This window comes from Hippocampus zosterae, chromosome 9 (genome assembly GCF_025434085.1).
Source record: "Hippocampus zosterae strain Florida chromosome 9, ASM2543408v3, whole genome shotgun sequence".
NCBI classification, from domain to species: Eukaryota; Metazoa; Chordata; class Actinopteri; order Syngnathiformes; family Syngnathidae; genus Hippocampus; species Hippocampus zosterae.
In genome coordinates this window covers 7594008-7652033 of record NC_067459.1, presented here as the reverse complement: position 1 = coordinate 7652033, position 58026 = coordinate 7594008, and the positions used below count along the sequence as shown (strand labels likewise).

The 58026-nt window shown below is 42.5% G+C and overlaps 3 protein-coding genes across 4 annotated transcripts; all 3 read right to left on the bottom strand.

Annotated features, from left to right (window-relative positions):
• Positions 1 to 6149: 6149 nt before the first annotated feature.
• Positions 6150 to 12441, bottom strand: LOC127607122 (uncharacterized). The gene is made up of 6 exons (XM_052075225.1): positions 12269 to 12441; positions 10204 to 10805; positions 9920 to 10030; positions 9108 to 9169; positions 7685 to 7945; positions 6150 to 7015 (listed from the first exon to the last, which is right to left on the bottom strand). The coding sequence occupies exons 2-6, from the start codon at positions 10793 to 10795 to the stop codon at positions 6995 to 6997; spliced, it is 1047 nt and encodes a 348-aa protein (XP_051931185.1). The 5' UTR covers positions 10796 to 10805; positions 12269 to 12441; the 3' UTR covers positions 6150 to 6994.
• A 10989-nt stretch (positions 12442 to 23430) lies between these two features.
• LOC127607072 (potassium voltage-gated channel subfamily A member 10-like) lies at positions 23431 to 30062 on the bottom strand. Its single transcript, XM_052075147.1, has 3 exons — positions 29839 to 30062; positions 27899 to 28004; positions 23431 to 25585 (listed from the first exon to the last, which is right to left on the bottom strand). The coding sequence occupies exons 2-3, from the start codon at positions 27902 to 27904 to the stop codon at positions 23927 to 23929; spliced, it is 1665 nt and encodes a 554-aa protein (XP_051931107.1). The 5' UTR covers positions 27905 to 28004; positions 29839 to 30062; the 3' UTR covers positions 23431 to 23926.
• An 11936-nt stretch (positions 30063 to 41998) lies between these two features.
• LOC127607086 (potassium voltage-gated channel subfamily A member 2) lies at positions 41999 to 50134 on the bottom strand. Of its 2 annotated transcripts, XM_052075171.1 has the most exons (3): positions 49636 to 50134; positions 49483 to 49545; positions 41999 to 48747 (listed from the first exon to the last, which is right to left on the bottom strand). In XM_052075171.1, the coding sequence occupies exon 3, from the start codon at positions 48644 to 48646 to the stop codon at positions 47150 to 47152; it is 1497 nt and encodes a 498-aa protein (XP_051931131.1). In that variant the 5' UTR covers positions 48647 to 48747; positions 49483 to 49545; positions 49636 to 50134; the 3' UTR covers positions 41999 to 47149. The 2 variants fall into 2 exon arrangements, with proteins under 2 accessions (XP_051931131.1, XP_051931129.1); XM_052075169.1 differs by having other exon boundaries at positions 49483 to 50134.
• Positions 50135 to 58026: the final 7892 nt, after the last annotated feature.

Below are 58026 nucleotides of genomic sequence, written 5' to 3'. Positions count from 1 at the left end.
AGATACCCTCATTAGTATAATAACAAGAGAAAATATTTTACGATGTCAAATACCAATCTCCGCCCACTCCCCCAATCCTCACTGTCACCCACACACCACAAAATCCTCAAACTGGCTCTATTTAACACCCGCTCACTCAACAACAAAGCACTCGTCTTACACTAATTCATAACTGACAATAACCTGGACTTCCTCTTTATCACCAAAACCTGGCTCAAACACCTGGACTACTTCTCACTCAACCAAGCCACCCCACCTGGTTACACCTACATCGACGAGCCCCACCCCACCAGCCGACGTGGTGGGGTGGCATCAGTCCATAAAATGGAGTTTAAAATGAGCACTATATCCACCTCACCCACTGAGTCCTTTGAACACATCACCTTCAAATTCCCTGGTCCCTCCCCCGTGGTCATTGCTGTCATTTACCGTCCCCTGAAATTCAACCCATCATTTTTATCAGACTTCTCCGATTTTGTCACACAGCTCTCGCCTATCTCACCTTTCACTCTGCTCCTTGGCGACTTTAACTTCCACATCGACAACACCAACTGCAAACATGTCTACGAATTTCTTGACCTTTTGGACTGCCTTAACTTCACTCAACATGTCAACTTCCCCACCCACACCCACGGTCACACTCTGGACTTGGTCTATTCCACCGGTCTCACCATTGAAAAACTCTCTAGCACCAACCTCAAGATTTCCGATCACCTGGCTATCACTCTGGACCTCCACCTCCCTACCCCCATTCCCAAGGAAAAGCGCACCATATCATTCAGAAACCTCAAATCTGTTTCCCCAACTGACTTTTCTACCTCCATCCTCAACCACCTGTCCATACTACCTCCTCCACTGTCCCATGACCCCACTGTTCTCAGCAACTACTACAACAGTACTACTCTCTCATTGGGTCTCAATCAACTCGCCCCCATCAAAACCAAATCTGTCTCCTTCACTCGCTCAGCCCCCTGGTACACCCCAGAACTCCGCAAACTTAAAACCTGAAAACGCCAGCTAGAAAGACTCTATAAAAAATCCGGTTCAACTGTTCATCTTCTCGCCTACACCGATCACCTTCAGTTATACAAGACCGCACTCAACTCCAGCCGTTCCACCTACTACTCCAACCTTAACCACACTGACTCCAACAACCAAAAGGCTCTCTTCTCCACGTCAACAAACTCCTCAAACCCAGCGACAATATTTCAACCTCTTTCACCGTTGACAAATGAAATTCATTCCTATCCTACTTTCAATCCAAAATCAACATCCTCTACAGTTCACTCACCACCTCACCCATCCCCCCAACTACTTCACCTCTCTCTGAATTCACACCTGTCTCCATAGCTGAACTCACCAATATCATCTCAGCAATGAATTCCTCCACCTGCACATGGATCCCATCCCATCTTCCTTCGTCAAGCACTGCTTTCCCACCATCTCCCACCTCGTCATGAACATTGTCAACTCCTTCATTAACTTTGCCTATGTCCCCTCCTAGCTCAAACTGGCTGCTGTAACCCCCATCATCAAAAAACCCGGACTCAACCCTGGCATCATGAGCGACTTTCGGCCCATCTCCAACCTCCCCTTTCTGTCCAAAGTCATAGAACGTGCCGTCGCATCTCAAATTAAAACCTACCTAGGCAACAACCAACTTTTTGAACAATTTCCATCTGTATTCCGCACACAACACAGCACTGAAACAGCCCTTCTTAAAATCAACAATGACCTCCTCCTAGCCTCTGACTCTGGCCTACTCTCCATCCTCATCCTTCTTGACCTTAGAGCTGCCTTCGACACCATCAACCATTCCATCCTACTCTCTCGCCTACATTCCCTAAACATCACCGACAAAGTCCTCACCTGGCTTCACTCATATCTCACAGACGGGAAACAATTCATACACATCAACAACTGCTCTTCCTACACTGCTCCACTGTCCCAAGGTGTGCCCCAGGGTACTGTGCTTGGTCCTCTTCTCTTCATTCTCTACCTTCTAGCCCTCGGCCAAGTCATTCGTCATCATGGTCTTGAGTTCCACTGCTACGCTGATGACGTCCAATTGTACATATCCGCCAAATCATTTACCCCAACAACCCACTCCACCCTGTCTAACTGTCTTTCAGATATCAAATCCTGGATGCAAACAAACTTTCTCACTCTTAACTGCACTAAATCTCAACTGCTTATAATTGGTCCTCGGTCCCTCACCCAAACAACCTCCAACATAACCTCACTATTGACAACTTCACCCTGACCCCCTCCTCTCACTGTCGCAACCACGGTGTCCTTTTTGATAATAACCTCTCTTTCGACCAACACATAACCCAAATCACCAAAACTGCTTTCTTCCACCTCAAAAACCTTTCTCATCTCCGCCCTTCACTTTCTTTCAACGCTGCTCAAACCCTCATCCACGCCATCATCACCTCCCGCCTTGACTACTGCAATAACATTCTCTACGGTACAACCTCCAAACTCCTCAATAAACTACAGTACATCCAGAATGCCACTGCCCGCCTACTCACCCACACCCGCACTCGTGATCACATCACCCCCGTCCTTAAAAACCTACACTGGCTCCCCGTTCCCCAACATATTCAATTTAAACTGCTCCTACTCACTTATAAAGCCCTTCACAATCAGGCCCCCTCCTATCTTTCCGAACTTCTTTACCAATACACTCCTTCCCACAATCTCCGTTCCTCAAACATAAACCTCCTCGCCATCCCCATGACCAAGCTCAAAACCTGGGGGGACCGAGCCTTCTCTGTCGCCGCCCCCACCCTCTGGAACGCTCTACCACAACACCTCTGTAACTGTACTGACCTCCAATCCTTCAAATCATCTCTTAAAACTCATCTGTTCCGCAATGCTTTTAATACCTTTTAATCTCTTCATCTTCATCTTCATCTTCCGAGCCGCTTGATCCTCACTAGGGTCGCGGGGGGTGCTGGAGCCTATCCCAGCGGTCTCCGGGCAGTAGGCGGGGGACACCCTGAATCGGTTGCCAGCCAATCGCAGGGCACACAGAAACGAACAACCATTCGCACTCACACCTAGGGACAATTTAGAGTGTTCAATCAGCCTGCCACGCATGTTTTTGGAATGTGGGAGGAAACCGGAGCACCCGGAGAAAACCCACGCAGGCCCGGGGAGAACATGCAAACTCCACACACGGAGGCCGGAGCTGGAATCGAACCCGGTACCTCTGCACTGTGAAGCTGACGTGCTAACCACTGGACTACCAGGCCGCCCCCTTTTAATCTCTTTTACCCATTTTGGTTTTTGTTCATCTGAATGTGCTTTTGTAAATTATGTATGCTTGTTTTAAGTGCACATTTGCACAATCAATCAAAACAATGCAACACAATCCTGTGTTTTAAGCTCTTGTGTTTTAAGTGTCTTTGAGTGTGATGAAAAGCGCTTTCAAATAAAATGTATTATTATTATTATTAAAAATGATCTATTCCTCAGTGTGGCATATAAGAAGTGACAGAAACATTTTGCATTTTTGAGGATGAACGTCATTTGTATTAAAGCAAGAAATGCAGTTACCTTTATATTCTAATTAGAGCTGTCAAACGATTAAAATATTTAATCTAATTAAAAATGCAACTGTCATAATTAACTAAAATGAACAAAAAAATTACTCGTGATTACTCACACGTTTTTTATCGTTTCTGAATTTCCTTTTACATTTTCTGTCCTATTTTTTCCCCATTTTAATGCTCTCATCAACATGGAATTATGAATCCGTTTTCTATGTGCCAAATGCAAATATTTACTGAAATAACAATTTCGATTTTCAATTTTACATGAACATTTTTCACTTGGTGCAGTTATTCACAATCTCTCACACAATATTACTGTCCATCAATAACGGTGAAAAAATATTTTGTCACACAACAGCTGCTTTAACAGCCTTTTTTATTAAATCAAAACAGAGCAATATAACATTATAAAGTGGTACACTAGTACCGGTACTCAGCCTATAGTGGATTTAAACCATGGTTGCATACTTCATTTTTCTCAAGTTTGCTTTCAACACAGCAGTCTGTTTCTGTATGTTTGTTGAAGAATAACGAGACACCGGACACCAGTGTTCATTATGTGCCGCTGTATTCGAAACTGCCGGCCGTACAAACAAGCAGACGCACTTCCCCCGTGCTGTAAGGGCAAACCATTCTGAAAGGGGGGGGGGGGGGGGGTCACTCCCCCTAACACAGTCAGGCTATGTTGATTGTGTTGATCCTTCTTGCGCGGAAGTCTCTCTACGGTTTTGTGTAGACCTCATTTCGAATGACTACACTTGGTTCGATGACAACACTGGAGACATTTTACTTTCGCTAGGTCGCTACCACTGTAGCACACTGTCACTGTCAGACGAACACAGAGAAGCTCCATCCGCTCTATTTATATGGACACGGAACACTGTAACCTTCCACACAAAATAGTTCCAAACAAGTAACAATCGCGTCAGTGGCATACATCGTATACCTGTATGATACAGAGAGAGAGAGAGAAGAACAGATAACTTTGGTCTTGTCAGTGGAGCAATATGGCAACTTTTTAAAAGCAAACTTTCCATTCATAAACTCTTTAAGTATCCGTTTTCAGTGTCTCGCACTGCCGTGGCTGGCAAAACAGACATGGGCGTAGACTTCTGCAGCGTGCTTGTTGTTTTGTTTCTGGTGTATTTAGAGAGTAACGTAACATCCGCTTGTGACGTGTGCCGCGTTAATCTCGCGAGAAAATATTTAATCCCGTTAAAATTCATTTAAATTAATGCCAATAAAAACTTGCTAAACTGACAGCTCTAATTCTACTACATCACAACGCTAAACCTCTGTACTAAATATAGCTCACAATCAATATTTAGCGAAATAAAAGTTTTTGTACACTAATTACGTTGTACTCATCAAAGATGTTGATGCAGACGCAGCAGACCTTTATATTCTCCTGCCTATAGGATGGCTGTAGCATACATGCTGCTCAGAAAGTGCTCCTAAAATTTGATTTCCAAGTTGAAACAAACTGTCCAGCAATGGTATTGGTTGACAAACCCTCATAAAGTCCAGTTTTGCTTGAAAAGTGCGCTTTAAAAAATAATTTCGAATGATGTCAAATATTGTCCTTTGGAGCCCATATTGGTTCAACTCATCAGAGGTGTAAACATATCTTATTCATAAACCAATCGCAGGATGGAAAAATATATCACCAAGCCTTTGCAAAGACGCAGAAGCGTAAATCTAAAATCTAACACAGTCATTTCAGTGATCTGTGTGTGTGCGTGTGCGTGTGCGTGTGCGTTTGCGTTTGCGTTTTCAAAGCCGGCACTTGGGATTCTGAAATCTTTGAGCAGATTACATGTACATGGCAACAGGTGTGCACAAAATATTTAATATTATCACAAGTAACTGTGCCATTATGCACAGTTTGAAATTAACACCGCACAACGTAAATATAGATAAACATATTCCTGTGCTTTACACTGTACAGTAGTGGATAACATAACATCACATTTGTGTCACAAGAGCCCTGCAGCGCCACTCCACTCCAATATTAGACCTTTGTCCAACATGCTAAAATGACAACACAGCTTTTAAAAAAATATATTTGCAATTATATAGATATAGAAAGTAATTCTCAACACCTCTCTAGATTTCTATGCAGTATTTCATTGGGCTCTGTCAGTCAGTTTCGACACCATTGTGATGAAAGGTGTGTTTCCGTGCAGGAACTTGCATGTTCAGGTGTTCCTTGTCCTGGCCTGTCTGTGAGGTGAACCAGTTCCTCAGGTGGGATCCATCACAAAACGCTTCCGCCTTGATGCTGACAGACTGCCACATTCCATCTCTTAATTACACGCTAGCGTTTGCGACATGGGGTGCGGCAAGCCTCTGCGTTACATCATTCAACACCAAATGTTGCTAAAGTTCTTTTCACAATGGAATTTCCGCACTGCATTTTGCATGCTTCCACGCCGCACAATGTTGTTTTTACAAGTCGGGAGGTATGAATTAGGTCGACCAAAGGTGTGGCACTTGTTTGACTTTCTCTCATTGCTTTTTAGCATCGGCTAAAACAACACAGGCTAATCCCCTCCACCTTTGTCCAACATGCTAAAATGACAACACAGCTTTAAAAATATATATATATATTTGCAAAATGAATGCCAGCATTCACATTAAAAACAAACTATCTCTCATTTGATTCCAGCTTCTGATAAATAAGACTAACACAAACATATAACACTTTCTTAGTTGTGAAATTGTGGAATTGTAAACAATATTGCACAGGGTTGTTTCTCAACAAAATCAATAAAGCATCACATTTCTAACACATAGACTGCGTATATATTGTTTTAACTGTAGCTCAGGTTGCAATCTCGAACTCGAGGCCCACGGGCTAGTTACGTTCCCCTGCATCATTCTTTTCTGGCCCACGAAAGCAAATTTAGTGTGTGTACCACTTCTTATGTCAGTTGCAAAATTTAAACAATAACACATAAACACTACAAGTATTTAATAATTGCATAGCATTTAGTTGTCTTAGACTGAAATGAGGGTCTATAGATTCTGTACTCCAATGGCCAATGGCCACAAATATTTAGCTTATCTCACGATTTAAAGACCTCTGATGCAGCATTTTTCGACCAGACTTAATTGTCTGTGATTTTGCTTTTTTCTTTTCCATTTATACCTTCCCATTCCAATTGTGGCACAAAAAATAAAATAACATCACGTTTGTGTCACAAGAGCCCTGCAGCACCACTCCACTCCAATATTAGAGCCAACCAATAGGGTGAAGTTCACTTTGGAATGTCCTCAAAGCTTCCGTGTCAGCAAATTATGCTCTTCCGGCATAATTAAACACAAATGAAAAAAACAAAAACAAAAATCATGTTGGAAACTTGCACCACATCCTCAGCTTAATTGAACTGCTGGAAATGTTTCCACCATCTGCATAGTCACCACCTCTGTCATCAGTGCTGGTCCAAACATGCCTAGAAGAGACCACAAATAAATAAATAAAAAAAATAGATGATCACACGTGATACACGAAATTACCCAATTTTACATAATTAGTATAAAACATTCTTTATATACTAAAAATAATTGTGGACATACATTCTTGCTTTATTCATCTACAATAGCTATGACATGTAATAACAAGTAAAATAAAATAAATGCTCTTCCACAGAAAATAACATGTAAAGCCACCTGTTGCCATTTATACAGAAAAATAAGAGCTTTGAGTTCATTTAAACTGGACCAGATCTCACACTAAGTAAGTAAATTTGTGAATACACTGAGACGTCTTTTTTTTTCAATAAATAGTGATCCTCATGTTTCCTTGGATAAATATGACATTTTAGAGTCAGCCAAATATCCGATTGACTATAAAATGTTTAGAATTTCCCCTGGATGCCACAAAATGGCAATGAATTACTATTTTTTTTCCTTAGACAGGAGTTTGGCCAGTTAACAATGGAGGGCAGGTTTTTATCTCTAGGTAAATCTGCAAATATATGGAGTACCGCTGTCTTTTCTTTTCATGATATTTTTGTTGAATGCTGCGCTGTGAGATTTTTTTTTCTCATGTAAAACACATACAGTATCTTGGCTCAGTAAAAGTTTGGAAACGGATCCAGAACAGGTTTATAATGTCTTACTTGTTTATATTCAAATCGGTCTTGCAGGTAGCGGTTGCCCAAGCCAGTGATGTGCCCAACGTTTTGGCGGGAGAGGCCGGCGATACGAGCCGTGAAGTCCAACATAAAGGCCAGCTTGACCAGCTCCGGTGCCGTGGGTAGGACAGTGGGCTGTGTGCGCGTGGGTGAGGCCTCCTTCTCCAAATATGCATCGGCCAGCCTCTGGAAGGACGAATATGACATCCTCTTGAAGAAGTTACTCAGGGTGGAGTTGTCTTTAATCTGCATAGAAAACCACAAAGGCAGAAAGGTTAAAGGTCAGTCAAGAAAATCCTTCCAATGGTGAGTTCTCATAAAAGTGCTGCGACATGAGCATTCATGCAAATCTCCTCAAGGGTGGCCATTGTTTACAAGCTGGAAAGTCAACAGCGGGCAATGATGCATGACGTAGGACTAAAAAATATCACACGCATGCATGCTGAAGTTTGAACTTTGACTACCATGACTACTTATCACCTCCTGTGGTCCAGCTGCCTTATCACAATAACGCTTGACCCATTTAACAACCGTTCTGCCGAACCTACCTATGTAACTTGCTTCAGAACTTAACTCCCGATGTAACTTCAAACTTGCTTTTCTGCCCAGGTAATCGACTTACCAAACATTCTAATTACCCATATGACCCACATATCTATCCAACCTACCTAACTAACCTCCTTCTTTAACCACTAATTACCACTAATTTAATCTAATATATCTATTCATTTAACATACCTTCCTACCTACCCATTAAACCTGCCTACCTACTGTACCCATCGAACCAACCCATGCAACCGGCCTGCCGGCCGACCTACCTACCTGTCTACCTACCAATTTACCGATTTAACTCCCCTTTCAACCTACCTCTGTTCTTTATCTACTCATGTAATCTGCCCTTTAAACCTACCTACCCATTGAATATATCTTCCCACTTCAAGTATGCTTAACTATGTTACCTGCCCTGCGATTGGCTGGCAACCAGTTCAGGGTGTACCCCGCCTGCTGCCTTAAGACAGCTAGGATAGGCTCCTGTATGCCCGCGACCCTTGCGAGGATAAACAGATTAGAAAATGGATGGATGAACTATGTTACCCATCTAACCCACCTAATACCTTCTTTGCTAGCTACCTGTAGCTAGTATACCTACCTAACCTACCTATCACCGGCGTTGAGCCCTTGTCACAATTGGGTATTCATTCATTCATTCATCTTCCTAATTGGGTAAATTTAATATTTTTTCCACTGATCTATAATGTTAGTCATCAACATGTGGGCGTGTTATTTTTATCGCAGCAGTATGTAGCCTACCCACCTGCTTAATATTGACGATGAATCATGTGTCAGTGAGTAAAATGTGAAATGAAGAGTAAATTTCTTAGCATCTGGGTGATGGCCACTGACTGACCTTGCCGTCGATAGCGTCTCCCTGCTCCTTTGTCAAAGCAATGATCCGGTTGATGACTTCCTCTGCGGAGATTGGGGGGGAAGAAAAATGAACAAGAAGTTGAGTTAATCTGCCTGACAGCAGCCTATACCATCCATCCATTTACTGAGCTACCTACCTACATGCCTAACTACCGACCTATTGATCTTTTTAATCTGCCCATCTAACATACCTTTATTATTATTTATATTAATTTGAAAGCCCCACTGCCCATCTCGTGCATGGGCGCAACCGGTCGGACCATTGAGAAGACCATTAGTCGACTCATTGCAACAGAACACATCATTAAGATTTTGATCAATATCAGCAGGCCTTCCAGCTTCGTCAGGTACATGGACAGAGTTTTAATATTCATTTTCTCAACAACCGACTTGATTGTGAGAAATTACTTCCCCAGGTAACGTTAACGAATATCCCGGTAGGTATGCACTTTATGGCTTACGGTGTTTTTCCGTTTCTGGAGATTGCAATGTCCTGAATGGACATGTACTACCAGCTTCAGTTAATTTCTACTCAAGTTCATGATGCAGTTGCACAGCCAAAATGAAGGCCATCCAACGTTTTCGCAATCAGTACATATTTCCCACGCTGACTGTCAGCCTTTTATGCTCCAGTCCTGCAAAGCATATACCCAGCTAGCATACGGGACTGCAACTTTAAGCTTTGTGAGCCCAGGATGAGTTGGGTTGTCAAGTATGTGAACCACTCTATTTTACTGCCAAGGGCCCCCAAACTGCAAGCAACATTATGAAAGCAATACCCGGCGTCCTTACCATCTGACATAGTGTCCAGCTCATCTTTTTCCTTGACCTCGTGGAGAATCTTATCCAGTTCCTCAGACACCTTCTCATAGTAGGAGATGGTCGGTTCCACGCTCACCACAGCTGAAAATCAACAACAGGACATTAGTTAAAAGCAATGCACACTTTCTAACAAACCAACGATTCCCACCCAGCGTCTCAATAGGGAATTAGTTTATTTTTTGGTGCCAGTGACGTGTCGTGACAAGGCAGAACAAATAAGTGTTCGTCATCCATATGTGGTTGTGAAATCATACCTCTGCTGGTGTCTGCAGGGTTGAACTCCTCTTTCTTGTTGTTCATAATAAGGGAGAGGCGCCTCTTGGAGAACCTTCTTTTCAAACTCTTTCTCTTTGAGGACTTCTTCTTTGTCGAGGAGGCCGTAGTCGAGGCGGGCAAGCACACGGAGGTGTAGTCCGAGTCATCGTCGGACCCCTCTGGAATGCCCGATGGACACCCCTGGTCCTCGGCTCTCTCCACAGTGCTCTTCCGTGAGAATAAACCCAGGAAGCTCTTCCACAAGGAGGGCTTTTTGTTCTTCTGGGACTTCTTGCTGACCTTGCCCTCTGACACTATTGCTGGGGGAGTTTCGGCGGGAGCGAGCGACCGGAAAGTACCATCGTTCAAATCATCGGCCAAGTGAAAGGAAGGGTCGCTGGAATGTCTCCGATGCCTTTTAGGAATGGTCACCCATTTGAGTTTGCGCTCGGGATGCTTGACGCTGAGTGACTCATCATTCAGGCTTAGGCTGCGTTTGACGTAGACTTCCAGAAGACGGCGCGTATCGTTGGGCGCCACTGAAATCACAGGACTGATGTTGGTCCATTGATGGGCTGTTTTGTCCTCCATGGCCGGACAACTGCAATCACAAGATAATATATGTCACACTTTATCTAAATCATCCATTTAAGTTAATCATTGTATCTATTTTGGTTTACTGTTCAATATTTTTTTGCTTTACTTGCAAAACAAAAGAAAATGTTTTGCTTAATTTAATGAATAAAATAGTAAACTGTCAATAATACAGTACTGTACACCGTTATATTATTTACTTTTTTTGCTTCAGTTACTTATTTTTAATTATTCTTTATTTTCATTATTTCCTGGTAGTATAACTTTTTTTTTATTTCTAAAGTTGCTTTCCTATTTAAAAAAATCTTGACTTCTTTCAAAGTGCTTCTCATTATATGTACTGAATATTAATGTTTTTTGGAGCAATACAATTTGAATTGAATCTATAATAAAAAATACTGCCATAACTAATTCCGCTAAAAGCTTTTCTAAATTTTTCATATCAGTGTTTACCGTAAGTGACTCACCTTTCTAGGAAATCAACAGGATGTAAGTCGTTGCATTTGAGGCTTGTTATGACTCAATAAAAAATGTTTTTGTCATATTGCGTATTAAGTGACATATGACTCCGACAAAAGACAGCACAGCTGTCATACTAAAGACAATTAAAACAGAGTATTCTACAACAAATACAGGAAATGTTGTCAGTCTTTTATTAATTAAAAAACTAATAATTTTATTAGTATTAATAATTTATTAATAATTTTATTTGATGCACACTTTACAAAATGAAATAAAAATTGTTCTTTAACCTTATATTAAAATTTCTGTGTGTGCGCACGTCTTTGTATGCATGCATGCTACAGTTGCTTGTTACACTCCACTGTATTCAGATTTTTTGCTGCAAGTGCATTTATTGGATGTATTCTTTAGTACTTAACAATAATAACATGCATTTAATGATTTTTTTTTTGTTTGAATCAAATGCATCAAAAACAAATAACATACTCGGACTGACTCTAAATTCTCTTACATTCAGGACAACAAATAGATACACAAATTAGTGTTGTTATTATTATTTGCTGCCAGTAAACTTTTAACAGTACTTATAATTTTATAAATTACGTTCCTTTTACCTTTTTGACGCTTTGCTGACTGGACCCAAACCATTTCTGTATGCATTGCACTTACTCTATAACTGAATCCTTAGCAAGCGAATAACTTGCTTCAATACAATTATTTGTGTTAGGAAAACAAAAATGAAACAGCCGTATTCTAAAAATGTATGGAGAGTAAAAAAAGTGACATACAATGCAAAGCCTCTGCAGATGCGGCGAACAGCTCTTGCATTATTAGAAATAAATGCACAATAAACACAAATGTTGATTTATCATAAAGTAATCAGCATAAAGTGCTGTATTATATAACTGGAACAGCATTCAGTTTAAACAATGATAGAATGGACACAGTCCAGTAATACCATTGCCGTGCATTGATATTATTTTTAAAAGATCAAATGAGAAGACTCACGTAGTGAAGTGTGTAGAGGTGATGGTCAATTGTCGAAAATTGACTCCGTATGTTTCTCTGTTTACGCTTTCAAATGAGGAACTCGACACTTTTGCTGCTTTTCTTGTATGTCGGCCGTTTCTCTGTTCCACTTCCTTACCTGAACCTGTGTGACGCAAGCACAAATGACAGGCCAGGGGGCGGGGACGGAAAGCCCCGCTCACCTGAACCAACAGGCTTCATGCCTGTATTAGGCAAACTTTCCACGATTGGTCCTGGCCAACTCTCTGGACGTAAAACCTGGCTGATCCACTATCTATTCATCTTTTTTTCTATTCTCTTCATCCAGTTTCAGCTCTCCCTGGCATTACTTAATAGGATGTACTGATATAATACAATCATTCATTTTTAATTTGTTTTTTTTTTTTTTGTGGGACAGGGAGGGTCGAATTAAGAATGTTGTCAATAATATTTGATTTTTCAAAAATGACATTTTTATACCTATATACGACGTGGATTTCATGCTGAACCACAAAGAAGACGGTCACGACTGACCGACCGTAATACAGTGTTTTGTTTTTCACAGGAGTTAATACAATAGATTTTTAGTTATAGATCGCTTTGATGAAGGCCGTGGTCGTGTAGTGGTTTGTACCCAGTGTTGTGGATGCAGGAACCTTGGTTCAAATCCTGGTCACGTCATGTGCAAAGAGCAAACTTGTCTTCTTGGTTTGCTGTTGTCTGAGTAGGGATTATAACTTTGGTGGCCTGGTGGTCCAGTGGTTAGCGCGTCGACCTCACAGTGCTGAGGCTGTAGGTTCCTCCGGCCTTCCATTTGGAGTTTGCATGTTCTCCCCCTGCCTGCGTGGGTTTTCTCCGGGCACCCCTGGTTTCCTCCCTCATTCCAGAAACATGCATGGCAGGCTGATTGAACACTCCAAATTGTCTCTAGTTGTGAGTGTAAGCGTGAATGGTTGTTCATCTGTGTTTGTCCTGCAATTGGCTGGCAACCGGTTCAGGGTGTCCCCCTCCTACTGCCCGAAGACAGCTGAGATATGCTCCGGCACCCCCTTGACCCTTGGATGGATAGATGGAGTGCTTATACCACAGCTGTAGCTGTAACAAAGTGCTTTACAGAACAATTATCATAAAACCACAATACAACAGAACAAGGAATATATGCCTGCGAGTAATGGTGTAGATATGTAACTGTCTACGTGTTTGAGTTAGAATATTTGTGTTTTAAAGATTTGCAACCGATGGTGCAGAATTTTTGGGTGTATCTGGTGGACGCGCTTGGGTCCTCTCGTCACATGAGCACCTTTAATATAAGTGAATAAAGATTGTATCTTTTTTTTTCTTCATTTTTTATATTCTAATTACAACAACATAAAGTAAAACAGGGTTTCACAAAGGCAACTTATTAAAACAGTACAATTTAATGTTTTAAGAAATTAAATTCATATTTATTAGAACTGTCTCGCCAGCGGCCCTCCTGCAGCGTGTTCCCCCACCTTCTTGCCCGATATGTAGCCATTAGCGTTGTCAAGCTATGCAAACAGCCGCTGGGCTAAAATAAAAATCAAATAAAAGCAAAAAGTAACACCGAACATGGATATCAATGTGTTCAGGGTGTAGTCTGCCTTCCACCCAAAGTCAGCTGGTTAGGCTCTGCAACCCTGATCAGGATAAGCAGTGTCAAAAATGGATGGATGGATGGATGGATGGATATCTCACCAATATTTTATTTTGAAGTTGCCCCTCAGAAGCAATTTTTGAGGTGGATGACTTGATTTCGAATTGAGGCTTGCCTGACCCATTTGTACGCAAAGTGTTGTACAGCCTTGAACTGGGGTGCAATTCTCAATTTTCAGCCCTAAAGCGCACCAGCACACCACTTACATGCACCCCTGTTTATAACGACTATGATGCTCAATGCTCATTTTGTTACCCTGACTCGCTTGGTCGTAATGCCCTGGCTCTGCTCCAATTGCGTCATGTTAACAAAGGTCACATTATTTATTTGCATGAGACAGAACTGCGGGCCAAAATCTGAGTAATTTCAACTAGTGTGAGTGTCAAGTGTCCTGTCATTCCTTTGTGTATTTCAATGGAAGAATTTCACAGAGATTTTATTAAGGCAAATATGAACTGTTAAAAATGGGTAAAAACATGGTATAGTATGTCTCCTTTAACTGCATGTGACTCCAGACTGATTTCCAAATTACACTTCGAATTCTCCCAAAGTTCCCGCCCCTCTCTGTTTACGATGAGCTCATCGATTGAGTCAGCGGCCCTCTGGATTGTTGACACAATTTTGTACATGCGGGAAACCAACCAACACTATTTGCTTTGACTTATCTTATCTTATTTGTGAAAGTTGAGTATCACGCAAGGGGAACTTTTCCCTTTATTTTTACTTTATTACTACGCTGCTAATGTGTCATAATCATAAAGTGATTAACAGAATGAAGTCACACAGGTTGAATTGTGCACTGAGCAAAACAGTTTAAATTGACATTAATTACTGACTACAAATACATATCCATTAGTCAAATCACTTTTTGGGCTCTCTTCAGTAAACTAGCGTGTAGCACCACACCTAGTTAGAGATTCTAATGACACACATAAAACACCTCATAAATATTGCCAAATCAAATGAAAATACAACAATGAATAATAACAATTCTAAATAATATATGATACATTAAATATAAAATATGAATTAGGAGCAAAATTAAGAGGCACCTGCTGGGTCGAGGGCAATGGTTCTTAACCTGGGTTTGATCGAAACCCAGGGAATCAAGTGAGTTGGTCTCAGGGGTTGGGCGGAGCCTCTGCCATGGTGGTTAAAACACACCCGACTCATGTCAATTAATTATGACACGCCCGCTTGGCCATCGCTGGCTGCAGATGATCACATTACATTGTGCATAACCAATCAGTAATGCGGGAAATTTAATTTGCTCAGTAGTCACAGTGTGACTGTCGCGATAGTACGTCATACAATTTAAAAAAAAAACCTTTACGGTACCTATGACATTTCATTTTGTTTACTTTTTTCAGTTTTTTATAAATTCATTTTTTATGGCTTGAATTTGTAAAAATTCGGTGAATTTGCATATGGACTGGTTGGGTTCGGTACCTCTAACAAGGTTAAAAACCACAAGTCTCGGGCAGGATGGGCAAACTACGGCCCGCAGGCCAGATCCGGCCTGTTGGTCTTTTTAATCCGGCCCGCCGAAGGTTGGTACAGTACACAATTTAGGTTTAATGTAAATCAACTTGTCACTTTCCCCTCTTAATAATAATAACAATAAATAGTCAAAGCAGTCGACCTGTCGTATGCGTTCGTTCCCACTAACTGCGAGCTTGCCAACCTTCTAATGGCTAGTAGCTAACGTTCGCACTTGACTGCAGTATTTGCTTTAAGAATAAATAGGGAAATACCCCACCACATCCAGAAGATGGCACTGCTGTAAACAAAGCTGTTGATCCCGGAAGTTTACAGAGAGTCTATGGGGCATGTTTATGTTTTTGCTCTGCTGAAATCAAATCATCTGCAAGCCATTTTGCTTTCAGAATAATGTAAAAAGAGTTTCAAATGATATTTAAAGTGGATCATCGTTTGTGGTGTATTAAAAGTTCAATTAATAATATAAACAATTGTATACATTTTTAGAAGATACTTGATTTTTTTTTTTCAATTTGTGGCAGACAATCGAATTTACTGTCTTCTAAACACCCCAAAACCATTTCTCACGATAGTGCCATCTGCTGCTTGTGGTGGGCCAATTTCTCATTTGCCTCTAATGTAAATTGGCAACTTTTTTTCGGACACATGTTCTGATTCTGTCATTTTTTAAAAAAACTGAATCAAAAGACGAATGCAAAACACGCCCTAGCAAGCAAAGTCACGGCACTGAATCAATATGCTGGAGTATGTCACTGATCAATAAGACACGGCAGCTATAAGTTGCCATTTTGTGATCACGGTCAGACCATCCATCAGTACATCCCGACAACATACTTAAGTCAAATGCTGAACTTTGAAGCCTGTTTTACATGCATCTCATGAGTTGTCTGCTGAGTGAGCAGAAATCCAACAAGTTGATTTGTGACTAGCCTGCCGATTGTGCAAGACCCATCCATATTTTACAAGGTGACGGGACCTTCCAGTCATGAGACCATGCTATTTTTAGACCATGGTGGAAAGATGGTGCATGTAATGTAATAGTGGAAATGTGGAAAATCTTACAATGAAAACACAAAAACTATATATATATATATTATATATATAATATATATATATATACACACACACACACACACACACTAGCTGGTTCGCCGCCCTCCGGGCGGCTCATCAGCTAGTTCCTGCGGAAGGCTGGTAAGGTGGCCTTCGGCCCACAAAAGTGTTGTTGCTTGGTTCAACTTTTTGTTCATCTTCATTGCTTGTCGCAAAAATAAAGAGATGTTTAGCTCTACTAAATAACTAACAAATTCATTGCAATGCTTGTGGGTAGACAACATTTTTTTCGCTAAGATGCCCGCGCGATCGTAGTGAGCCACTGCCTGAGCGGCGCAGTGGCGGCGCGCAGTGGCGGCGCGCAGCGGCGCGGTGAAGTAGGTACGTTTTGAAAAGGGACAGACGGAAGGACAGACCGCGTGCGGGACGACGCGCAATATATATATAGATATATAGGGCGGCCCGGTAGTCCAGTGGTTAGCACGTCGGCTTCACAGTGCAGAGGTACTGGGTTCGATCCCAGCTCCGGCCTCCCTGTGTAGAGTTTGCATGTTCTCCCCGGGTCTGCGTGGGTTTTCTCCGGGTGCTCCGGTTTCCTCCCACATTCCAAAAATATGCGTGGCAGGCTGATTGAACACTCAAAATTGTCCCTAGGTGTGAGTGTGAGCGTGGATGGTTGTTCGTCTATGTGTGCCCTGCAATTGGCTGGCAACTGATTCAGGGTGTCCCCCGCCTACTGCCCGGAGACGGCTGGGATGGGCTCCAGCACCCCCCGCGACCCTAGTGAGGATCAAGCGGTACAGAAGATGAATATATATATATATATATATATATATATATATATATATATATATATATATATATATATATATATATATATATATATATATATATTTTTTTATCCTCATCTCACACCTCGGGTGGTGTCCGTCCCTCATTCAGCTCGGGTCCTCTACCAGATGCCAGGAAGCTTGAGGGTTCTGCACATTTCTGGACTGAGATGTCCGATGTTGTTCCCGGGATCTGTTGCAACCACTCATCTAGTTTGGGGGTCACTGCCCCGAGTGCTCCGACCACCACAGGCACGACTGTCACCTTTACAATCCAGGCTCTCTCCAGCTCCTCTCTAAGCCCTGGGTATTTCTTGAGTTTCTCGTGTTCCTTCTTTGTGATGTTTCCATCACTTGGGACCGCGACATCCAGGACAACGGCTTTCCTCTGCCCTTTATCTATGATCAGGATATCTGGTTGGTTTTATATATGTATATATATAAAGTTTGACAAAAAAGGAAAAATATTATTTCAAACAAAAAAAAAATACAAATATCGCAAGACTAATGAATGAAAAATATTTAGATACTTGAGAAAATAACAACAAAAAAAACCCACACTAAATTATGATTATGATTCATCCTTCCATTCTTTTCAAAACCACTTATCTCGAACTGGGTTACAAGGGGGTGACTCAGCTGACTGTGTGTGAAAGGCAGACTACATCCCGAACTGGTCATCAGTCAATGGCAGAACACTAAATTATTAGATGAAGAAATCATACGAAAAAGTATGAGTATGTTAATAGAGTAACACACTCATACATTAAACAATACAAAATATGAGGAAAAAACCCTAATATTGACAAATAAAAAAATTAAAAAACAAGGACTTCACACAATATTGCATGAAAAATGTGTATATGACCTACACAAATACTACTATATATTACAACAAAAAGACAAAAACATATAAAAATAAGAAGTATGTATATTAATTTACATTTACACACACATCAGAAAAAATACTGGAATATTTCTCATAAAACACATAATGGCAAAATATTTCCAAATAATTCAAAATATGAGACACCAATTTGAAAAAAATAAAGCTACAGACAAAATGTACAAAATGAAAAATATATATAATAAAATTACAAACATATGACAAAATGCACAAATACAAAATATTCACAAAAAATGAGAAGAAAATAGTAATAAAACAAATAAATGAAAAACAACAAAATCAAAAATATTCAAAATGATATTGCGTAAAAATACAAACATTTAATAAAAGCAGAAACGGATGACAAAGACATAAAAGCATTAAAAAAACAAACACAGATTAAAAACATGGATAATGCAACATATAATAATACAATACAAAACATGAGGTCATAAAAAGGAAAAACATTAGATGAATAACCTGTCAGAAATTCAAAATAAGACCTAAAACTCCACAAAATATTAAATATTTTTAGACTATGGTGGAAAACTGCCTTGTTACATTTCAACTGACATTTGGATGGATTCCTCCAGATTTCTTTAGTGTAATACCTGATGAATTATAAATGCCAACAGCATTACATCAGCATTGACCTTGGGAGAGTCACCTGTAAATGTGTGTGTGTGTGCGTGTGTGTGTGTGTGTGTGTGTGTGTGTGTGTGTGTGTGTGTGTGTGTGTGTGTGTGTGTGTGTGTGTGTGTGTGTGCGCGCTTGATGCTGCCAATCAGTCAGTGATCCATTGCCTGCACAAGGACACATTTATTCTCAGCAATGGATACTTTCATAAATTATTCATCCACTTTACTCAGTCGGACGTTTGAAGCAGAGTCAGAAGCGTCCGTCCAAAACACTGCACTGATGGTGCGTAATCTATTGGTAAAACTGACAATATTCGATGATAAATACAAAAATATGAGAAAAAATAAAGTCTTATTTTTCTAGCAAAGACTTCTTAAGACTTATCGACTCTTTTAATTTTGTGCAGTATGTGACCAGCCCGACACATGAACAAGGACATATTTTAGACCTTGTCCTTGCTCGTGGTCTACTGGTGTCAAATCTGGAAGTCCTTGAAAATGGGATTTCTGATCACATGGCAGTTTTATTTGACGTAGTCTTATTGTTTGTTCTTTTGTTTATTGAACATAAAACATATACAGTAATAGTTTGACAGAAAATAAGGTAGATAAAAAAGTAAAAAGAAAGAAATCAGTCTTCATTCAACACAGTTATTATGTTCAAGGGAGTAGGATGAAGTAAAAAACTTATCTAGTCCTACCCCGTTATGTGTTTATATCTACTAAATCATTTTTATATCAATCAGAAAAGAAAAAAGTAAGAAGAAGTCGCCATTAAGGCTCACACTTTACCCTTAACCGTGATATTTTTACAACTTTTGGTTTGTATCGGGATTACCGTATTTTCACGACTATTCGACGCACCGTACGGTTGGGCGCAGTCTCATTAATGGGTGACATTTCTGTATTTTACACATAGACAAACCGCACTGTCTTAACGGGCGCAGTTTTACAGTGGTAAAACATACGCTAGCTTAAACATACGGCATGCATGCGCGCACGCTAACACGTTAGCTTGAAGCATACGGTAGCATGCCAACACATACAGATGAAAGCTAAAAACACGTTTTTAAAAAGGCAACGAAAGCAGAACTGAGTTCGGGTGTATTTTATTTAGTCATCGTACAATGTTCTCACGTTTTTCGATAAATCATCACGCAGAAATCCATCAAAGTCCTCATCCTCTGTATCAGAAGCAGAGGACTGCACATCCCAGTTGTCATTGAACGCATCACATGCTAAAGTGTGAGTTGCTACGCATTGCTGAGCGGAAAGAAGGAGCAGCAACAGCAAAGTCAACATTTATCTCGTGTGAAGCTTTCCCACATTTGAAAGTAAAGAACAGAACGAAACATGGTAGCAGCACGTGTGTGTGTAGAAATAATTGAACAATTGTGCAAGTACCGTAATCCATCAAAAACGCCGCGTTCCCTCTCGTTGTTGCGTATTGTGGCGTAACTCGCCCAGCGCTGCCTCTCACTCTTTGTAAAGTTGTGTTTGCCATCGATCATCCATTGTTCCCATGCCGTTCGCAACTTTACTTTGAACGCTCGGTTGATGTCGATGTCCAGCAGTTGGAGTTCTTTAGTCAAGCCTCCGGGAATAACGGCGAGCTCAGAGTTCATTTGCTTGACTTGGTTTTTCACCGCTTCTGTGAGATGGGCACGCATGCCAAAAGCATAACCGATGGCTTGAAGTTTGAACTGAGCTTCGTAAGCGTGTCTCTTTGTTGAATTTATTTTCGGGGGTCCTTAGAAACCAAAACCGGAGTTGTTTATCAACAATGCACATTGCCACACTCTATACAGGTGTTGGTACCTGCTTGCGGCGTCCCTTTAGCGTCCACTTACACGCCCACCCTTCACACACACACACCCTACACACCTGCCCGGCGACTCAGGTCTGTGGACCAGACATTATTAGAAGTACCAAGAACTAAACTGAGGCTCAGAGGGGATCGAGCCTTTTCTGTTGCTGGTCCCTCTCTCTGGAATGACCTCCCACTGAACATTCGGCAAGTTTCCTCGCTGCCCATCTTCAAAGCCCTCCTCAAAACTCACTTGTATTCTTTGCCATTCGACTCAGCATGACTTAGATTTGTTCTTGGTTTTACTGTTTGGTGCTTTCTACCGCCTTTATTACCGATTTGTCTTACTGTTTAATGTGCATGTTAAATTGCTCCATGTACAGCACTTTGTATGCAGCGATGGCTGTTTGAAAGTGCTCTATAAATACTGTTGACTTGACTTGACTTGATTATGACAAAACACACAAACCACTATCAATATTTTGAAAATAATACAACCATTTAAACATAATGCCGCTTTTTTATACAAATTGAAAACTAATAAATGAATTAAAAAATAATTACAAAATATGCATAAAAAATACAAACATTTATATATAGATACAAAAACAGAAAATCGTCTGTATGGGTAAAACATACGAGACTGAACATTTTAAAATGATTGGACAGGAATTAAAAAATATTTAAAAATAATAATTTTGAAAATAGCTAAAGTCTTAAAGACGCAAATCCATTCAATTGTTGACTAATAGCTGCTAGCAGTTAGCTGTTGTATGAAGATACAGTCTTAGCTCTTAGCCAAATGATGAGCGGGAGACTCCACACAGTTAGCATACAAGTTTAATGGAAGGCACTCTTCATAGAATAAATAACATGGCATTCAGTCATTCATTTCTTTAGAACTGAGCCACTAAGTAATAAAGAGGGTCAACTACATTTTGGTCATTTTAAAGTTAAGTGCATGCAGACATAAAAAGAGAATAGGCACATCTTTCAAATCAAACTAGTTCCAAGTCAAGTTTTAGTTCTAATTTTGACCTATAGGAGGCAGTCCGTCTATTCCTTCATCCATCAGTGGACTTTGTGCACTCTCCTAAAAAATGATGAAATTGAGTTGGCCCACTACAATTCTCAGTGGCTCACCTGTACTCAATAAGAATAAGTGCTTCTTCCTAACATAAAGTGCTGATTAGTCATGTCACTAAACGATCTCATTGGCTCACATATTAATTATTGCTGTGTTTCTAGGGTCAAATAGGGTTCCCCGAAGTGCTTGTGGCATCTTTATTGCCTACAGTACATTAATTGCAAGATTACATTCTAGGCCTTTGCTATAGAAACTCTACTTATACGTGTCACGGAGGCACATTGTCATAATTGAAATGCGGCATCCATGTCTCACGGTCTCACTTGATTATTACTCGACCATTAAAATCATTATAATAAGCTACATTAATCATGTCAAACTTTAGTATGAGCCTCATTTCTGCATGCCATACCGTATAAATGATACAATATTTATTTCATTTATCGTGCAAACACACACACACACACACACACACACACGCACACACACACACATACACACATTATTCTATTACATCACATATATGGATCTCACAGGCTGTCACATTTGTGAATGGTGATGATAAATGTGCTTCCCTGCATGTATTAAGAGTCTCACAAAGTGCATATGTGGAGATTATCATTCAGTGCAATCATTTAAGAAGCTCTTTCAATTGTACTATTGCATAAATATGTTCACTTGCTGAGATAGCAAGTGTCATTTTCTGCATGCGCGTTACAATAGTATTTGATTGATATTTTGAGGCTCATCAACAACGTGCAAACTATAGCATTTATCATATGTTATTTTAGTAAAACTACTATTAACAATGTCTCACAGAATTTTAAAAAATCTTGGGGATTAGCATGTGTTCAAGTGAAACGTCAATGGAAGTAATGGGTTTGTTGTTGTTGTTTTTGTAATGGAGGAGGGGCCTGGGGAGTGGTCAACCCAAGAAGGACAGGCTGCAAGGACACTGGATACTTCTTTAAATACCCCCAAATAATGAACATTATGCATTGACAAAGACAATGTTATTGTAAATACTCGAAATATCCACATTTGATTTAAATGCATTATTTGTATTGCTTTTTTTTTCTTGCCAAAATGTGAGCCAAATGGTCAGTGCTTGGACCATATGTGGATTCTCTAAATATCAAGCAATCCATGCAAAAAAAAAAAGAAAAAAGACAGAAACATATCCTTGTTGATCACATCACAGTTGTCCTGCGAGAAAATGTAACTCAAAAGTGTTTTCCAAATTTGAATTAAAATACCAAATAGCTCTCTCTCTCTCCCCACTCTCTCTGTGTCCATTGACAAACACAGAGATTGGTTCAAATCTCCCTAAATAAATGAAGCTGTATTGTTTGGCTGCTCTTTAGTACAGGTGTAATTCCACCATTGAGCACAAGATGGGAGCACACAATTTCGTTTGAGACTGTGTAAATTTGAAAGAAATATAAAATGTTTTTTGTTGAAAATTATTAAATGACATCCTCTACCATCCTATGCCTACAGAAAGCAACGACTGTAGGCACATTTTAGAATGCACATTTTTGTGAATGATTATTGATGTATAATGTGAGATGATAAGTTTAATTGTATGGGGAAAATGTGATTTGTGTACTGTAAACACAAAAAGGGATTGGTACACTGCAACACTGTAAAACATTTTCGTCTTATCCATTCCTCTTACTCGCTCTCAATATATTGGATGTGTTCAATGTTTTTGTAGTACTTTATACGTCTGTTTAAAGGCCATTAAAAAATTGTGCTGTACAAACATGCTTAGAAAGTAGCTTAAGAGGGTATTTCTACCATGCAGATTTCACTTATTGCCAGGGTACTGGATGAATGAAATTATCTGATTATATTATTACATTTTTTCTTAAAAAAATGTTGCTGCCTAAATTGTTCACCAATTCTGGATTAACATGTTTTTCTTTTTCTTTGGGGGGGGGGGGTTGTTGTTTTTTTTTTTTGTGCGAAGGGGGTGTGGGGGAGAGCTCAATTGCAAGTACTTCACCCAAACCCGAACAAATAGTCCAGTGCTAATTTAAGATAGAAGGCAGGAAAATTGCACTTGTTAAAAGGGTTCCTCTTGTGCTGGGTAGTGTTTATTTCACTTTGTCCAAAAGAAGACAACTTGAGTAAAAGCTACATACTGTCATCATGCTGCAAAAATTGTGAAAATGTTATTCTAGGAATGGAAGCCATTCTTCTCGACGTTCCAGGCGCTCTTGTCAAGCGACGTTGCGCTGCTGTATTTGTCGGCCACCGAGCTTTTCTGCGCTTCGGTGGCCGCATCGATCATCTGCTTCTCTTCCTGCTCCGTCTCGCGGTGGTAAAAATAGTTGAAGTTGGACACGATGACAGGCACAGGCAGAGCGATGGTCAGCACCCCTGCGATGGCACACAGAGTACCCACCATCTTACCGCCCATAGTGATGGGGCACATGTCTCCGTAGCCCACCGTGGTCATGGTAACCACTGCCCACCAGAATCCATCCGGGATGCTGACAAACTGTGTCTGTGGCTCGTCGACTTCGGCGAAGAAGATGGCGCTGGAGAAGAGGATGACGCCGATGAAGAGGAAGAAGATAAGCAAGCCCAGCTCTCGCATGCTAGCCTTAAGGGTCTGCCCCAGGATCTGGAGTCCCTTGGAATGGCGGGATAGCTTGAAGATGCGGAATACTCTCACAAGGCGGATTATCCTCAGGATGGCGAGTGACATGTTCTGGCTAGAATTGGTGTCATCGCCTGGGGTGGTCGCGAGTTCTGTGCCCAGCGTGACGAAGTAAGGGATAATGGACACAATGTCGATGATGTTCATGATGTTGTTGAAGAAGTCACTCTTACTGGGACATACGGCAAACCGGACACCGGCCTCAAAGCAGAACCAGATAATGCAAATGGTCTCTATAATAAAGAAAGGGTCTGTGAGGTAGGCAACGATGGCTTTGGTGGTAGGGTGAGGACTTGAACCGTCTCTAGTCCCATTAAGAACATGATCCACACCGGGAGTGAAATTGCCATCTTCCCTAAACTCAGGTAAAGTCTCCAGACAAAAGATAAAAATGGAGATGACAATGACGAAAACTGAGATAAGAGCAACAGTTTTGGCGGCACTGGAGCTCTCAGGGTACTCAAACAGGAGCCAGAACTGTCTTTGGAGCACGTTGGTGGGCAATAGGACCTCAGGTTCTTTGATGAATCCTTCGTCTTCGCGAAACTGCTCCATGGCCTCGTGGCCCAGTTGATAGAAAACGATCTCACTGGCGAAGACATCTAATGGGACGTTGGCTGGCCTGCGGACCCTCCCACCAGACTGGTAGAAGTACAGGACTCCATCGAAGGAAGGCCGGTTACGGTCAAAGAAATACTCGTTTTTCATAGGGTCGAAGTGGCGCATTCGTTTGGCAGGGTCACCCAGTAAAGTCTCGGGAAAGCGGTTGAGTGTGCTCAGCTGGGTCTCGAACATCAGGCCCGAAACGTTGATAATCACTTTCTGGTCTCGTTCCTCTACACCAGTCTTCTCAAATAAGTCCTCGTTGTCATAGCAGTCTCTCGGCATCCTGCTGAAGACGCCATCAGAACATGACTCACCACTCACCAGGAGCTTTAGATTAGAGATCAGGCTGCAGCTACTGGAAGTGGCTTTCGATGGCGTGGAAGACACACCCTCACGCCGCCCCCAGCAAGGGGATGGACGTGGGGATGAACGCGGAGATGCCAGTCGGCGGGGCGTTCGCTCAAGATCCGGGATCTCCGATGTGGGTGACGTCGGGTAACCGGAGTCGCTGGGGTCGCCCAAGTTGATGCCCACATCATCCATGTTTTCGAAGTTAACCAGAGGAACCTGGATAGAATTTCGATAGATGGATAAATACTTTATTTATCCTGTGAGGAAAATTCATTTGCCACAGCAGTCATCAAAAATTCTCACTTGCAGAGGTGGGCACACCCGTAGAATTGCAAATCTGTCATTCATCATTTGCCCGCGGCCAGGCCACGATCCGTCATTCCCTCACTCTGTCATCGTTATTTTACACGCACTTCCGTCAGCACTTAATTATAGTTCGTCCTGCCCAATTTAATTAAAATGGTAAATGGACTACACTTACATGTATGTATCAGTGCATCTATACCTTACAGTGGCTGCCCAAAGATCTTTACAAACACATTCACGTACTTATTTGCAAACCTAATCTCATACGAACTTGTACGTTTTCCTCAAATTTTATACATTTTTTCAAATCATTTCAAATCATGTACGGCGTATTACAACTTTTATATGGGAAAAAAACAACATTGTGAACCGATCTCACAAAGACCATTTTGGCTCAAATCCAGATCGTCTCACCTGCTTGTCGCCAACGACAATGCCATCGTCGAACGCTACTATTGTCCAGTAAAAGTAATCCTCAATCGTATATTTTTTTTTATCGCTGCGTATGGCCGGATTGAGAAAGCATGATGTGCGCATGCGCGGTAAACCGTTGTACGTTTTTTTTTTGGCTTTGTAAGGGTAATCATAATAATTTATAAGGGCAGCTATTAGCCGAGGTTGACAGGTATGTAATCTATTGATCTGTAAAGTACTGCAGGGAGGAAATCATGTGTTCAGTATGCCACTCTTTTCACTCCTAAAACACCAAAAATGTGACTTTAAAGTATAAAATAGTTTACTTTATACAGGATCCCTCTCCACATTGTGGCCCAAGGTGGAATCCAAGTCGTTTAAAATGAAATCCTCCACACCGGCAGGCATCACCAGCATCCTAAAGCTGAGGAAACATTCTCTCTGAGGCAAACGGCTTTCATTCTTTGCCAAGCATGACGACGTGAGAGAGAACGGTAGGGGTTTCCTACACGGCTGAGATGGGCATCACTGACCATACTGGTGTCGAGTTTTTTTGAAAACTCATTAGCTGATTAACTTACTATTAACATTCACGCATATCCACTCTGGCCCAAAGTCTTAGGGGGCACCCACTTCCATGTTAACAGCTTGATGCGCCCGCTTGCCACACAACGCGTACGCACTCCCCCTTATAGCTACGTCGTGCATACCTCCACCTACTGCACAGGAACTGCTAAGCATTACCATTTATAGTCAATGCAGTCTGCTCAAAGCAACCCTCAAGTGTATTCACCCCGGCGAACAAACACGCGAGACAACAACACACGTGTTTCTGTCACTCATCAGTGAAACGAGTTGGTCCATTGGTAATGACCCGGTTGAAGACGATTACACTGATGAATGGAACCCCACTTCTGTCAGTGCTTAGTCCATCAGCTTTTTGATGCTTCTCATCTTTTATCAGCAAAACGGGCATCTGTTAGTGACGTATTGATGGATTTTCCCTCAATACTGATGGAGTGTCCAACTCTGCCTGCTTGTGTAACTAATACTGTATGTTTTAGGAAAAAAACAACAACAATGTAAGAACAAATAAAAAAAACAGTATTGCTGAGAAATGAAAAGAAAATTAAATCAAATCAGCAATGTTGCAGATTTTTTTTGGAGCCTATGCTCTGAAATGAAAATGAAAATCTTGTCAACTCACTGTTTTTATTCTGAGGAAAAAGCAAAAAAAAAGTAAAGTAAAGTAAACCCTTGGTTTTGCTGTTAGGTTGAATTAATCGATAGTGTTTCATTGTTTTTTTTGGTTATGTTTTAGAGGTCCTCTTTTGTTGGTGGTCCTTCAATGCACCACAAACACTGTCAAAAGTGCAAAGGAAAGTACTGAATTGTTTTTACTTTCAATGCTATTCATAGCTGGCGTAGTCTACATTCCCATTGTAATCGGACAGTACTGTATTCCTCAATATGTAATATTTTGTGTAAGGAGCAAACGTTGTGGTGGGGTGTTATTTAGGCCAGTATGCTAGCCAGTACACTATGCTGCCCCATGTGTATTGTTTGTGTGAATAATGCCATTCCCGATTACAGTCATTTATGTAACATGGGTTCCTAATTGTGCATATGCTAGATGCATGGTGTTGAAGCTCTTTATGATACTCTCAACTTCAAGTGGTTTGTTGCCATCTTGTGAAATCGATATGCATTAACAACTTTTCAAACAATCTTTTATTTTTTTGTTTTGTTTTGTTTTTCGCGATTTGTGTCATTGCCCGGTCCCTGTTCACTACACATTTTTTTGCAAACCTCCATCGCTGTCCGTCTCCTTGAGTTCCAGGAATACAGAAAGGTGTCCTGCGTGGACCTCGGTCCTGCTGCCTGGCATGCAGGCAGCTTCAGTGCTCTCCGTGACCTGAATGGATGGAAGAGCAAAAAAGCAACCCCGCGGTGTTAAATGCTTTTCTTTGCCTATTTTTCTTAGCATCAGCACACAACTCGCCATCTGATACCCCCTAATGTCTTGAGATCATGACGGAAGTGAAACCTCGGCAGGTTTGCTCAGGAAACTGCTTACACTGAATGAACGTGTGCACGAGCGTGTGTGTGCTGATCACATAGTTAATTCGGTACACCTGGATCTGTAATTCAATGACATTCCATGCAAAATGTAAACAAAACCTTACAGTTTTGTTTCAAATGCTTTACCATCTTCATTTGTTTTTTGTTTTTAATCTACTGGTATATTTTTAAAAATAATGTCAGGTTTTTTTTCTGTGGCTAGTTTTTTTGTTTCCATTTTAACATTTATCGTTCTTGAAGAATGCAAAAATATGTTCATTCTTTTTATCATCACCTACCAAGCAGGAAGTACTTGTAAATGCTCAGGATTCTTTTTTTTCATATTATGACATTGTTCACCCTCTGTCACTTGATAATGAATCTTGATTATGGTGTAATTTGACTGCATCACTCTATGATTTTTAAGTTTTCAGGGGTATTATATACAAAATTAAAAACAGTATTAAATACTAAATATAATTACATCTAATATTAATGAACAAATATGAAGTATTTGCTAAAAAATATTTTAAAAATAGAAAACAATAAAACAATCATAGCGGCCCGGTAGTCCAGTGGTTAACACTTCGGCTTCACAGTGCAGAGGTACCGGGTTCGATTCCAGCTCCGGCCTCCCTGTGAGGAGTTTGCATGTTCTCCCCGGGCCTGTGTAGGTTTTCTCCGGGTGCTCCGGTTTCCTCCCACATTCCAAAAAACATGCGTGGCAGGCTGATTGAACAATCTAAATTGTCCCTAGGTGTGAGTGTGAGTGCGAATGGTTGTTCGTTTCTGTGTGCCCTGCGATTGGCTGGCAACCGATTCAGGGTGTCCCCCGCCTACTGCCTGAAGACAGCTGGGATAGGCTCCAGCACCCCCCGCGACCCTAGTGAGGATCAAGCGGCTCGGAAGATGAATGAATGAACGAATAAAAACAATCATAAAAACAGAAATATAAATATCAATAATGTAAACTAAAAACCACGAAATAGCCTTACAGTGGGCTATATATACAAACATGCACACACACGCACAAGCACACGCACACACACACACACACACACACACACACATGTGCATGCATTCACACATGACATCGATCAAAATTTCATTAAATTTGATAAGTAACACACCCAAAATAACAACAACAACAAAATAAATAAATTGTCTCACAGCAGTACATTTAGGCACATTTTTAAGTATGTTTGAGTTTTTCAAATCTAATCTAACCTTGTTTGAAAAATGTATTCTTTGGACTAATTATGGCATACTGAATTGGCCCTGGAAAAGCCCAAACAAGGTAAGAGCCATCCAGGTCACGGTCATCAACGAAGCTTGCATTGAGACAACCAGACTCTTTTTGTTTGTTACATGAAGCGTCCAGTGGTCTCTATTCAACCTTTGCTGATCGCTCTATTGTTCTTGTTCCCTCGAGTCCTCTTTCAGACTTTTTGGCTGTGTTCACTTGACCCTTTGTATTCTCTGTCTTGTCTTTTTTTTTGTTTTTTTTTTGCAGTGCAGCACAACAACTAAACATTCAGCAGCCAGATTTAAGAGCATAGAAAATATGGATTGTGCAATGTAAGCAAAAAAAAACTGCATAATCTAGTGAGTTGACATTGAACAATGACACTATCACCTTCAGCAACATACAAACTAATCAAAACAATCCTAAAAGATTATTCACTCACCTCCCGACTCCACAGGAGTGCCCTCCACTTCTTCCTCCTCTTCTTCTACCCTGTTACCTCAGCTGCACACCTACTCAAGAGAGTCTCTTTCAAAGCTTCCATTGGGTAATTGAACACCTGATAGGAAATGAGAGCTGCTACATGCGCACAAATAAAAAAACAATGCACACATACACCCTCGTGCAGGCGTTTAAATGCAGAGAGGGATGGTGGGACGAGGGCTGGATGGGATAGGGAGGGGGGGGGGGTCACCTGCCCCCCCCCTCCCATCAGCTCAGTGATAGGAGATTTAGTGCCTGACGTGGTGTGAAGGAAGGCTCACACCTCCTCCCCCTGTTTTCTTTTTGTCCTTCCCGCAGAGTAAGCGTATGCACACGTTAGGATTGCCCAATCAGGTGTCACCTTGGGGATTAGACTGCATTGTGGACTCCCCAACCACTACAGGACTACACCTGACCGAGCACCTGCATCACATCTGTCCAACCGTCTCACGCTAGGGAAAAGCACCATAAAGGACTATAGGTTTTTTTTTCCCACATGATTGAGAAACACCCTCATCTGAGTGCAGTAAACATGTGCCACTTCTATTTAGGGGGAAACACCCGTCAATGACCTTGGTGAATGTTTGAGGTATAGATCTGGAGCTAATAGCAATGAACCAATGAACAACTGACCCTCATTATGAGACTCCAAGGTGACTTGTTGTACGTCTTACAGAAGTCAAATGTCAGAGTAAAAAAATCAACCTTTGCCAGGTACAAAAAAAAATCACATACATTTTGAATACCGTAATGTGGAAAATAAGATGTTTAAATTCCTTGTTTGATCAAATCTAAATTAACCCCTTCAGGGACAGCGGTCACTACAGTGAACAGCCGATTAGGTTATCAAGTAACAGGTTATCATTATATTTATTGTTGCATGAAAGGGTTAAAAAAAGTTTGTCCAAAAAACAAATGTACTCAACTCAACTATATTTATAGAGCATTTTAAAACATGCACCGCTCTACACAAAGTGCTGCACATGGAGCAAATATCATATATACAACAATAAACAATAAGACAATACATTAATAACAGTAAAGACAATAGAAAGCACAAAAACAGTAAAACTAAAAATCAAGTGTGAGTCATGCTGAGTCAAAAGCCAAAGAATAGAAATGAGTTTTGAGAAGATAGATGGGCAGCAAGGGGGGCTGCCAAATGTCCAGTGGGAGCTCATTCCAGGGACCAGCAACGGAAAAGTCTCGGTCCCCTCTGAGCCTCCGCTTAGTTTTATATATATATCTATATATATATAGATATATATATAAAACTAGCTGGTTCGCCGCCCTCCGGGCGGCTCATCAGCTAGTTCCTACGGAAGGCTGGTAAGGTGGGCCTTCGGCCCACAAAAGTGTTGTTGCTTTGTTCAACTTTTTGTTCATCTTCATTGCTTATCACGAAAATAAAGAGATGTTTAGCTCTACTAAATAACTAACAATTTCATTGCAATGCTTGTGGGTAGACAACATTTTTTCGCTAAGATGCCCGCGCGATCGTAGTGAGCCACTGCCTGAGCGGCGCAGTGGCGGTGAAGTAGGTACGTTTTGAAAAGGGACAGACGGAAGGACAGACCGCGTGCGGGACGACGCGCAATAAATATATAGATAAAATAAAATAAAAATTCTCATCTCACCCCTCTCCCCCTGGAAATCCCCCTGGAAATGTGGAAAATATTACAATGAAAATACAAAAACTAATATATATATATATATATATATAGTTTCTCAGTACAGAAATGTGCAGTGCTGGGAACTGCAAGGATACTGCGCAGAACCCTCAAGCTTCCTGGCCTTGGACCCGAGCTGAATGAGGGACGGACACCACCCGAGGGGTGAGATGAGGATTAAAAAAAAATTATATATATATATATATATATTACACACACACACACTGACTGAAATGTCCGACGTTGTTCCCGGGATCTGTTGCAACCACTCATTTAGTTTGGGGGTCACTGCCCCGAGTGCTCCGACCACCACAGGCACGACTGTCACCTTTACCATCCAGACTCTCTCCATCTCCTGTCTGAGCCCTTGGTATTTCTCGAGTTTCTTGTGTTCCTTCTTTCTGTCTTGTTTCCATCACTTGGAAACGCTACATCCACTACTACGGCTTTCCTCTGGCCTTGATCTATGATCACGATATCTGGTTGGTTCGCCATTACCATCTTGTCAGTCCGGATCTGGAAGTTCCACAGGATCTTCGCTCTGTCATTCTCCACCACCTTCGGTGTTTTTTTCCAAAAATTAAATGTCACGCATTATTTCATTCGGTTGAGGGTTTTGTTGGTTTTATTTTTTTTTATGCTAAGTACAACAATTCATCAAAATTTAACAATCAGTAACCAAAACTGTTGTGGAAAAGGTGGTAGTGTCCAAGTCCCAACAAACCGGAATTCATCTGAATGAGATGTCTTAATTTTGAACTTACAATAACGTTAGCACATCGTAGTTCTTAGTGGCACAGTTAAGAACAGATTGAACAACATTGTTACAATGGTGAAAAAACATTTAATCTCAGCAACGTCATGACCTTAAAACCATCCCTCCAAAAGTTTCTCGTTGAACCTTTGCCAGTTGGACGGTTAATTTGGCAGCAGAAGGTGAGACTCGAATGTTACCCATTTCGAACGACAGCGCTTATGTGCCGCGGTGCTGCACGCCCCCCCCCCCACCCCCCCCCCCCCTTCTATCACACTGCGGCGAGTGCAGCACCACTGCAGCCTGCACGGTACGCATCAAGGTCGCCTCCCCCCAAAAAAGTCTTAAGACTTTACAGTAGAGCGTTCGCTATCCATCATATTAAGCCTTTTTCTCCAGGGTAGGGGATCTCATTATGTTCACCCATGAGTGTAAACTTCACAAAGTATGTATAGGTGGTGGGACAGGGAGGGGGGGGGGGCTCAAGTTCATGCAAGGTTATGAGAGAACATGCATGTGCAAGCGAAGCTAGGCTTTTTTCCATTGATTTGAATATTTGCCAACTAGTCTTTTATCATCAAAGTCCATTTTGACATACCTTTACACTGAATATCACAATACAGGTCAGAATCATTAGGTCATTGATACCATTGATATCAGTGCCTTTCTTGTTGCCCTTTTGGAACATAATTTCCAATTTGTATGACCACCAAATTGATGGTTTTTATGATTCACAACAGGATATTATCACAATATTCTTCTAATAATACCAGCAGTATCACGATACAGGTCAAAATTCTCAATGTTATTGGTGTGTCTTTACTTTTACTGCAGCCATTGCTGCAGTCATTTTCCAAATTCTCTGACCACCACAATAGTGGTCAGAAGTCAGCACAATTCAAATTTCCAGTGAAACAACATTTGTCAATGATCATAATAGTATCCGGATATAGGTCGTAGTGGTCAGAACAGCGATATTTTGGATATCGGTATTATTTGTAATTGACTTGAGGAGCACTTTTATTTTTAGTTACCGTACTGTTCTGAATATAAGACGTTGCTGATTATAAGTCGACCCCTTCTTTTTCAAGACTCAAGTTTAAAAAAAGACTTTTTGAACACCAAATTGATTTTTATCCATAAAATAATTACAGTACATCTGAAACAAATGATTATAACAATAGATTTGAGAGAAAAAGCACGTTATTTTGTCTCATTCAAATCTTAATATCTGAAGATTTAAAATATGTAAACTAAAGTTTAAACCCTAACCCTAACCCCTAACCGTAACCCTAAACCCTAACCCTAACCCTAACTGGCCTTGCCGTGGCAGGGAGGCTTGTGTGTTCCAATGATCCGGAGAGCGTTACCGTCTGGAGCTTGCTCCAGGTAGGGTCTCCCTTGGCGGGACGGTCTTCGGGGAGGTTCCAGACTAACAAGGTCCCAACGGTGTGTCGGTATGGCAGCCCCATCATCCGACTATCCTACAGAGGGCCAACAACCCACTCAGGAGAAATTTATTGTTACGAAACCGACCAGAAGAAACCAGACTGCCCAAACCAAGACAGGACATAGGAACGCCCCCGACCAACGAGTACGGATTGACCTACGCCTGAAGGCGCGCATTGCAACATGGAACGTCCGAACGCTTCTTCGGGCTGGAGCTCCTTTACTGCTGTCCTTGGAGCTCTCCCGCTACAAAATCACCATGGCGGGTCTGTGTGAATCAAGATGGCAGGGCAGTGGCGAAATTACAGCAGGAGAACACAGCTTCATATGGAGTGGCCCTGAAATCCGGACGGGCCTCCATGGAGTTGCGCAAGCCATGTCCAAACATACACGGCAATCACTTATCAGCTGGATCCCAATTAACGATCGACTCCTGTCTGCACGGTTCCTCCACCGACATGGCAAGATGACAGTCATCGTTGCTTATGCCCCCACAGAAATCGCAGAGGATACAGTGAAGGGCACCTTCTTCGACCAACTCCATCAGGTCGTTAGCCAAACCCCACCACATGACATCGTCATCATCCTCACTGACGCCAATGCAACCTTCTCTTCTTCCTCCAGAGAAGGACCATCTCACCAAACCCCCACACAACCCATTGGCACCACCTTTGTCGATAACACCACAAATGATAACGGCAAACGTCTGCTTCTCCTCTGTCATTCAAATAACCTCTGTATCACCGACACATGGTTCCCCCCCAAGCAGATCCATCACTGGACCTGGTATAGCCCTGATGGAAGAACCCGGAAGGCGATAAACCATATCATCATCTCCCGCCGCTGGCAATCCTCCGTCACCAACTGCAGGGTCTTCAGAGGTGCACAGTTGAGCAACACTGACCACCGCCTGTTGGTTGCCCAGCTAAGACTTAAAATAGGGCCAGACCCATCTATCAGGCCACAACCACGCTTAATGTCTTCCAGACTCTGCGACCCCACCACTGCCTCCGCATATAGCCGCTCCATCACCAACGCCTTCACCGCTCTGGCCGTTGATGACATCGCAGACTGGGAGACTTTCAAATCAAAGGTCAACCAGTCTGCCCAGGATGTATTGGGAAGATCAAGATCTCTTCCCAAACAACCATGGATCTCACAGCTGACCCTCGACATCATTGACCGCCGCCGTGCTGCTCGCCTGCGCGGTGATATCACAGAGTACCGGAGGCTCAATGCAGCACGGAATGCGGCAATTGCAACTGACAGGGAGAGATACTGGGGAGAAGAGGCCGAACGCATGGAATCAGCAGCACAGCGCAACGACCTTAGACAGGTCTTTCAAATGCTGCGCCAAGATCGCATCGGACCACACATCAAGACCGCCCTCATGAAGGATGCCAGTGGAAATCGCATCACCACTGAAATAGACTGCCTTGAACTCTGGAAAGAGCACTTCAGCAACCTCCTTCATCACCCTCCAGTTCCCACCGACCCCCGTCTTGTCACTGCTGCCAACTCTACCACCCCCAACCCCAACTGCAAAACTGACCCAGTCACAATCGACGAGGTCAGAGCAGCAATAAAATCACTAAAAAATCACAAGGCCCCTGGAATCTGTGCCATCACTGCAGAGCTGCTCAAAGAAGGCGGTGACTCCATGGCCCAGTGGCTCACCCACATGTAACCATGTGTGGGTGGCAGAACAGCCCCCCACAGACTGGACCCGAGGCATCATCCTACCATTCTGGAAGCGGAAAGGCGACAAGCAACTCTGCAACAACTACAGAGGCATCTCACTGCTCTCCATACCCGCAAAACTGTTCACCCGGATCCTTCTCACTCGCGCCCTTCCCGCCATTCGAAGCCATCGCTGCCCCCAACAAGCTGGCTTCATGCCCAACCTCAGCAGTTCTTCCCATCCTCCTGTATGGTGCAGAATCCTGGCCATTAAACAAGACCCAGGCCAAGAGGATCGACGGCTTTGACAGCAGGTCACTCGGAACCATCTTGAACATCAGCTGGCACCTCCATGTTTCCAACTCAGACCTCTGAAAACATAGCCTTCAGCCCCCTGCATCCCGACTGGCAGCTCAGAGGCGCATCCGTTGGCTTGGTCATCTCCTCCGATTACCCCCGGAACACCCAACTCGTGCCATCTTCTCATTTGATCCAGCGACAGCCGGCTGGAAAAGGCCACGCGGCAGACCCCACCCCAGATGGCTTGATGTCATCAGAGAGGATCTCAAACACCAGGGCCTTACCCTGGAGGATGCAGCGGACCTGGCCCATGACCGTGGTCATTGGCGGGCCCTGGTGAAGCTGATCGGCTCTACGCACTGCGACGACCCAGCCGAATGAGACTGGGCCTCCGCGTCGCAAGAGCATTTATTATTATTATTATTAAACTAAAGTGCAATCACATTTGTAATTGAATGGCTTCTGGTTTTTTAAATGTAAATGACATCATAGCTTCTCCTCAGTTGCCGATTAACCTGGCCGATCTTTGACCCACTTTTCTCCAGATTGTCACTCCCTTTCTCCATTTTCTGTTATTATTTTCTTCTCTTTTCCTTCTTACCGCTATTTTTATTTTTATTCTTATTCTTCGTGGGAGGGGTTCACTATGGCCTGGGGCATCGTGAATGGGTATAATGTCTAGACCCCGAATATAAGATGACCCCCACTTTTTCAGTCTTATTTCAATGCAAAAAACAGCGTCTTATATTCGGGCCAATATGACCAGCAAATAACAATATAACAATAATAATGATCAAATTCGAAGACCGGCGGCCCGGTAGTCCAGTGGTTAGCACGTCGGCTTCACAGTGCAGAGGTACCGGGTTCGATTCCAGCTCCGGCCTCCCTGTGTGGAGTTTGCATGTTCTCCCCGGGCCTGCGTGGGTTTTCTCCGGGTGCTCCGGTTTCCTCCCACATTCCAAAGACATGCGTGGCAGGCTGATTGGACACTCTAAATTGTCCCTAGGTGTGAGTGTGAGTGTGAATGGTTGTTCGTTTCTGTGTGCCCTGCAATTGGCTGGCAACCGATTTGGGGTGTCCCCCGTCTACTGCCCGAAGACAGCTGGGATAGGCTCCAGCACCCCCCGCGACCCTAGTGAGGATCAAGCGGCTCGGAAGATGAATGAAATGAAAATTCGAAGACCACAGATACAGGTCAAAATCGTCTTGCTAGCGTGATACGATTAATACTGGCAGGTTTCATGTTTCACTTTAAATGTATATTTTTGGGCAGCACGGTGATCGACTGATATGCAGTATTTCGATTCCAGGCTTGGCATTCTTGTGTGGAGTCAATAGCGAGTGATTTGTGCATGTAAAAGTGATCGAGGCGGTGGTAAAAGGCTCAAAGATGAGCTCCACCTCAGCGTCCTGCGGGAGTGGTGACAGACATGTTCCTTTCCTCTGCCTGTCCTTCAACGCAGCACTTCATTCATCTAATCCTCAACACCTCCCCCTGCTGCTGACGTGCTAAGTGTACCTGGTAACACTCTGCGTTGACAAAGCGATTCTATCTTTGGCATGCTCGTGTGTCAAGTGCGATACCTGCCCGTACTCACATTTTACATGATTGAAAGCGATTGATAATAATAGTAATTTTGTCTGTTATGTCTTAATGGTGTTTGAAATGAGTGACTGTCCAATGTTCCTATGTTCCTATGTTTTGAACATGTTAAAAATTTCATGATGACAAGAAAAAGTGCTTGCAATGATTTCCAACTTTTTTGCGAATGTCTGGCAAATGCTTTTGCAGCTTGAGCAAACCCTGATGAAAACTTGACTTTTAATGTTATTATTTAATATAAACCACAGTGTTGGCAATTAGGTGTTCAAATAACTCAAATTTTAATTTTACTTTAACGTTGGTCTTCCGCAGGAGAAACTGTCTTGAAGGTCAAGCCCCCAGCCCCCCGTCCCCCCCTCCCCTGTCCCCCTCTCCTCCCCGCTACATACATTGGGATACAATACAGTGGGATAGGTTCCCTGCAACCCTGTTTCGGACAAGTGGTGTTGAAAATGGATGGATGAATGGATAACTTCTGCCGATGTTTTTTCTTTCTTTACATACATCCATTCATTCCATTTTCTAATCCACTTATCATCACGAGGGTTGCAGGAGTGTTGGAGCCTATCCAAGCTGCCAGAGTGTCCCATTCAGTAGGCATGGGACACTCTGAACTGGTTGCCAGCCAATCGCAGACGAACAACCATCCGGGCTCACACTCACACCTCAGGACAATTAGAGTGTTGCATCAGTCTGCCATGCATGTTTTGGGAATGTGGGAGGAAATCGGAGTCCACGGAGGAAACCCACACTAAAATAGAAATATCTCAAAGGAAATGATATCAGAACTAAAGTTTGCGTTTCTAAAAGTAATTATAGTTATAGCAAACAATGTGGCAGTCACAGCCTCAAAGCTGCTGTGTGTATTGTAGCGTACACAGACCACTCTCACAGAGTGTCAAAATGTGTCATCCATATATATAGTTTTGCCTTGCGCGGTCACAGTGAGCTGCAAGGGGACCCCCAAAATAAGAGCCGATTTTTTTCTGATCCTGACCTGGTTTGCCAAGAGTTTCTCCGGTGTCCAACGAGGAACTGGGAACTTGTCGGTGATGTGGTGCCATCGGTTTAAGTGGTCTGCATAATTGTGGTGCTGCCGTTGTATGGCTTCGTAGTGCGACATTCTTTGCTAATTACGGAGGTTTTATCAAGCTTTCCGTCTTTCTCTTTGAAGCCGTAGTATTTCCAAACATAAGATCTGAATGTTGCGGAAGCATTAAATACAGTAGTTTCCTCGCTGCTGTTTGCGCGAACTTAGCTAGTTGTGTTCTCACTGTTCTGGACTGTATGTGACGCACGGCTACCGTCCGTATTCAACACAAAACGCAAAACAATGATGGTGCATTTATTGCGCCTAGGAAAGGGCAGATAGGTGACGTTTAACATGAATAAAACGGTCGTCAATCGCGTCGTACCCAGTGAATGAGCCGATGAACTCGTATCGCGCATGTGCGCATCGATGTATCGATTAATATCGATTATTTTCCACACCCTTACCACATACGCCTGGAACAACATCTTTCTTCTGACGTATTCCTGCAGCAAACCCATGTGGTCTATAAATATCTTCCAAAAATACATTGGATTTAAAAATAAAATAATTCTAGACACCCGTTTTCAAATGCCAAGTTTTGTTTGCTCTAAGGTTTGACAAGAAAAATGTCAGAAAAAGCCTACTGCAACAGCTGGACTTTATTTGGGGTTAATCAGAGGCACTTGAAATGGTTGAAAGTGTGTGCTAACTCCCATTTAAGATGATTTTGAACGTGAGTCTAAATTTGACGTAATGTGCCATATAACCAGTCGCAAGAAGACGCACACATTATATCAGTTCATCAAAGTTCAATCATATCGAGGATTCCCCACACAAAAGAGGAAGGAGGCATTAAATTTGTTGTTGCTGTTGTGCTCTCATCGGCAATCCCCCAAAGGCCAAGCCCCATCCTCATCATTTCAGTTCCATATGTCACCTGAGGTGACACGAGCCCATTATCGAGATCTCTCTGTGTTGGCACGAGGTCACCAAACCGACGTGACCACATTAACAAGCTTTGCCGCTCATGATAACCATTGTTTTTGTCACATGCGCTTGGCACCAAAGAGGATTTCGGCCATGCCGCTTGGATGACCTCAGCTTGCCCTGTGGGTCACCCTCAGAAGAACTTAAACAGTGTATTTTCATCCCCGGTGTGAACTCTTGTTTCTGGGAAATGTGGAATGAGATTAGAGAAAAAGCAGCTTGCTTTCATGGTAATCCTTCTAAGGCCAAGAATTGTCTTTGCCGTTGGTGGGGCTCCAATGCCGATAGGACAGCACAGCATGGTTCGCTCGTGGCTAGCGCGACCACCTACATTTCTGAAATTCAAATCCATAGAAGCCCTACAGCAGCGACCTGAAGTCCAAAACTGGGCCTTGATGACACCGATGGGGAAACATGATATTCACACTGCCAATCGTCCAGTGTTAAAATTTCAGGACGGTATTGAAAATTGTAGTTTGGTGTTGCATTTACAATATTTAGTCATAAAATAGTTTGTAGAGTGTACCTTTGTTGTCAAAATTGGCGTCTTTTTGAAATGGAGACACGCACATACGGTACTTGATGATTGAAGTTCACTGACTAGAGTCGAGACAATTTTCTTTCTCTCTCCTAAGCTAGAATCAAACTTCCCTTAGGTCGGCAAAACTCACTGATGAAAAAGATGGGGGGTTTTTTGACTCATAACTTGGTTGCTGGCTAAGTTTTCTGTTTCATATGGTTTAAAACAGATAACATTAATTCACTGTCCCTGTATTTCAGACTTGTCTTGAGTATTTGTATTTCACAAAAAGAATCACTATTACTCGGCAGTATTAAATTTCGGATTTCTTAAATGAGAAATATCTGACAGATATTGTCAAATTAATGAACAGATAATTTTTCAATGGACAGTTTTGTTATTGTGACAATAGCATGATATTGCAATAACTATCATGACATTAATACCGTGATTAATCCAAAACATGAGCTTTCAATCTGGTTGCATTCCAACCGATAATAATTACATATTTTTAGGATGAAAACCAAAGATTTTATCTCAGGCCATGATAGAATAGTTAGACATTTTTTTAGACATGGACAAACTAAGTTGCCAAACCATGTCGTATAGAATGTGGATAGATCAATACAGTTCTGGTTGAAGTGTTGTCATTGGAAGCAATCCCAACGTGTAGTGAGTGGCTCTGAGCTGTATAGCGAGGATGTATGAGCCATCTGATTGGACAATGGCTTTGAGGCGATTCCGGGACACCACTGCCCAAACCTCAGGTGTTCATTTTTCAGGCAGCTCAATGTTGTAACGTTCCAATGTCACCCCTAGAGGACGCTGGTGTGTTTCACTGCACAAATGCCGACGGGCCGCCACACATGAAATAAATGCCCAAGTTTTTTAAGAATGTTCTAATCTTCACATATTGATAAATATGATGCTATACTATTTTACCATGCAAAATCACGAAAAGCATACAATAATAAAATCATGATCAAATGATAAAGAATAGAATCGCTGTTGTGGGTCAACATAATCTGTCCAAATTTGGTCAATTCACTTAAAAAAAAAAATCAATCCGATTTGTCAGTCCTCTGTGGGTTTGTTATGTTTTATTTAGTTTTATTTATTATTAGTATTAATTTTAACAAATTATTGACCAATGTAAAACTGTTGAAAATGGCTTGTTCTCGATGCTGATGCAATGTTAATGACCCAGTGTTATTCTTATCATTATTATTACTACTATTTGTATTATTATTATTATTGTTGAAGTTGTTTTTGTCATTATTCTTTGTTTCATAAATTGAAGGAAATGTGAGCATTCCACCCGAATGGGGACAACAGGCGGGGGCATCCACCTGAAGGGGTTAATTCTCTAAGAAAGAAATAATATATAATTAATACATATTACAGCTTTTAAATAACTTCACCAATTAGAAAAACAACATCATTTACGTTCATAAAAATGTGTTACTACCTTCAAATGTTGTATTTACCTTAAACTGTGATTCTGTGTTATTTAAGTTAAAAAACTGAATTCAATTTTTTGTCATTAATTCATAATCATGTCATACCGGAGTTCTACATTTTTTGTGACAGGAATTAGTATTTTGTGGCCACAAATTAGCATCCTGTATGCTCTTTCTATATATTGTGGCCACATCGTGAGGTTCCTTCCCCACAAGTCTGTTTTTTTGTAGGTGACAGAAAGATGGTGTTTTTCCTGAAGATAGCGATTTCAAACCTAAAACAACGGCTAAGATTACGTACGATGAGATACGACTTGTATTTGAAGATATGTTCGCCCTGCATCAATGTCAATTCCTCTCAACACTCCTTTCGTTCTCCTCCTCCTCCTCTCCTTGTTCGTCTTCTTGAAGCAAAAAGCTAAAAATAGCTCAGGCTCTGTTCACTTTCAAGCTGCAGGGACCGCGTGCACTGTGCGCTTGATGCTGAAGACACCGGGAGGCGTTTTCAACATGTCCCGCTCGCCTCCCCGCAGCTACAAAGATGCAGAAACGCACCCAGAATAGCACTAAAAGAGGCCTTTCATCGATTTGGTCTAAAATTAGCCTTCCAGGGGAAAGCGAGAAGTCTGAAGTCAAACTAAAACACAGACAAAACACAAAATATTGAGTTATTGTTATTATTATAATTATTATTGGCTTCATTGTTATCGCCTTGTCAGCATTCTCAATCATGTCGGAAGGACTAAATGTTGTTCTCTGGTCCACAGATTGTCCAAGTTGTCTTGTAAAGTGCAGATCCTATTACTTGCTGAGTCCATATGTCACCTGCTGATATTGCCTTTGCTCTTATGTACATCAATCTCAACATTTCATAGACAAAAAAAAAGAAAAGCCATCATCCACCATTGAAGCTTCCGTGACTCTTTGGCGGAATTTACACTGCAGGTCAAAGTGCTGAATTCTGATGGGGGGTGGAGGGGGGGGGGGGGTCGCATGGTGGAGGTGTACTGTGCATATATGCAGGTATATATATATATATATATATATATATATATATATATATATACACGGTATACATATGTGCACACACACACACACGGCTCAGTTTGACAGTATTGTAAAAAATCAGTTTCTTGCCATTTTACAATATGAATAATAATGCCAAATTGGATGATATGTATCGCATTTCGGAATTTGTCATGTTGCATCTCCCAATTATTCCACCAAAACAAAATTGGAATTGTTTCACTTCAACCATGAGGCGTAAATTCAGCCGTATGAAAACACGGATGGACGAGAGGGTTGGACAACTGTACAATATTGTGTGAAAGTCACAGCCATTCTTTCGTGAGCACACACATGCATACATATTGCATATTGGTCACCTTGTTTCACCTATGTTTGTGTGTGTGTGTGTGTGTGTGTGTGTGTGTGTGTGTGCGTGTGTGTGTGTGTGTGTGTGTGTGCGTGTTTTCATGCAAGTCAAACAAACCCCCAAACAATCTGAAAATTTCTCATTGAGCTATCCCACAGCAGAATATTGCAAGATTTCTTGAGTGGGATCCAAGGTTTGTTTCAGATTTGTATCGATCACATTGGTGACCACCATCGAATAATTTCATATGAAAACCAATGCATAGATTTCCTAGCGTTTCTCCAACTTTTTCCACGAAGTGAATTTTAAATGCCAATGTAATGACATTAATTTAAAAACAAAAGATTGGAAAATATGCAAGGAATACAAGTTGACTTCACTTAGCTGGGTGTGTTTTCAACACAAAAGTCAATATTGGGCATTGCTGCTACAATGGGTTTGACCTAAATGAAAGAAGAAAAAAACACTTTCATAGAAATGTGCCAGCATGCAGAGGCGAAGATGTTTTTTGTTGTCATCCCATTTAAAACGTACAGTACTGGATATAAATCATGCATCAACACAGCTGCACCCTCTTTTCCTGTTCTCGCAGGAATTTAGTGGGATAACCCACAAAAACGGATTGAAAAGTGACGTGAAAGTGAAAAGTGAACATTCCCACCCATGAAAAAAAAATCATCAGATTCTTGTCAATTTTTCTCTCTGTTGTAAAGTTAAAAATATACTAAAGAGCAAAGTAACACCAAAAAGCCAAACGTTCTGCCTGTAATTCATATCTTCATTTTTGTAAGCTAAAAGGAATCCAAAAAGAATTTATTTGATTCATTATCCACTTTCTAATCTGCTTATGTTGACAAGGATCTTGGGTGAGCTGAAGCCTCTTCCAGCTGTTTTCTGGCAGCAAGCGTGGGACACCCTGAACCGGTTGCAAGCTAATCATAGGGCTCACATAGATGAGGAACCATTTGCGCTTACAATCAAACCTAAGAACAATTTAAAGTTTTCCATTAACTTGATATGCATGTTTTTGGAATGTGGAAAGAAACCGGAGTACCCGGAGAAAACCCACTTAGGCACGTGGAGAACATGCAAACTCCACACAGGAAGGCCGGAGCCGGAATTGAACCCGTACCTCTGCACTGTGAAGTCAACGCGCTAACCAGTTGACCACTGTGTCACCGTTTATTCGTTACAGTTTTTTTTTGTGTATTGATTACTTGGTTGTCTGATTTCTTTTTTTATTTATTTATTTTTTGCCATATTGGAATCTGCATTGGCCTCACAAAAGTCCCAATGAGAACATGCTTGTATACACACTTGAAGTGCTTTTTGATTGATTAACAAAGGGAAATATTGCTATAGAAACAAAAAAATGGTATCTTCCTTTGAGCCACCGGCAACTAGAGTGGGATAACTCATTTTAGTCATTTTGAAGTTCTGTGCAGAAAAGAACAGAAAAAAAGTTTTTCCTCTCCAGTTGTCAGTTGCTCATTTCAGCTGACTTTTCCCTACGTTTGAGGAGCTGCGTGAGAGCAGCGGACGTGGGTGGATGGGCGAGCGGCGCATCGGCAGCGATGGCGTGACACGTGTTGTTATTGTAGCATGTCGGAAGCCTAAAAATAGACACGGGCGCCTCGACGTGGAGAATTCATTGAAAATGCCACATGCTACAAACAGACCAATGCCCGCTACCCCTTAACTCGCCCATCAGTCGACAGCCATCAGACAAATGTTAAAACTGGGACTAAGGAGGGACAGCCAAGGTCTGCTACAGTGATGCTGATTATCACCCCCAGCATGGATGGATGGATGGATCAATGGACGGACGGATGGATGAACAGATGGTTAGGACTGCCTGACTTGGCAGTGTTGCGGCAATGGCAGCTATCCATAACTGGACAGCATCCTGAGAGCTTTCCAGGCATTCATGCTCATCAAACGCCAACTGAAACCCGTGTCTCGTTTTAAATATATCACCCCGAGGTATGCTAGGAAAGGGCTAGCAGGAGCGTAAGAGTGTGTGCCTTCGGCACTCACGATTAAATGTTAGCTTAATTATGGCAATATCTGCATCACAAGTCTCTGGTGAAAGTGTGCTGTATTTGCATTCAGTCTATATTTATAAATACATCTTAAATCGTTTTTTTTTTAAATCTCTGCAGTGAGCTTCTTGAAGCTTGCAGTCATGCTTCTAGGGATGAATAGGATGTCATGCAAGACTAGAAAAGATTATTTTACATCCATTCTTCTCAAAAGTTGCTATGGTAACCACAGCGTCCTAAACAGCTCAGTAACATCCGCGACCTCAAAGTGATTTTTACGGCAACCTGGCGAAGGCTTCTAGGTGGAAGGTCAGGGTATAGTGGTGGGTGTGCGTGTTTTCTGTGTGGAAAAAATAAAAAATAAAGCTGGGCATACACTGAGACGTTTGGGAATTTTAAAGAAAAATCTTCAAAGAAACATTTGTTTGTCAAACATCATTGTAAGTGCGACACGAAGTAGTACAGTGTACCATTTTTTAACCTTTTAGGGCCACCATACTTTTGATTATTGCAGTTGACCTTACCTCATCTTAACCTCACATCATCTAAACATCATAGTGGGCTACTGCGATGACTGACAGGGACTCGTAAATCATTCATCACAGCTCACGAGTACTACCTCTGCAATGACTAATAACGAATTAAAAGGGTGGAAAAGTTGACTCAAAATTCGTTGAGGAATTGCAGAACGTGGAACTGCATTGCAATCTATCCATGCATCTACTTTGCAAACAAACACAGTGCAGCTCAGCCTCTGCTTTGGGGGCGTCATGGCCAACAATTAATTTGTTTTTTTTTTTTCGAACTTGCCAAATCCATTGAAACAGCTCCACTTTGCTCGGTCCCAAGAATAATTATTGATGTTGCACTTTCTCAAAACTCTGTTTGTTTGAAGATCCTATATTGACTGGAGAATTGACTACTAACAGTTTTGTATTTTATGTCAATGTAAAGCCTGTTCATTGATGTTTATGGCAACCTCAGACGAACCGTTGTAGCACAAGCCCTGAATTGACCATAGCTCCAGGACTAACAATGTCGCAATTCAAAATGTGGTCATTTTGAAATCAGAAGAGAACACACGTATTTCGCAGTGTGTGCCCAGCTTGAGTGTTTCTATGTTTGGCCTGTAGGGGGCAACTTACCCGCCAAATATATATTATGCATCTTCAGAGGGTTCCGAGTTTGAGTTCCAATCCTACAGTGGTGGTGTAACCCCAATCTGTCCGTATTTTGGAACGCGACTGTCGCTAACCTGCGCGACAGCATTATGAAAGTTTCTTTATAGAATCTCAAATTTGCCTCATAAGTAGACCATAACCACATCAGCATTTTTTTTTATCCTTGAGCAAAACATATGAAGTGATCGCCACACGTTTACTAATAATCAGTGTTTCTGGTGTGCATGGTATTTTTGTTATCTGATAAATATTCAATCTACAGTTCCAAATGATGTATGCAGCACAGTTGCGTGATGTTGTCACAGTTTTGTATGGTATTGATGTACAACCTGCCACTAAATTTGAGTCAATATTTGTATGACTGATAGTTTTAAGCCATAAATGTAACACAGTTCAATGAAAAACCGCAAGTACCAGGGTCAACGAGTGTGGCTTCTTGTGCCTCATGATTCTTTGTGCCACTAATTATTTGCATGCTGTTCTTAAACATTAAAAAGTCTCTGCCCGGACCATCGTAAAAGTTGGACCCTCTGGACTGACTAACAGTCCCTAACTACAGGCTACGTGAATCAATGTTGTGCATGGAAAAAAAACAAAAAACAACCAAACAAAACCAGAGAAGAAACATTCAAGTTGTCCTCAAAGCTCCGCAGTATAAGACCAGTTTGGGTGAATGGCGGGGAAAGCATCTTGAAGAGAGCTTGCATCGTAGTAACATGTCGCGTAAGAGCAAAACAGTGAGGCATCAAGGCCATTCTCAGTCACTCATCAGATACTGACTACTAAAATGTCCCACCACAAGCGTCTGTGGCGCCGACAGCTGTCATTCATCCTTGCAAAAACTAGCAGTGAGAAACAAACCTGGGAACGGACCCGCTGTATGGTCACGTTTTTTTTCTCTCTCTTTCTATGGTGATGCCTAAGTATTTTGCGCCTAAAGCAAAGCAGTGCACCCTGGTAAGTGAGGGATCAAGTGACTTCAGTGTGTTGTCTTAACTTCAAAAAGCTTTTTTTTTCCCCTCAATGGTTATTTTTGGTTGGCATTAGTGTGACATTTCAGTTTTTCTTCCACTCAGGAAACTCCATGCAAATGCAAACAAATCTGGCTCTGTCTGACAGTGCTCAGGGAGGAGTGAAGCGTGGCGTGAAAAGCATCTCATTCCTGCATTCTTTTGCCTTTGTATTACTTTTTTCCCCCAGTGATCTCTACGGTAGACTACACATCTGTGAGCATCTTGGTGATGTTGACGTAGTTTGTGTTGGCCAGCGTGCAGTTGGCAGTCTTGAGGTTCTCCCGGCGGAAGTCCTCATTGCTGTTGTTGACCGCCTCCTGGATCTCCATGTAGTCCGACTTGCTGATGGTCGATCCGCTGCGACTCTTTTTCAGCTCCTCGCCCGACTCGCTCTTGGGGGCGTTGACCTGGAGGTACTGCGCCTGCTCCTCCCCTTCCGTCTCGCGGTGGTAGAAGTAGTTGAAGTTGGACACGATGACAGGCACGGGCAAGGCAATGGTCAGCACGCCGGCGATGGCACACAGGGAGCCCACAATCTTGCCCCCGATGGTGGTGGGTACCATGTCACCATAGCCCACCGTGGTCATGGAGACCACGGCCCACCAGAAGGCGTCCGGGATGCTCTCGAACTGGGACTGACGCTCGTCGGCCTCTGCGAAGTATACCGCGCTAGAGAAGAGGATGACACCGATGAAAAGGAAGAAGATGAGCAGTCCCAGCTCTCTCATGCTGGCCTTCAGGGTCTGGCCCAGGATCTGGAGCCCCTTGGAGTGGCGTGAGAGCTTGAAAATTCGAAACACCCGCACCAGTCGGATCACCCTGAGGATTGCTAAAGACATGGCCTGCTGTCCGGCTTGACCGTCATCCGGACTGTCTGCCAGCTCTGTGCCCAGCGTGATGAAATACGGGATGATGGCCACAATGTCAATGATGTTCATGAGGTTGCCAAAGAAGCCCGCTTTGCTGGGGCAGGCGAAGAAGCGCACTAGAAACTCAAAGGAGAACCAGATGATGCACAGCGTCTCCAGGATGAAGAAGGGGTCGGTGAAGTAGGTGGAGGTGTACCTGATGACTGTGGTGTTGGTCTCGGGGTAAAAGATCTCATTGTGGGACTTGTGCATGTCGTCCTCGTCGTTGCGGAAGATGGGGAGGGTCTCCAGACAGAAACTGACAATGGAGATGAGGATGACCATGACGGAGATAATGGCGATAATCCGAGCTGGACCTGAGCTCTCCGGGTACTCAAACAGAAGCCACACTTGTCTCTGAAACTCGTTGTCGGGGAGAGGGCGCTCCTCCTCCTTGATGAAGCCCTCGTCCTCGCGGAAAATCTCAATGGCTTCGTCACCCAGCTCGTAGAAGCGGATCTCCTCGGAGAATATGTCCAGCGTAACGTTCACCGGCCTCCTTAGCCGCCCGCCCGACTGGTAGTAGTACAATATGGCATCAAAGCTGGGTCTGTTCCTGTCAAAAAAGTACTCGTTACGCAACGGGTCAAAGTAGCGCATTCTCTTTTTGGGGTCCCCCAGAAGTGTTTCGGGGAACTGCGAGAGGGTCTTGAGTTGGGTCTCGAAGCGCAGTCCGGAGATGTTGATCACCACCCGCTCGCAGCACTCGTGGTCCGCCTCCGGGTCGTAGTCCAGCGGGTGGCCCGGGTGTGCCGCCGCCTCGTCGGACGGATCACCCGTGGCGACCGTCATCGTGGCGGGAAATGGCGGCTGGCCGAGGACTGCACCTTTCGCGGGGGGTGCGGTCGTGCGTCCGGGTGTGGAGAACCCTCCAGGCGTTTCTCAGGGCTGGACTGCATGTAGGACAGTCACACAAGTAAGTCAAATAAACTTGAGACAGGTAACACTTGATACTTCTCCAACTTGCACCTTTATAAAAGAATCACCTCAAACTTGCTCGAGTGCAATTAATACGCCAGCGGGCTGTGTGTCCTGCATGTCAATTGCTTCTATGCAGGCAGAGTCAGTGCAGCAGCTCATAAATTAGGACGCCCGATCTGCTACATTTTGGGCAATTGGGAACTAAAACCACAAGCGCCTGCTTTTTCTCCCCCTTTTTCTTACGGCGAAGCCATGCATGAACACAACAATGCGGCCAGCACCACGAGCCACGCATGCAGCACCCTGCTGACAACACCACTGCAGTCCAACACACACACATGCACACACACACACACACACACACACACACACACACACACACACACACACACACACACACACACACACACACACACAGAAAGGTATTGGCTGCTTCGAATTCAGGTTTGCGCTGAAGAAACAGAAAATAAAATACTTTTTTTTCAAAGTGGAGGATTTAGAACACACTGCACAGCTGTGTTTGAAATATTCAAAAACACACGTGAATAATTGAAGAGCAGAAGGAAGCAGCCATGGGAAGAAAAAAATATTCTCTTCATGGCGTGGGTGATGAATGGGAGGACTGTCACTGTTATTTTAAAAGAGAGGCTTGCATCAACTGCAAAATACATGGACCAGATGTAAATATTCATGCGGAATGTACATACCTGCAGACATCTTAGTGGACTCTGCTGCTGATACTGTCGTTTGGAGACAACCAGTTCTCCTGTCTTGGAATAAAAAATGCTTTTAATCTACAAAATGAAAACAGGTAATCGTCCCTGTAGTGCATCTCCACTGCAGGACTGCTGGGGAATCACCTCGTGTTGACTGCCTCTCCTCCTTCTGCTGCTGCTGCTGCTGCATCCTTGCCGTGTGCCTGGCCGAGGACGGTGCGCAGGCGGGTGTGTCCTTGCGCCCCCCTTCCTCCTCCCCCTTCTTCTCCTCTTCCTCCTCCTCCTCTTCTTCCTCCACGTCTCTTGTGATGATGGCTGAGGGTGATGATGATGATGACGATGATGATGTTGCTGATTATAGGGTTAAAAAACGAAAGGGTTGGACTAAGAGAAGCGGCTATCACGCAGGAGCAAGGAAAAAAAAAGGTAATGAGATCAGCACAAATGATGTGCAAAGGTGAACACTCGGGAGCGTGAACAGCAAGAGGGACGGCTTTTTGTTCATAATTGAGTGCATTACTGTTTTTCTTAACCCCATTGTCCAAACAAAATGCTGAGTTGCCTGAACCCACTGATAGAATCAGTCACTCTTTTTGGACAAAACATCTATTGTTTGAATCCACCAACTTTTGAAGTGAGCCCAAGTACCTGAACTGAAAGTGAAGAACATTCAATATTTAGTGGCATAACCCCTACTTGCAGTAACTGCATCAAGCCTGTGACTAACTGGTTTCACTAGACTGTTGCAGTGTTCAGTTGAGATTATTTTCTAGGCTTTTTCTGCAGCCTCTTTCAGTTCCTGGTTGTTTCTGGGGATTTCTCCCTTTATTTGGTTCAGGTTCGATGACTGACTTGGCCTGTCAGATCTTCAAAACATGCCGCTTCTTTCTTTTTCAGGACATTCCAAATTATTGTAATGGCGATGCTCAATGTTTGTACAATAACGCTGATTAATGTTTTTTAATGGTTTTCTTTTCCCCCATCAAGGCCTCTCTGGTCAATGTACCGTATGTGTACCACATTTAGTCTATATACTGTGTATATTTAAAGATAGATAGATAAGTGCGTGTGTGTGTGTGTGTAAATCATTATCTATCTATCTATCTATCTATCTATCTATCTATCTATCTATCTATCTATCTATCTATCTATCTATCTATCTATCTATCTATCTATCTATCTATCTATCTATCTATCTATCTATCTATCTATCTATCTATCTATCTATCTATCTATCTATCTATCTATCTATCTATCTATCTATCTATCTATCTATCTATCTATCTATCTATCTATCTATCTATCTATCTATCTATCTATCTATCTATCTATCTATCTATCTATCTATCTATCTATCTATCTATCTATCTATCTTTCTTTATTTTTATGTATCTATCTATGTAATTGCAAGCTTCCCTGGCAACAAACCATTGATTAATAATAGATCAAAAGGTGACAAAAATAGAGCTGAAGCTATTTTAAGATGGCAGAACAACATGGATCAATGGCCTCGCATGTACAACATTCAGAGAAGTGGCGACGGAGGCACTGTGGCCGCAGATGACATCGGGAGGATGGCCATGGGTCAGCGGGAATCCCATGACATAGAAGGGGGGCATGGGAGCGAGTCGGCCTGTTTGTTGATTTATGAGGCTTCGCCAAGGTTCGTGCTGGCAGAGTCCATCAAGGCTGAAACATACGCTGATCCCTCTCACTGTCTTCATAATGGCTTTCCCAAGTACCTCGTGACAGGGCAGCCATTAATAATGAGTCAGGGGTGTGCTCGTGTCAGCTACCAGCCGGGCATTCTCACTTTGCGTGAGCTAGCCACATTTAATTCAATGCGAAGGATCTCGCACCAGTCTTGTGCGTGCAGTGCCAATGGTGGTCAACACGACACAAGCTTGTGAACTGTAATGTAATCATGCTTTTAGAGTGTGCAAAATAGGGCAAGTGGGCCATATGAGGCCCACACCGTTCTTTCATCCAAGCCCCAGAGTCCGGATTAAAGTCTGGACGATTCACCAAGTCGATGCGATTTATGTAGCTGATTATCAATTGAACAAAAAAATTTTCATGGACCACCGCACTAAATCGTCCCGAGATATGATTGTGAGTGAGAATGGTTGTTTGTCTATGTGTGTCATGCGATTGGCAGGCAACCAGTCAGGGTGTCCCCCGCTTACTGCCCGAAAACAGCTGGAAGAGTCTCCAGCACGCCCACGGCCCTCATGAGGATTAGCGGATCAGATAATGGAATAGTGGGTGGATGGAAGCCGGATTTTGAACTTGAACTTGTCACTTGCCCCCCTTGGCTTGGCATGTTTCAATGTCTGGTCGAGCTCCCTTGAATGTACCTTCCAGACAAACTGGGAAGCAAACAGATGAATTCAGATTTTAGGGCGGGAACTAAGCCCAACTCCCGATTGATTCATTTATGAACTGATTAGGATGTTTGCCTAAAGACTTACAGTCCACATATGAGGCAAGAGGATTAAGATTAAAATGTTCACTCGTTTGATGTTGTGCTTCTTGATACGTAGGAAGCCTCATGCGTATAATCCTTATCTGGGAATTATTCTCATACTAAAACCATTTTATCCTTATCCAGTGCCTTGCTCTCCCACCTCCACTGTATGTATCTTACCTACCGCAACAGTGATGCACTTCACTTCCTCTCCAAAGCGTCCTCATCGAGGTTTCTTCTTTTTTTTTTTTTTAAGAGGTGTGCAGATGGAGACAAGGCTGGGGGTGGAGAAGAGGAAGTGAGGATGGGGGAGAGTGGAGTCGTGGATCACCAGATGGATGCCCAGCTGGATTAGACAAGACCACTGGTCTACGGCGACTCTGGATTTGGCCTTTGTATAACAATATGCACCAACTTTCTTTCAATACATATTTTATAGTTACTACAGAGTAGTGGTTAAACATGCCCAGGGGCCTACATACTTGTAACACATTATTCAAATGAGAGGCAAAACCCTTTTTTTTTCCATACGCCAATGGGTGATGTTACGACTGAGCCGAGTGAATACTGCCCAGCAACTGACACCAAACACATGGCAGCATGGATTGAGCCAAAGTTGTTCTCCTAAGAGCAAAATTGCCAGAGTGTTTTGAATTTGAATTTGAATTCACTTTACATACAGTATATATCTCTATCTATAGATGTATAGATATAGATATATACTGTATGTAAAGGAAGGGTGGGTGGATATCTATAGATATATAGATATAGATATACTGTAGATATATAGATATACTGTATCAGGGACGTGCGGTCAGGGGAGGCAGGTGAGGCAGTGCCGCACCTCTCAACGCGCATTGCATTGCGCAATCATCACAAACTGGGTTGATACATGCAACTGGCACGTCCTGCTTGCCGTACATCTGCACATCAGCAATATAACATTTGCAGATACATTTATTTGATCTGCTTTTCCTAAGTCTGGCTAATGTTTTTAAACCATTAAAGTTTAATGTTTTTTGTGACATATTTAGATTTGCTGATGGGAAATAAAACCGCAGTGAAAAGGCATAGGTTGCGGCAGATCGTTCTCTGCCGCAATTAAGAGGGCGTACGTGAGCAAACAGGTACGTTGCGCTCTTCTTCTGTGCAGAGGTGCCAGGCGAGTCAAGTGCGATCCTTTTTTAAATTTGCTACGTCGGACAGCCAAAATGGAAGAAAAGGATTATATATCGAAGCTTAAAAACTTCTCAAAACTGGACTTTCAGTCAAAAGTGGACGTGATTAACACAGGTAGACCAACGCCGGAGTGAAAAGGTTTGCTTCAAACTACGGGACAGCCCGGACAACTTTTCAAACGGAGTGGTAAAGCCGAAAAGAACGGTGATGTGGCTGTCCTTCGAAAACCCGTCTTTACTGTTTTCCCTGCCTTTTGTTCTCAATTTGTCTCGATATTGTGATATAAAAAGCGCAAGGATCGATTTGGCATTGAACGAACAGTGGAGGTTCAACGTTAGCATCCGCAATGCCAAGGTAAGGGAAAAGCGAGAGATTGTGAAAGACCTCATTCATGCAACCTGCTTTTTCGCTAAACGGGAGTTGGCATTTCGTGGTCATGACGAGAGGGCAAGCTCTTCTAATCGTGGCGATTATGTAGAAGTATCACTTGCTTTTGATGAGAAAGATGAGAGGTTAGCTAGACATTTGGACTCATCCAGTGTGCTTTCTGGCTTGTCCAATAGAATACAGAACGATATAATTGAAGCTTTCGGTGATGTGATAATAAATGATCTAAAAAGGGAGATCAATGCTGCCCCATTTGTTTCCATAGAGTTGGACGAGACTACGGATCTCACAAACAAAGCACAGATCTGTTATTTTGCGCTATGTTGCCAAAAGTGAAGTGGACTGTGGTGGTGGAAGCGTTTTTAGGATTTGATGATGTAAGTGATGATAGGTGAGCCCCTGCTGTAGCTGCGTATGTCTTGGAAGTGTTGGAGAAAACAGCTGTGTTAAAAAACTAGTAGCGCAAACCTATGATCCAGATCGCTGGGACAATGATACTCAAATGATGGTCACTGGATATGATCGATGGCTGTCAGAAGCATCGACATGCTTTTTAATGATGGCATATGAGGGCATTTTCAGTGAAACTGATGCACTTTTTAGAGTGCTGCAAAACAAAGTCATGGACATTGGATATTGTTGTGCGCGACCCACGACACCATCGGAGTTGTTGAACGCATGAGACGGGACTTTAACACACTGTATGAGCGATTTGAGCAGAAATGCAGCACACTTGGCCGAAACAACAGTGGAAGAAATCAGTCGGTCAGAGACGAGAGAAAACTAATGTTCGACAAGATTATGGTCAACATCAGTGTTCAGATGAAAGCTAGGTTTGATCATTTTGTGAGCTAGCTTTCCTCGGTTTGGTCGACTGTACAAAATTTAATGACATGTCACAACATTTTGATGACACCAAACTGCAGAGGCTGTCAAAATCTTATAACAAAATAAATTAGTTTAAGAAAAATGCAATAGAATATTGTATTTTTCCCATGGGGTCAAATTTTGGATATGAAATAACCAGTAGCCAATTGAATAAGCTACTGTTTTTGGTTGATACATTTGTAAATCTGACACTAAACGAGTCGGTGCCTCACCAACCATGAACCTCACCGCACGCCACTGATATACAGTATAGATAGATTGATAGATAGATACCACCAATGGGCTTGCAAAAAATTGTGAGGGTTTTATACTCTCTCTGTTGATTCGTCCCCGCCATATAAAATCCACAAATGGTACGTCACTGGACTCTTCTTGTTTGTGAAATGTTTGGTTATTTGTTTGGGTTTTTGTTTTTTGTTTGTTTTAAATAAAAATGTTTAAAAAAATACTTAGGCAACTATATTATTGGGATAACCAAATAAAGGAGAGCTTCCACTCTGTAACGGGCAATCTTCGAATAACGCAAAACGAAAGTCTATGTTTAATAAACTATCCACCATCTTCAGTGAACTTGAATATTTATTGTTAATGAGAACATACGGATTGTATGAATCTAAAAAACAATTAACGCCAATTGTAAAAAAAGGAACTCTAATCAAAGAACATATTCATTTATTTTCAGATTCTAAACTGCATGAAAGGACAAAACATTACTGTTCAGACAATGTATTCTCAAAAGAGCATGACTCAGAAGGCCGATGACATTCTGTCACTGAAGCAGAGATCCCCTCATGTCACCTGAGCAAATGTGTGCGTGTGTGTGTGTGTGTGTGTGTGTGTGTGTGTGTGTGCGCGTGTGTGTGTGTGTGTGTGTGTGTGTGTGTGTGTGTGTGTGTGTGTGTGTGTGTGTGTGTGTGTGTGTGTGTGTGTGTGTGTGTGTGTGTGTGTGTGTGTGTGTGTGTGTGCGTGCGTGCGTGTGCCCGCACTATGTGAAATTCAAGTCAAGGTAAGCGTTTCCTTCGGGCACACTACATTATGTTACAGGAAGGTCACGTTTGAAATAAGACTCCAGGAGCTGCAGGATGGATTTAAAATGATGATGGTGCTGGCGGTGGTTGAGAACTGAAGTAGCATGACTTCGCATTCTGAAAAAACAGTCAGGTGTTATGAGAGAGAGAGAGAGAGAGAGAGAGAGAGAGAGAGAGAGAGAGAGAGAGAGAGAGAGAGAGAGAGAGAGAGAGAGAGAGAGAGAGAGAGAGAGAGAGAGAGAGAGAGAGAGAGAGAGAGAGAGAGAGAGAGAGAGAGAGAGAGAGAGAGAGAGAGAGAGAGAGAGAGAGAGAGAGAGAGAGAGAGAGAGAGAGAGAGAGAGAGAGAGAGAGAGAGAGAGAGAGAGAGAGAGAGAGAGAGAGAGAGAGAGAGAGAGAGAGAGAGAGAGAGAGAGAGAGAGAGAGAGAGAGAGAGAGAGAGAGAGAGAGAGAGAGAGAGAGAGAGAGAGAGAGAGAGAGAGAGAGAGAGAGAGAGAGAGAGAGAGAGAGAGAGAGAGAGAGAGAGAGAGAGAGAGAGAGAGAGAGAGAGAGAGAGAGAGAGAGAGAACGTGCTGCAGTGTGTGCTGCATGCAGTGAAGTTGTCCGCTATAGTGTGGGACAATGGGGCACTGAGTCACTGATGCCTGACTTTTTGGTTGGGCAGAGAACCAAATGAATAGATAGCTCGACTTTTGATTCAACCTTAAATTTAGAGTGGTAGCTAGACTCAAAATGGCCATATCATTTTTCCCCATTGAAATAAATAGAGAAGCAATTAATCCCGTCCAGCCCTTGTGCTCCTTCTGGTGTGTATATCTTGGACACCAGGGGGCAGTATAATATAGAAATACTGTACAGACACACTTGAAGAAGAATCATCCGAAGATTAGTTGTCAAGAATATACAGTGGACCCTACATACTTATGGAGTAGGCACCCACAGGTTCCCCGATTCACAGATTAAAAAAAATATTAATACTCTCTCTCTCTCTCTCTCTCTCTCTATATATATATATATATATTTTGTATGGCTGGATAGCTCAGTTGGTAAGGAAGGCATGGGTTTGGCATACGGGAGACGGTGGTTCGAATCCCGCTTGGGGCAAAAAAATGAGGCCATAACACCATCCAGTGTGGGTCCTTGGGCAAGATCCTTCACGCTAATGCCTACCTCATACAGTGACGAGAGACAATAAAATGAATGACATGCCGGCTCAGACGTCACCCGGCCAAACAAGGTCTGCGTCAGGTGCTCGGGAACCAGAGCACCTTGATGAAAAATGGGCTACTGGAACAAAGCAGAGATGGACGAGATGCGATAACATGGCTCTTTTGGAATGCTACTACTCAAGCAACCCTAGTCAGAGGGGTTACATGCAGAGAATGTGGGCTAAATGGTTACTTCGAAACCCACAGTCACGGTTGACCACGAAACAACTAGTAACTCAGTGTTCCAACATCCACAAACGGCAACTTCTGTCACAACTTGAGATTGATGAGGTACAATGCAGGTTCCATGGTGAAGGGCCCCAGGCTCCCAGATCAGAGGAGGAGGTCATAGATTGGGAGGTTTTTATATATATATATATACAGCGTGAGCGTGGATCGTTGTTCGTCTCTGTGTGCCGTGGTTCAGGGTGTCCACCGCCTCCTGCCCAAAGATGGCTGGGATAGCCATCCCAAGGTGACCCTTGTGAGGATTAAGTGGATGGATGGATCGATAGATAGATCGATCAATAGATAGACAGATAGATACATACATTCCACCAATGGGCACATATAACCACCAAGTGATTTCAACACATTAAATTTATGGATTTCAAAATGGTTTTGTGGGCCGAAGGATTTATTGCAGAAGAATACAAAACTAACTGTACATTAGCGGCCCCAACAGAGTATACCTGTATTGAAGCCGGCCCAGTAGGAAACAAACAAAGCATACAGATTCTAGTGACTGGACAATTTGATGGATGAAAATGGGTGGCTTAATCTGCCTAATTGTTATTCCACATGAAAATCATGTTTGGATGAGTGGGGGCACATAGAGCAGTACTTTCCGAAGCTAACATATTATGTGCCCGGGTCCACACTTGAACTTCACTTGAAGCTCATTCATAACAAACTTGAGGAAGTAAAAACGGCATGTGCATTTGGAGCAATTATTCACAGCTGCCAGCGTTTTATCATTCCTTGCCCGCCCGTGATATTTCCTGAGCGTGCCCTAAAACTGCGACTTAGTGCTGCAGGAACTTGCAGGAAGTAAGGTTGTTGCCATTCATGTATCCATCCATCCGTCCATCTGCTCTTTGGCGTGTGTGTAATTGCACTCCGAGAGCCATTCATAAAGTTCACTGGTCTTTACAGAGACAGGGGCTCGGGGCCTCCACTCAGACAAAAAGGAAGTCCTGCATGAGAGCATGTGCCACGGGAAGCACCGTCTCCTCAGAAGGAAGTCATGCTGAGTCCACTGAGTATGACCACACATAGTGCATGCAGCCTGCCAGCCTGGCCATAGATGCGACATGAATGTGGCTCAGATTACCCAGAATTCTCTGATCAGCATGGTTGAAGTGGTCTTGGTCATGTGACT

Excerpts from the sequence above, each read along its gene's own strand:
- LOC127607122 (XM_052075225.1), bottom strand. The coding sequence starts at position 10,795 with ATGGAGGACAAAACAGCCCATCAATGGACCAACATCAGTCCTGTGATT. Across the intron at positions 10,031-10,203 it reads CCCTGCAGACACCAGCAGAG|CTGTGGTGAGCGTGGAACCG; the intron begins GTATGATTTCAC and ends GTTGATTTTCAG. Across the intron at positions 9,170-9,919 it reads GCTGGACACTATGTCAGATG|AGGAAGTCATCAACCGGATC; the intron begins GTAAGGACGCCG and ends CAATCTCCGCAG.
- LOC127607086 (XM_052075169.1), bottom strand. The coding sequence starts at position 48,646 with ATGACGGTCGCCACGGGTGATCCGTCCGACGAGGCGGCGGCACACCCG.